This window comes from Mytilus galloprovincialis, chromosome 8, assembly GCF_965363235.1.
Source record: "Mytilus galloprovincialis chromosome 8, xbMytGall1.hap1.1, whole genome shotgun sequence".
NCBI lineage: Eukaryota > Metazoa > Mollusca > Bivalvia > Mytilida > Mytilidae > Mytilus > Mytilus galloprovincialis.
The window spans coordinates 51661137-51733225 of NC_134845.1; the positions used below are offsets into that span (position 1 = coordinate 51661137).

The window sequence follows — 72089 nt, forward strand, 5'->3', positions numbered from 1 at the left end:
GTTTTTGAGTTTTGGGCTTTTTATCTAATACTATATGCCATAGGTCAACTATATTTGGTGTATGGAAATATTTTATGATCTTTATGTCAGTTGTGCAGGTTTTATTTGACCGTGACCTCATTTTCACGGTTCATTGCACAGTGTTAAGTTTTTGTGTTTTGGTCTATTTTTCTTGAACTATAAGTAATGGGTCAACTATATATGTTGTATAGAAGCATTGTTTGCTGTACATGTCTGTCTGGCATGTTTCATCTGACCTTGACCTCATTTTCAAGGTTCATTGGTCTTTGTTCAGTTATCCTGGTTAATGTTAAGTTTATGTGACAGTTGTAATAAAGCTTAGCTTTATACCTAGGACTATCAACATAATAGTAATGATAAGTATAGAAGGCGAGACATTTCAGCGTGTGCACTCTTGTTTACCAGAAGGGTTCAATACCACTAAAGGCAGGTTGGGATTGATTTTGGGGGTTATTTTACTAATACTTTAGGAATTAGGGGGCCCAAAATAAGTATTTTTGTAGTTTTCAAACAATAACTTGTTTTTTAGTTTATGAATCTCTCTGAAATTATACCACAAATTTCCATACCATGAAGGGATGGTTAGTATTGACTTTTGGGTTTTTTTGGTCAAAATGTTTTGGAAGAAAGGGGGAAAAACTATATTTTTCTGGTCAGGGTTTCAGGTTTTGGACTAATTGCAAAAAAAGGGAGTAGGTAGGAGTTTTCAAATTTTTTTCCAAACTCTCAAATTCAAAATTTTTGAAAAGTTTGAAGAAGAAATCTTTTAAAATTGCACAAAATTGGGCAATAGATTTGTAAGATCTTCACATTTGTTTTGTGTCAGAAACTCATATTATGTAAAAAAAATGTGATCACAACCCAAATTCAGAGCTGTATCAAGCTTGAACGTTGTGTCTATACTTGCCACAACTGTTCAGGGTTCGACCTCTGCGGTTGTATTAAACTGCACCCTGCAGAGCACCTGATTAAATTTTTAATTTGAACACTATGTTGTGACTCAACAATGTCAAAAAAGGGAGACTAAGGTGAGCTTTTACAGTAGGTCAATGATATTTGGTACACAGTTGTATTAAACAATTCTTTTCCATTGAGATTATTTAATAGATAACTGTATTGTATTTGAAGCTTTAAGGACGTCCATCAGTAGTTTTACTGTTGCAGATTTAGTTTACCTGGAAACAACAATAAATAAATCAATCATTGTTCATTTCAGACATTTTACAAAGATCATAGTTTCTGTCTTGCCTGCTACAAACGTTGCAGTATGCGATACACATGTATTACTTTCCTGCTGTAAAATATTCCTATACAGCTTTTTATTATACGCCCGTCTTTTAGACGAGACGTATTATGGTATATCGTTGTCCGTCTGTCGTCCACACTAAGGACAATAACTCAAAAACACTTTCACCAATTTCCATGAAACTTAAGTGAATTGTTTATATCTATTGACGTAAGCTCCCTTTCGTTTTTTTTTAATTTCAGATTTTAAGTTTTGGATTTATGGGGCTTTATTCATAAAAAAGGGGGGATTTTCAACACTTCGGACAATAACTCCAAAAGGCTTTCACCGATGTCCATGAAACTTTGGTGAATTGTTTATATCTATTGATGTAAGCTCCCTTTCAATTTTTATAAATTTCAGATTTTAAGTTTTGGATTAATGGGGCTTTATTCATAAAAAAAGGGGGATTTTTAACACTTCGGACAATAACTCAAAAAGGCTTTCACCAATGTCCATGAAACTTTGGTGAATTGTTTATATCTATTGATGTAACAAATAATACTTAATAAAATCTGATGAAAACATAAAATTTGTAAAATCTTTAGTTCAATTTAAAACATTAAATTTCTTGTGAAAAATAGGTTCCATGAATGTCATACGTTTGTACTATTATTGAATGGTTGCAAGGATGAAAGCACATTAGCAGTTCCTGAGATACTAACTGTTCCCTGAGGCATATATCATTTTATGATAACATTTTTACTATCTAAGCTATGGATAAAAATCAAATACTGTTTTTGCATATAGGATGTTTTACTCTTGTTAAAATTGGTTGCAATTGAAATCACAAACGATACCTTAGCATTGCAGCTTTTTTATAGAGTTTGGTTTCGGTGGAAGGGTTGAGCGCAATAAAAAATGTTATAAAACATAACTAGTCTACAATAGCACATAATAAGTGAACAAGTGACAACATGAAAATCCTAACATGTGACTAAATATTCCTTAAATGTTAAAGGGTGTCATTTTATGAAAAAAATAAGGAAATCAAGTCTCCTAAACATTTACCAATATGATCATCTTGTGAATATTCTAAACAATAAAAAGGTAATAATCATTATCCACCATATTAAGCACCATTTACATCTTTGTATAATTTAGTATGGATTCCTTACTGTGTTCAACAGAATCTAACTATGAGCAATATACCCCAAGAAAATTACCTTCTTTCAAACTACTATAAAATTTGGAAATCAGCCATAGAATTACTAAAACCCATATTCATATATCACTTTCCTTATATTGCATTGAAGACTTCTATGTTATATGCCAATGTTAATGATATTTGTTTTTTATGCTAAATATTGAAAAGCTGACTAGGTTTAATCATCAGTGTCTTCTTCACTGTAATCACTGTCCTCATCATTAGAAAAATCCTCATTTTCATTCTCAGAAGAGGCCTCCTCATCATCAATGAAATCTTTATCTTCATCATCAATGAAATCCTTACTTTCATCACCTACTTCCTCATTTAGATCATAACTTTCAGTAGAGTCACTAGTACTATAATTATAATTGTTAATCTCAGACGTTTCATTCGAATGCAGATCTTTCTTTGCTTAAACAGGAATCTATATATTTGAAATTGAATTCGACAATAGGAATTTTCCAGCATCGTATAATGATGAATCCGGATATGACTGTAATATGTGCCACTGGACAAAAATCTTAACTTGTAACATTGTAATATCTAGAAGAATCGATGTACATAAATGCAAAGTTATTTACAACTTTTGTCAACATTATAAGAGAGAAAATTTACAAATTTGAAGACATCAAAGATTTAGAAAAAGCAAAGTAGAAGGGACCTACATTTGAAGGTTGAAGTGTCCATCATACATGTATTCCATATGCGACAACCTTTTGTTAGCTATTTTTATCAATTAAATCATTTTAAAGATAGTGTTATTCCATTATTAACTTACAGTCGACACCTTGTAATGTAGAAATTAGAATATTAATTTTGAACTAGAGGCTCTAAAGAGCCTGTGTCGCTCACCTTGGTCTATGTGCATATTAAACAAAGGACACAAATGGATTCATGACAAAATTGTATTTTGGTGATGGTGATGTGTTTGAAGTTCTTACTTTACTGAACGATTTTGCTTCTTACAATTATATCTATAATGAACTTTGCCCATTAGTAACAGAGAACTATATTTGGTAAAAATTTACATAAATTTACCAAATTAATGAAAATTGTTAAAAATTGACTATAAAGGGCAATAACTCCTTAAGGGGTCAATTGACCATTTAGGTCATGTTGACTTATTTGTAGATCTTACTTTGCTGAACATTATTGCTGTTTACAGTTTATCGCTATCTATAATAGTATTCAAGATAACCAAAAACGGCAAAATTTCTTTAAAAATTACCAATTGGAGGGCAGCAACCCAACAACCAGTTGTCCAATTCATCTGAAAAATTCAGGGCAGATAGATATTGACTTGATTAACAATTTAACTTCTTGTCAGATTTGCTCTAGATGCTTTGGTTTCATAGTTATAAGCCAAAAACTGCATTTTACCCCTATGTTCTATTTTTAGCCGTGGCGGCCATCTTGGTTGAATGGCCAGGTCATCGGACACATTTTTCAAACTAGATACCCCAAAGATGATTGTGGCCTAGTAGTTTCAGTGAAGATTTTGTAAAAGATTACTTAGATTTATGAAAAATGGTTAAAGATTGACTATAAAGGGCAATAACTCCTAAAGGGGTCAACTGACCATTTTGGTCATGTTGACTTATTTGTAGATCTTACTTTGCTGAACATTATTGCTGCTTACAATTTATCTCTATCTATAATAATATTCAAGATAATAACCAAAAACAGCAAAATTTCCTCAAAATTACCAACTCAGGGGCAGCAACCCAACAACCGATTGACCGATTCATCTGAAAATTTCAGGGCAGATAGATCTTGACCTGATAAACATTTTTATCCCATGTCAGATTTCCTCAAAATGCTTTGGTTTTTGAGTTATAAGCCAAAAACTGGATTTTACCCCTATGTTCTATTTTTAGCTGTGGCGGCCATCTTGGTTGGTTGACCAGGTCACGCCACACATTTTTTAAACTAGATACCCCAAAGATGATTGTGGCCAAGTTTGGATTAATTTGGCCCAGTAGTTTCAGAGGAGAAGATTTTTGTAAAAGATTACTTTAATTTACGAAAAATGGTTAAAAATTGACTATAAAGGGCAATAACTCCTAAACGGGTCAACTGACCATTTTGGTCATGTTGACTTATTTGTAGATCTTACTTTGCTGAACATTATTGCTGTTTACAGTTTATCTCTATCTATAATAATATTCAAGATAATAACCAAAAACAGCAAAATTTCCTCAAAATTACCAATTCAGGGGCAGCAACCTAACAACCGATTCATCTGAAAATTTCAGGGCAGATAGATCTTGACCTGATAAACATTTTTATCCCATGTCAGATTTCCTCAAAATGCTTTGGTTTTTGAGTTATAAGCCAAAAACTGCATTTTACCCCTTTGTTCTATTTTTAGCCGTGGCGGCCATCTTGGTTGGTTGACCAGGTCATGCCACACATTTTTTAAACTAGATACCCCAAAGATGATTGTGGCCAAGTTTGGATTAATTTGGCCCAGTAGTTTCAGAGGAGAAGATTTTTGTAAAAGATTACTTTAATTAACGAAAAATGGTTAAAAATTGACTATAAAGGGCAATAACTCCTAAACGGGTCAACTGACCATTTTGGTCATGTTGACTTATTTGTAGATCTTACTTTGCTGAACATTATTGCTGGTTACAGTTTATCTCTATCTATAATAATATTCAAGATAATAACCAAAAACAGCAAAATTTCCTCAAAATTACCAATTCAGGGGCAGCAACCCAACAACCGATTGACCGATTCATCTGAAAATTTCAGGGCAGATAGATCTTGACCTGATAAACATTTTTACCTCTGTCAGATTTGCTCTAAATGCTTTGGTTTTTGAGTTATAAGCCAAAAACTGCATTTTACCCCTATGTTCTATTTTTAGCCGTGGCGGCCATCTTGGTTGGTTGACCGGGTCACGCCACACATTTTTTAAACTAGATACCCCAATGATGATTGTGGCCAAGTTTGGTTTGATTTGGCCCAGTAGTTTCAGAGGAGAAGATTTTTGTAAAAGCTAACGCCGGACGACGGACGACGGACGCCGGACGCAAAGTGATGAGAAAAGCTCACTTGGCCCTTTGGGCCAGGTGAGCTAATAAAAAGCGGTTTTTTTCTATGTTCGACGCCTGCAAAATTTATGAGAATGAATCGCTGTTATCCTATTCGAATGCAGTATTTTTTTTCACTATCTTAGTAGACATGTCTTTGACAAGCAATACTCTGAACAACTGACAGTGTCTGTAATGTGCAAACAAAGAAAAAAAATACGGTAAATGGTATTGTCCCCGCAGCGCTAACCTGAAGTGTGAACGTTTCCGCTAATTTTTTCTCATTCAAAACAATTGAGGTACACGCACAGTCTACAAAATGAAATAAAAGTTGAAAATATGATGCTTGTCTTGACGTATACTAATGCAAAAAATGATTTACTTATTCTGAACTGCTAAGACTTGAAATGGAGTCACAATACACTTGCGAAGAGTCGCTGCTTTAACAGACAGAGATGCCCTTTGTCTCTTTGACAACAAAGTTCCAATGATATAAAGCATGATAAAAAATCTCATAAAGTACCCTACAAAAAAAAACAACATAGTACTCATAAATTTCTTATATGAAAAAAAAAGAACCAAAAAACACAGACGTTATATATATGACAGGAACTATATTTGTAGACATGCAGCCGGTTACGAGCGACCAATCAGGTCATTTTTGAAAATCAGATCATTTCGTTTTTTTTTAAAGTTCTTTGAGTCTCTCCTTTGCTTTTTTCATTTTATTGTGCAAAACACACCTTAACATCTTGTTCTAAAACATACGTGTTTTGAAACATACGTGTTCTAAAACGTACGTGTTCACTATGCTTCAATATGAAAATATGGAGTAAACGTCAATGGGGCAGCAACATAGCAACAAAAATAACCAAAAGACATGTGCTTGGTTTGATGGAAAACTAGATATAAATAGGTTCCACCAACAAGACAGCACCCAAGCGACAAAAGAATATGTTTGAATGAACTATGCACTCGATCCGGGCGCCCAATTAACCTTTCTCCTAAAAAATGCTTTCATCACAAAAAAAAGCTATCAAATAATGATTAATGTGGCGTTAAAAAACAACAATGAATAACATCAATCAGTGTTTATATCTTAGACGTTTCGCACACAGATCATAGTTTTGTTAAAACAAGAATCTATTTATTCGATATTGAATTTGACAATATCAATTTTCCCGCATCATATAATGGTGAATCCGGATAACACTGTAATATGTGCCTCGGACATAGATCATGTAGAAAAGGCTTAAACTTTAATTAACATATTTGAATATCCAGAAGAATAGATGAAATTGAAAGCCGAATGTTTTAAAAGTTTTGTCAGCTTTTTAGGGGAAAACCAACATTAATGAGTAAAACAACAAAAAAAAAAAAAACCCAACGAGACGGAAATTATCAGACCTTGGTGGTCGTTGTAGGGGATCATGAATGTAAGTATCCCAATGACCCAGTATGATCGTACCAGAACTAATCCTCGATAGTTCTTATGTGTAATTATATAATCTGGAGATTTGGATTGATTGTTGGTTGCTTATCGTCCAGTGTCAAATATTTCATGCATGTTCAGAGCGAGGACAAGAGAATTTAAAACCGTATTTGAACAGCTGTAGGAATTTTGACAGGATATATATATATCTGTCGAGAGATCAAATTTAGGCTGTACAGGACACATCTTTTTTCACAGCAACGGTTCCTGGGCTTTACTTTTTACTACGCGAAGCAGTTAAAAAGCTTTCAGAGAATAGTGACCATTTCTTTTTTCTTTTTTTAACTGATGTATATGCAACTGGAGTGCAGCACTTCTAGACGTAAACTGATGTAAATAGCAAAACTTGATGTTAGGCAATTCAAGTTGCCATAATTCACCCGCATCCTCAGACCTAAAAAAAATGAACCAGAACTAATTTTTGTATTTTGTAAAGACCCTGTTCACACTAGCATATTTTTTTATCGATCTAATTGGAATCGATCTAAATAAAACCAGTTAGCGGTCACATTATATTAAATCATAACGATCTCTATCGGTCTAATCTGAACCACTGCGTTCACACTACAATTAAAAACGCAATCGGTCTAACCTTTTTGCCCGTAAAACTGTAAACACTGTAAAAATAGAATTGAATTATCAAATTCATGTGTTGATACACTGAAACCCACACTTGGGAAAAAATGGATAAAGTTATTGTTTCTCTTGAATCACAAGTTAAAATGATACTGGTGTTATTACAGTTTCCTTTTAATTTTGAAAAAAATAACTGTAGCAATGAAGTTACAACACGACGCCGGAAATACTGCGGTTCCCGCAAAGAAAAAAAATCAACATAAGAAAAGAAGACACAGATTTCGCAAATCTATGCTACGGCGAAGACAACATGTTTTCAGTTTGTTTTAAAGGTCTTTTAACAGAGAAATATGGGTTAAACAACGAACCTCTGATATAGTTTTGCCACTATACATGCGCATACGTTATTTTCGATTCAATCGTACTAGTTAAACCGATCAATGCGTTCACATCTAAAGTAAGATCGGTTTACTTTAGATCGATTCAAACTAAACAACCTCTTTTGGTGTTTCAGTTTAGAACGATTGAAGATCGATTCAATGCGTTCACATTAGCCCTTGAACCGATCTAAAGTGAACCGGTCTAGTTTAAATCGATAAAAATGTCATAGTGTGAACGGGGTCTTAGGTTTATTGTGGGCTTTTAAAATAAAAATGTTAAAATATGTATCAATGCTTATTTTTAAATTATAGATCTAGCACAATCCACAAAAGATCAAATTACACAGAAATTTACAACTAAAGGTCACCGTACGGCCTTCAATAATCAATGACATATAACAGATGTTATAGTAGTCTCAGATGCAGTAATCAACTGTAGTAAAATTTTGTACAATTTAAACAAGCACTTTTTGAACATCTTTTTTTGTACACATATATAAGATAATTTGTAGTGAGAAATTGATAACTTGTCAGTACCAGGGACTTTCTATATTATCATAGATAACTAGTATAGTATAGAAAGTCCCTGTCAGTATGTATACACAACTGATATCAGACACCATGGCAATTTTCATATTTTTTATACAGTAAAATACTCGGTAAAATAACTACCATTTGGGAAATTTGAATTAATAAGCTTGGCTTGATAATCAATATGGCAGAATAAATAGTACCGTTTTCCCTAAAGAAGATGTGGTATGAGTGCTAATGAGATAACTCTCCATCCAAATAACAATTTAAAAAAGTAAACCATTATAGGTCAATGTACGGCCTTCAACACGGAGCCTTGGCTCATCTTGATCTTGATCTTGATAGTTTTACGGTGATACATCCAAGGACATTAATACACCGCGCGTGCGTCAAGTAATTTACTTAAGTTGGGCCCCCCTTACAATTTCACTAAAGGTTTTAGCTGGTTCTTCTGCTGTTTGAATTTTGGTGAAGATATCCGGTGGTAGTAGGTTCCAGTCTTTAATGGTATTTGGGATAAAACTGTATTTTAACGTGTCTGTTTTTGTTTGAAGTCGGAGGAAATGTTGACTGTGCATGTTCTTGGTTGTACGGGATGGGTTTTTCAGTTGGTCAGATGGTAGGTTTGCTTGACCATGTATATTCTTGCAGAAAAGAATTAATCTGTTTTGTGTACGACGGTCTTTCAGTGAGGGTAATTGTAGTTGGTCTAAAATCGCTGTCATACTTCCTGTTTCGTAATCAGTGTAGTTTGATGTTATAAACCTAGCCGCTCTTTTCTGTACATTTTCCAGTTGGTCTTGGAGATATAGTTGATGTGGGTCCCAGGCAGTGCTTGCATATTCTAGGACAGGTCGTATCAGTCCTTTATAGGCCTGGAGTTTAACTTCAAGTGGACATGCGGATAGATTTCTTTTTAGTAAACCTAATGTCCTGTAAGATTTATTGCATATCTCCTCTATGTGCTTACCCCAGTGTAGATCATTCGTGATGTTAACTCCTAGATATTTTATTGATGTTAGAAATTGGAGTTCCGTATTTTTCAAGGTGTATTTAAATGATGTTGTTTTCTTCTTGCGACTCAATGTCATCATGTTGCATTTAACTGGTTGAAATCTCATTCCCCAATCTGTCGCCCAGTTACCTAGGGTATCAATATCCTTCTGTAGTTCAGCACAGTCATCTTCAGTATTAATTTCTCTGTAGCATACACAGTCGTCTGCAAACAGCCTAATTTCTGATGTTACGTTATCTGCTATGTCGTTGATATGGACCAGAAATAGGATTGGACCTAGAACCGTTCCTTGAGGAACTCCTGACAGGACTGATGATGTTTCCGATTTAACTCCGTTTACTATCACACACTGAGATCTTGTAGATCTATAGAAAAGCGTCAATCCAATTCAAGATGTTTTTGGGCACGCCATATTTGTGAAGTTTACTTTTTAAGAGCTCGTGCGGTACGGTGTCAAAAGCTTTTTCAAAATCCAAAATAAATATATCTGTTTGTTTCCTTTTATCAATGGCAGTTGCCCAGTCATGTATAACGTTGATAAGTTGGGTTTCACAGCTGTGTCTTCTTCTAAATGCATGTTGTCGGCTATTTAGGATGTTGTGTTTTTCAAAGTGCTGCATTAGGTTTGAGCAAATGATGTGTTCTGGTAATTTACAAGTGATACATGTTAGGGAAACTGGTCTGTAATTGCTTGGGATGGTTCTGTCGTTCTTTTTGAATAGTGGGCATATATTAGCATTTTTCCATTCGTCTGGGATGGTTCCTCTGTTGATGGATTGCTGGAAAAAGTGAGCCATTACCTCTGATATGTTAGGTGCCAGTTCTTTAAGTACTCTTGGATGTATACCATCAGGGCCCATCGCTTTTGATGCATTAATATTTTTTAGTATTTTTTCTACACCCTTTGTTGTTACTATGATGTTTATCATTTTGTCTACAGGAGGAGTTTGGTATGGAACGGATTCATATTTTGTCTCTGTATATACACTTGTAAACTGAGTGTTCAATGCCTCAGCTTTTTGTTGGTCTGTATCGGCGGTCTTATTATCATGAGTCTTAAGTGGTGAACAACAAGCTATAAACCCGGAAATACTAATTAGTTTGATTCAAATTTAAATCCATGCCGCAACTGTCTTGTTAAAAATAATATTTTTTTTTAAAATCCGGAATTAGCCTAACCGATATAGGTTAATATTTTATTGTAGCATCAAAAACTTCCGGAACGATTTTTCACGTTTTGTAAAACGTAAAATCATGTAAATTTAGTAAATATCAACTACCGACAGGGCCAAGACGATGGCATTTTAACATAATTGTACAAAAAAACACATGTGATATATATCTCAATTCCAGTCAGTCACAATGTCAAGTAAATCCAGAAAGGTATTTAATTTTGTCGAATTTCAACCAATGCAACAGTTGAACAGCTAGGGCTTAAACTTAATGTGTTAAACTTAACATATTTCAAAAACATCAACAATCTATCAATTACTTATCTCACTCTGAAATATCACTATTCAATTTCGATAGATATCTACATGTTGTATGACAGCTAGCCGCAGTGTTTTCCCCTGGCCGATATGACGTACCACAGCGCCTTCATAAGATTTTGTAGATCAGCGTCTTGATTGGCCGCTGTCCCTTGATACTTGTCCAGCAGCGTGTTAATTTTCACATTTTCATTATAAATGTTGGTTAAAATTGTCAAGTTACTGATCACGGTTGATGGGTCGGTCAGTGTTACACAATAACAGATTATAAGTTTTACCTGAGTAGAGATGAATATTTATATTTTGACTTCTTTAATTGACTGAATATAAATAACTTTTGTGTTTAAAATCAATTTATTTCATATATAAAATTGAGAATGGAAATGGGGAATGTGCCAAAGAGACACAGGGTTTCCCCTGGGTCAATTATTTTTTTCGCCACCTCTTTCGCCAAAAAAATATATTTTTCGCCACTTTATTATTTTTTTCGCCAAGTAACACAAATATATTTTTCTTTTAAAATTTTCCATCCCCCCTCCAAAACAAGAAGTGGTTTTTACAACAAAACAAAACATTTTACCACTTGAAATTTATCCCTCGTGTAAGATGTAGTCATTACATTGAAGTGTTACTGTCATGCCAACCTAACCTTTTGAATAGATTTCTTCCATAACGACAGTTTTCTTTTCTAGACCATCGTAATGCTTGAAACATTGAAACACGGATGTTACTGAAACGACTTTAAAGTACCCACTCAAATCAATTATCTATATCAAAGTTAAATGATAAAGTTTTAAATCAGAGACCTTCTTGCTTTTGAAGATTTTTCGTCATAACAACAGTTTTCTTTTCTTGACTATCATTAAAAGAAGGATCGAGAGGAAGCGTCAACATTTTGCTTCAACACGTGCGTCGCAAAGTGGCAAAATCCCGTTTGTGACATCTAACGGACGCCATTTAACCATACCATATCAATTTGTTATATAATACAATCAACACCTTTATTAATTAGTCCTTTGATGTCGATAGCTATAAATGCAATCAGCTGATTATTGATTTTCTGTCAAAATCTTAACGAGTTCAAGGTGAATTCCGAGTATTGTCTGATCGGGTGAAGTCCGAGAAACCCGAAAAAAGTAAATAAACAAGATGGCTGAAAATAAATCGTTATATATATTTCTTTCGCCAAATTCTTTCGCCAATGACGAATTTTAATCGCCACAATTATTATTTTTTCGCAAATTGCGAAAATGGCGACCGCCAGCGGAAACCCTGAGACAACAACCCGACCATAGAAAAAAAAAACAGCAGAAGGTCACCAACAGGTCTTCAATGTAGTGAGAAATTCCCGCACCTGGAGGCGTCCCTCAACTGGCCCCTAAACAAATATATACTAGTTCAGTGATAATGAACGCCATACTAATTTCCAAATTGTACACAAGAAACTAAAATTAAAATAATACAAGACTAACAAAGGCCAGAGGCTCCTGACTTGGGACAGGCGCAAAAATGCGGCGGGGTTAAACATGTTTGTGAGATCTCAACCCTCCTCCTATACCCCTAGCCAATGTAGAAAAGTAAACGCATAACAATACGCACATTAAAATTCAGTTCAAGAGAAGTCCGAGTCTGATGTCAGAAGATGTAACCAAAGAAAATAAACAAAATGACAATAATACATAAATAACAACAGACTACTAGCAGTTATTTGACATGCCAGCTCCAGACTTCAATTAAACTGACTGAAAGATTATGATTTCATCATATGAACAGCAGGCACAATCCTTCCCGTTAGGGGTTTATTATCATACCATCATAACATTTAGTAAATGTTTTGACTAGTTTGTCATATATTCTTGTAATTCATTAATACTCTGCATTATTAAACACATAACACAAAGCATTATAATTCATATTGCATGTCATGATTTATGACTTACTGCTTCAGATCACAAATATTCACTCTAAAAAAAGAGTTATGCGCCCTTGAATTTTGCTCCTTAAATTTATAAATCCTCTGGAGAACACTGCTGGAGCCATTTCACCAAAAAATGAGAGAACAAATTATGTCAAATACTTTTTTAAAAGTCTTTAAGTTGAACATTTCAGGCCAAAAAGAAAAAAATATTTGTTTCCCCTCCCACCACCGACCCGGTAGAATCGCTGTGACTTGAAAAATTTTATTGGCCATTTTTGTCCAAATTTTTTTGTTGTTGCTATATTGTTGTTGTTGTTGTGTATCTTTCCTCCATTGTCTGGAGAACTGTAGTCTTGGGTTTGGTTACTCAACACTTCATAGAATAATGGCTATGTTAGTTTTTGGTGATATCTTTCAGATGGTGTAGTAAACGTGCGTTGGTTTTTTGTCATACCTTTCTGATGCTGTAATCAACAAGCGTTTTAAATCAAGGCATTTTTGCATTGAAGGGTCTATATGATTCGGAATCAACTTCAAGGAAAACAAACTGCCTTGCTACACGATTTGTGTTGTGTGCAAGGGTGATACATGTAATTGAAAAAAAATAATCTGAAACATCTTTCAACCCACAGAGTGCACTTTGATTGGCTTTGTCTTTTACCTCTGCTCCTGTTTAAAGGTTAAAATCTTTGAGTAAAAATGGTCTGAATCGTGCTTTGAAATCAATCTACTTGGTCTTCGACTTCGAACCGGTAGGGCACAAGTCAGAAAATGTTGGATATGTAAATTCCCTGATTTAACCTCTCGTGTAACCAAGACCAGTTTAAATGTGTTTTTATTTTTCAGTTTATGGCATGAAGTTTTCAAACGGGCACGTTTTACATTATAACTGCATCAGTTGAATTTGTAAATACTTAAAGTATTCTAGGAACAACAAAACTTATAAGTGAAGCCTTGTTTTTTCTAGAACTTGAAAAAACATACAAATCTTTTGTTTAGGAATTAATTGACCAAGCTGCATGATCCAGGTGCAACTGAACATAACTGAATTATGTTCAATTCTATTGAAACTTTTTATTCATTAAATTCTATTTCATTAACATATCTTTTTGTCATCTCATACATGTCATAATTGATGATCAAGGTATGAATTGGTGAACACAGAAATTGTTTTGTTGTGAGTTATGCATCAAATTAGACTTGAAATAAGCTTGATTTTTAACTAATTAAACACTTGCTTTCATTACACATTGTTATCACATGAAGGATGTGTGCTTTTGTAGACTTCATACCATAAAATGAATAGGAAAAAGGAGGTCCCTGTATATTGTTTTCAACATCAGAAAACTGGGGTGTACACTGAATAGAGGGAATTCCCCACTTTTCTTGGCTTATCTTATTTGTTAAATTTCAATACAGAAAAATTATATCAAGAGATATAATAAAATAATTTGCCTACCTACCTACTCATACCCTGATAACCTCAGTTGGGGAGGGGAAACAAAGATATTTTTAATGTTGGCCTCAGTATAATTTATAATTAACAGTAGATTTTTTTTGCGAAAAATTAGATTAGTCATCTTAAATCATTGAGGTTTAATCACAACTAACTGGATTTGATGAGTTTTTATAAAATACTTTCAAATATATATTATTATAATTTATTATTGCAGAGATCAGGAGAAAAAGATGAGTCATCATCAGATGAAGAATATGTACCTTATATTCCTATCAAACAAAGAAAGAAGATGCAGGTACATAAGTTATGTAAACCTAACAAGGGGGTCTCTGTCTGTATATATATTTATTAACATGTTAAAGGTACGTTTGTATACAAGTCAGGGGTCTTACTCAAATGAGTTATTTTTAAATCATTGATTTAAGGAACATTGTGTCCACAAATGTTTGAAGTTAGAGTTGTCTTTCTTTAATATTCACCTTTTTAAGTATTGTGGATTCATTATTATTCATTGGATACCAATTCTTCATGGATTTCGTTGGTACAGGTGAACCATGAAATTAAAAGTTCAACAAATGACACATTTTCTATAAGTTTTGTATGCAGACTTCAGCAAAGTCACAAAATAAAATATCCTCGAATATGCAAGTTTTCCTTCATCCACGAAAATTGGTAACCACATGCCGGTACAAAAATAACTGAATCCACAGTAGCACAAATTAATCACATGACTAAGATTTAATTTTAAATATACAATACTCATGATCCAGTGACTAATTATGGTACTAATTAATATCATGAAAATTATCAGAACAAACGTCTGTGTTCATAGGATGACCAGGTCATGTCAAGTGATGACCTTGTATTGAATCTGGGATAATGACATGAAAATCACTTGTTTAAGTATCAAAGCTCTATCTGCTTTCAAAAAAACTCTAACTGTATACACAGATGTGCTGCTTGTATGGATAACATTTTTGGAATGTCAAATTAATTGGGTGCAAATTTATGGAGGTATAATTATATCAATGGGTAGAATTTAGAAATGTATATGTCAATAGGTCATGCTTGTTCATCCTTTTATGAAACAGACATATATATTTTTACAGATAATATAGTAATAGATTGATCAACAACATAAGTTTTTCAGGTAAAATTTTTAAATGTAGTTTACAAATATTACAGATTCAGGAGGCTGAGAAAAGACTGGGAAAAGTTAAACCAAAGGAAGAAGAGAAATCAGAAAGTAGTGATGCCCCTGAAGAGGAAGACACAGGACCTAAAGCACATGTCAGCTTACTGGATCAACACAGTGAACTCAAGAAAAAGGCACAAGGTTAGACATTTGTCTCCATTTGATTCTTAGATTCTATTTGTTTCCATAGCCTAGAAAAATGTCCAAAGGGTAAAAAAAAACATATATGTTAAAAGTCCTAACAATCTAAATTCGAAACTTTACCTGCATGGTATTTAGATGGATCTACAAATTTATGAATTTTTAAAGTTATGGCAGATAATCTAAAAGTCTACAAAAATGCCATTATTCATAATTTGACAGAAAACACAAATTAATTTTTAAACCTACAATTTCAAACCTTGCTTGGATCAAAGATTACTGAAATGATTGTGATCCCAATTTGAAATTTAATCAAACGTTCGCTCCCTATTAACTACAAGGAAGATACCAGACTGTACCATACATGTATATGTTTGAAATTTTCATTCAACAGATTTTACAGTGTACCATTTTTTTCTATTTTTTAGTGCTAGAGCTAACTTTAGTTTGCCTCAACCAAATGTTATGAAACTTATACACAATACTTACTACCACAAAACTCAGATCAAGTACAAATATGGGTGATGTCACTTTTACCGTTCTACAGTAGTGTCCCTTTATAACTTTATATGATATGCAAGCGGGGGCATCATCTGTGTCCCATGGACACATTCCCCATTTATTAAATCTTGGTGGTTTATTTAACTGTTTTCACTTACTGATTCTGTTTAAATTACAGTTAGAAAAGAAACAGCTAGAGAAAAGATGCTGAAAGAAGAACAGAAGATTTTAGAAAGTGTTGCAGAGAACAAAGGTGTTTATAATACTTAAATACAAGAGAAAATGTTAACAAATTAAAAGAGAACCTGATTTCTATATAGGATGGGGGGTTTAGCCATGTTTTTTCCATTTATGTTGGTAAACAGTTTTCTTAACTTGAGGAATTTTATTTGGACAAAAGAAGTAGTCTAGACCAAGTAGTTTAATAGAAGAATAACTTACTCAAAATAAAGTACATGTACTTATTTTATAGCATAAACTTTTTATATGTAGTAATGTTATTTTGTTATTTTTTTTTCAAATTGAGGCCCAAAGAATTGTATTACATGCAATGTCCGGCTACAAAGGCTTTGTATGTTGGATTGAAAAACAAAATCTTATTGCCTTAGTATAATCTGGAAAAAACCACATATTTTCTCAAAGTCGGTTCTGGATTTACATTACACAATCAATAACTTTGCATGTGCAACACATGGTGTGCTCTTTCTAGTGTAATGGCAACTTGTTCACTTGATTTTGGTTAAACTTCTCACAAAAAGGATTTGTATTCCATGACAGAAAACACTTATTTCTTAAATATGTTTTGGGGAAAGGCAATAAAATAATTAAGGGTCGTTAATCAAACACATGGGTCAGTTTGGGGCAGGAAACTGACATATATAATGTATTGCCTAACGGTGCTGATATATATCTTATATTTACAAAAATATATGGGTTAAGACAAAACTAACACATTTTTAAAATTAATATCTTACTTAAAATTAATTGTTTGTCTATTTACAGCTTTGATGGGTGTGGCTGAGTTAGCAAAGGGCATTCAGTATGAAGACCCAATAAAGACAGGGTAACTATAAACTTTGATTTTATCATCAAAACACTTTTATCGCACTGCTGGTAAATTATCACGTTGTGATTGTTTTAACGCCGTCACGTGTCGACCCCCTATTAATCCGTGTGGGGTTAGTAAACTTCATAGGGGGTTCATGACGTCACGTCTGCTGTTAATGGGGACTTCATCTATTAATGTTGTTGTGTTTCATTGTTTATATTTCTACAAAACACAGCAGAAAAAGTTCTGCGTGCAATAAATTTGTTATACGGTTCACTACTGACCCCCTACGGACCATAGAGGGTGAATAAAATCCATAGGAGATTCGGCCATCGGCCTCACCCCCTATGGATTTTACTAACCCTCTATGGATCCGTAGGGGGTCAGTAACGAACAATACAACTTACAGTATACTAACCTTAGTTTCCTTGCAACTGGCCATGATTGCAATAATTTAATTATTTTAGGAGAAATTTAAAAATTATTACTCATTGAAATTAGAATAACTCTTTCTCGTGATTTCACCATAGATTAACTATGCTTCTGTTTTTTTCAATTTTGCTCCCAACAACACAAAGTAATTTAAATAGATTTTGACAGAATTTTTTAACTGGCATGGTATTTTGTGTAGATTTTTACAGTATTTTTAGATAAATTCATGTCAAGCTGAGTATATGTCAGAAGTTTGTTTAATATTTTGATGCATTATTGTTACATCTATTAACGTAAACATTGACATATGTGATCTGCCAAGCAGTGAGTCTGGATCACAGCTTACTGTGCTTATTCAAACATAACAGATAGACATTAAAACCAATTTATCAACTCTTGAAAGCACACAATACTATAGTGAATTTTTCAATTGTATACATTGGCATTATCAGAAGTACCATCTAAATACAATTGTAGAACTTTGGTGTTATACTCGAGAATTATAAAAAGCTGTTGAAAGAATAATATAAAGCTCTAGATTGAATTTCTATGTTATTGGGCAAAGAAAAATGAAAAGGAATATTTTGATTAAATATAAAATATTATTAACCAGCCTCTTTACAATGAAAGGGTGTATAACTATATAACTTATCAGGAATATTAGTCACATTCTGGTTCCAATGTCATCTACTTCCTTTTATATATTATCTGCTAACATTCTGTTGCATATGACTATGTTGATATTAGATATCTTTTGTGACTAGTGGACATATACCCCACATCTTCTGTTATTTATATATTATCTGCTGACATTCTGTTACAGATGTCTATGTTGATATTAGATATCTTTTGTGACTAGTGGACATATACCCCACATCTTCTGTTATTTATATATTATCTGCTGACATTCTGTTACAGATGTCTATGTTGATATTAGATATCTTTTATGACTAGTGGACATATACCCCACATCTTCTGTTATTTATATATTATCTGCTGACATTCTGTTGCATATGTCTATGTTGATATTATATATCTTTTGTGACTAGTGGACATATACCCCACATCTTCTGTTATTTATATATTATCTGCTGACATTCTGTTACAGATGTCTATGTTGATATTAGATATCTTTTATGATTAGTGGACATATACCCCACATCTTCTGTTATTTATATATTATCTGCTGACATTCTGTTACAGATGTCTATGTTGATATTAGATATCTTTTGTGACTAGTGGACATATACCCCACATCTTCTGTTATTTATATATTATCTGCTAACATTCTGTTGCATATGACTATGTTGATATTAGATATCTTTTGTGACTAGTGGACATATACCCCACATCTTCTGTTATTTATATATTATCTGCTGACATTCTGTTGCATATGTCTATGTTGATATTAGATATCTTTTGTGACTAGTGGACATATACCCCACATCTTCTGTTATTTATATATTATCTGCTGACATTCTGTTACAGATGTCTATGTTGATATTAGATATCTTTTGTGACTAGTGGACATATACCCCACATCTTCTGTTATTTATATATTATCTGCTAACATTCTGTTACAGATGTCTATGTTGATATTAGATATCTTTTATGACTAGTGGACATATACCCCACATCTTCTGTTATTTATATATTATCTGCTGACATTCTGTTACATATGTCTTTGTTGATATTAGATATCTTTTGTGACTAGTGGACATATACCCCACATCTTCTGTTATTTATATATTATCTGCTAACATTCTGTTGCATATGACTATGTTGATATTAGATATCTTTTGTGACTAGTGGACATATACCCCACATCTTCTGTTATTTATATATTATCTGCTGACATTCTGTTACAGATGTCTATGTTGATATTAGATATCTTTTATGACTAGTGGACATATACCCCACATCTTCTGTTATTTATATATTATCTGCTGACATTCTGTTGCATATGTCTATGTTGATATTAGATATCTTTTGTGACTAGTGGACATATACCCCACATCTTCTGTTATTTATATATTATCTGCTAACATTCTGTTGCATATGACTATGTTGATATCAGATATCTTTTGTGACTAGTGGACATATACCGCACATCTTCTGTTATTTATATATTATCTGCTGACATTCTGTTACAGATGTCTATGTTGATATTAGATATCTTTTATGACTAGTGGACATATACCCCACATCTTCTGTTATTTATATATTATCTGCTGACATTCTGTTGCATATGTCTATGTTGATATTAGATATCTTTTGTGACTAGTGGACATATACCCCACATCTTCTGTTATTTATATATTATCTGCTGACATTCTGTTACAGATGTCTATGTTGATATTAGATATATTTTATGACTAGTGGACATATACCCCACATCTTCTGTTATTTATATAGTATCTGCTAACATTCTGTTGCATATGACTATGTTGATATTAGATATCTTTTGTGACTAGTGGACATATACCCCACATCTTCTGTTATTTACATATTATCTGCTGACATTCTGTTACATATGTCTATGTTGATATTAGATATCTTTTGTGACTAGTGGACATATACCCCAAATCTTCTGTTATTTATATATTATCTGCTAACATTCTGTTACAGATGTCTATGTTGATATTAGATATCTTTTGTGACTAGTGGACATATTCCCCACATCTTCTGTTATTTATATATTATCTGCTGACATTCTGTTACATATGTCTTTGTTGATATTAGATATCTTTTGTGACTAGTGGACATATACCCCACATCTTCTGTTATTTATATATTATCTGCTGACATTCTGTTACATATGTCTTTGTTGATATTAGATATCTTTTATGACTAGTGGACATATACCCCACATCTTCTGTTATTTATATATTATCTGCTGACATTCTGTTACAGATGTCTATGTTGATATTAGATATCTTTTGTGACTAGTGGACATATACCCCACATCTTCTGTTATTTATATAGTATCTGCTGACATTCTGTTGCATATGTCTATGTTGATATTAGATATCTTTTGTGACTAGTGGACATATACCCCACATCTTCTGTTATTTATATATTATCTGCTGACATTCAGTTACAGATGTCTATGTTGATATTAGATATCTTTTGTGACTAGTGGACATATACCCCACATCTTCTGTTATTTATATATTATCTGCTGACATTCTGTTACAGATGTCTATGTTGATATTAGATATCTTTTATGACTAGTGGACATATACCCCACATCTTCTGTTATTTATATATTATCTGCTGACATTCTGTTACAGATGTCTATGTTGATATTAGATATCTTTTGTGACTAGTGGACATATACCCCACATCTTCAGTTATATATTATCTGCTGACATTCTGTTACAGATGTCTATGTTGATATTAGATATCTTTTATGACTAGTGGACATATACCCCACATCTTCTGTTATTTATATATTATCTGCTGACATTCTGTTGCATATGTCTATGTTGATATTAGATATCTTTTATGACTAGTGGACATATACCCCACATCTTCTGTTATTTATATATTATCTGCTGACATTCTGTTACATATGTCTATGTTGATATTAGATATCTTTTATGATTAGTGGACATATACCCCACATCTTCTGTTATATATTATCTGCTGACATTCTGTTACAGATGTCTATGTTGATATTAGATATCTTTTGTGACTAGTGGACATATACCCCACATCTTCTGTTATTTATATATTATCTGCTGACATTCTGTTACAGATGTCTATGTTGATATTAGATATCTATTGTGACTAGTGGACATATACCCCACATCTTCTGTTATTTATATATTATCTGCTGACATTCTGTTACATATGTCTATGTTGATATTAGATATCTTTTATGATTAGTGGACATATACCCCACATCTTCTGTTATATATTATCTGCTGACATTCTGTTACAGATGTCTATGTTGATATTAGATATCTTTTGTGACTAGTGGACATATACCCCACATCTTCTGTTATATATTATCTGCTGACATTCTGTTACAGATGTCTATGTTGATATTAGATATTTTTTGTGACTAGTGGACATATACCCCACATCTTCTGTTATTTATATATTATCTGCTGACATTCTGTTACATATGACTATGTTGATATTAGATATCTTTTGTGACTAGTGGACATATACCCCACATCTTCTGTTATATATTATCTGCTGACATTCTGTTACAGATGTCTATGTTGATATTATATATCTTTTGTGACTAGTGGACATATACCCCACATCTTCTGTTATTTATATATTATCTGCTGACATTCTGTTACATATTTCTATGTTGATATTAGATATCTTTTGTGACTAGTGGACATATACCCCACATCTTCTGTTATTTATACATTATCTGCTGACATTCTGTTACATATGACTATGTTGATATTAGATATCTTTTGTGACTAGTGGACATATACCCCACATCTTCTGTTATTTATATATTATCTGCTGACATTCTGTTACAGATGTCTATGTTGATATTAGATATCTTTTATGATTAGTGGACATATACCCCACATCTTCTGTTATTTATATATTATCTGCTAACATTCTGTTACATATGTCTATGTTGATATTAGATATCTTTTATGATTAGTGGACATATACCCCACATCTTCTGTTATTTATATATTATCTGCTGACATTCTGTTACAGATGTCTATGTTGATATTAGATATCTTTTATGATTAGTGGACATATACCCCACATCTTCTGTTATTTATATATTATCTGCTAACATTCTGTTACATATGTCTATGTTGATATTAGATATCTTTTATGATTAGTGGACATATACCCCACATCTTCTGTTATTTATATATTTTCTGCTGACATTCTGTTGCATATGTCTATGTTGATATTAGATATCTTTTGTGACTAGTGGACATATACCCCACATCTTCTGTTATTTATATATTATCTGCTGACATTCTGTTACAGATGTCTATGTTGATATTAGATATCTTTTATGATTAGTGGACATATACCCCACATTTTCTGTTATTTATATATTATCTGCTGACATTCTGTTACAGATGTCTATGTTGATATTAGATATCTTTTATGATTAGTGGACATATACCCCACATCTTCTGTTATTTTTATATTATCTGCTAACATTCTGTTACATATGTCTATGTTGATATTAGATATCTTTTATGATTAGTGGACATATACCCCACATCTTCTGTTATTTATATAGTATCTGCTGACATTCTGTTACAGATGTCTATGTTGATATTAGATATCTTTTATGACTAGTGGACATATACCCCACATCTTCTGTTATTTATATAGTATCTGCTGACATTCTGTTACAGATGTCTATGTTGATATTAGATATCTTTTATGATTAGTGGACATATACCCCACATCTTCTGTTATTTATATATTATCTGCTAACATTCTGTTACATATGTCTATGTTGATATTAGATATCTTTTATGATTAGTGGACATATACCCCACATCTTCTGTTATTTATATATTATCTGCTGACATTCTGTTGCATATGTCTATGTTGATATTAGATATCTTTTATGATTAGTGGACATATACCCCACATCTTCTGTTATTTATATATTATCTGCTGACATTCTGTTACAGATGTCTATGTTGATATTAGATATCTTTTATGATTAGTGGACATATACCCCACATCTTCTGTTATTTATATATTATCTGCTGACATTCTGTTACATATGTCTATGTTGATATTAGATATCTTTTATGATTAGTGGACATATACCCCACATCTTCTGTTATTTATATATTATCTGCTGACATTCTGTTACAGATGTCTATGTTGATATTAGATATCTTTTATGATTAGTGGACATATACCCCACATCTTCTGTTATTTATATAGTATCTGTTGACATTCTGTTGCATATGCCTATGTTGATATTAGATATCTTTTATGATTAGTGGACATATACCCCACATCTTCTGTTATTTATATATTATCTGCTGACATTCTGCATTCTGTTACAGATGTCTATGTTGATATTAGATATCTTTTGTGACTAGTGGACATATACCCCAAATCTTCTGTTATTTATATATTATCTGCTGACATTCTGTTACATATGTCTATGTTGATATTAGATATCTTTTATGACTAGTGGACATATACCCCACATCTTCTGTTATTTATATAGTATCTGCTGACATTCTGTTGCATATGTCTATGTTGATATTAGATATCTTTTATGATTAGTGGACATATACCCCACATCTTCTTTTATTTATATATTATCTTCTGACATTCTGTTACAGATGTCTATGTTGATATTAGATATCTTTTATGATTAGTGGACATATACCCCACATCTTCTGTTATTTATATATTATCTGCTGACATTCTGTTACAGATGCCTATGTTGATATTAGATATCTTTTATGATTAGTGGACATATACCCCACATCTTCTGTTATTTATATATTATCTGCTGACATTCTGCATTCTGTTACAGATGTCTATGTTGATATTAGATATCTTTTGTGACTAGTGGACATATACCCCACATCTTCTGTTATTTATATATTATCTGCTGACATTCTGTTACAGATGTCTATGTTGATATTAGATATCTTTTATGATTATTGGACATATACCACACATCTTCTGTTATTTATATAGTATCTGCTGACATTCTGTTGCATATGTCTATGTTGATATTAGATATCTTTTGTGACTAGTGGACATATACCCCACATCTTCTGTTATTTATATATTATCTGCTGACATTCTGTTACAGATGTCTATGTTGATATTAGATATCTTTTGTGACTAGTGGACATATACCCCACATCTTCTGTTATTTATATATTATCTGCTGACATTCTGTTACATATGTCTATGTTGATATTAGATATCTTTTATGATTAGTGGACATATACCCCACATCTTCTGTTATTTATATATTATCTGCTGACATTCTGTTACAGATGTCTATGTTGATATTAGATATCTTTTGTGACTAGTGGACATATACCCCACATCTTCTGTTATTTATATATTATCTGCTGACATTCTGTTACAGATGTCTATGTTGATATTAGATATCTTTTGTGACTAGTGGACATATACCCCACATCTTCTGTTATTTATATATTATCTGCTGACATTCTGTTACATATGTCTATGTTGATATTAGATATCTTTTATGATTAGTGGACATATACCCCACATCTTCTGTTATTTATATATTATCTGCTAACATTCTGTTACATATGTCTATGTTGATATTAGATATCTTTTATGATTAGTGGACATATACCCCACATCGTCTGTTATTTATATATTATCTGCTGACATTCTGTTGCATATGTCTATGTTGATATTAGATATCTTTTATGATTAGTGGACATATACCCCACATCTTCTGTTATTTATATATTATCTGCTGACATTCTGTTACAGATGTCTATGTTGATATTAGATATCTTTTATGATTAGTGGACATATACCCCACATCTTCTGTTATTTATATATTATCTGCTGACATTCTGTTACAGATGTCTATGTTGATATTAGATATCTTTTATGATTAGTGGACATATACCCCACATCTTCTGTTATTTATATATTATCTGCTGACATTCTGTTACAGATGTCTATGTTGATATTAGATATCTTTTGTGACTAGTGGACATATACCCCACATCTTCTGTTATTTATATATTATCTGCTGACATTCTATTACAGATGTCTATGTTGATATTAGATATCTTTTGTGACTAGTGGACATATACCCAACATCTTCTGTTATTTATATATTATCTGCTGACATTCTGTTACAGATGTCTATGTTGATATTAGATATCTTTTGTGACTAGTGGACATATACCCCACATCTTCTGTTATTTATATATTATCTGCTGACATTCTGTTACATATGTCTATGTTGATATTAGATATCTTTTATGACTAGTGGACATATACCCCACATCTTCTGTTATTTATATAGTATCTGCTGACATTCTGTTGCATATGCCTATGTTGATATTAGATATCTTTTATGATTAGTGGACATATACCCCACATCTTCTGTTATTTATATATTATCTGCTGACATTCTGCATTCTGTTACAGATGTCTATGTTGATATTAGATATCTTTTGTGACTAGTGGACATATACCCCAAATCTTCTGTTATTTATATATTATCTGCTGACATTCTGTTACATATGTCTATGTTGATATTATATATCTTTTATGACTAGTGGACATATACCCCACATCTTCTGTTATTTATATAGTATCTGCTGACATTCTGTTGCATATGTCTATGTTGATATTAGATATCTTTTATGATTAGTGGACATATACCCAACATCTTCTGTTATTTACCTTCTGTTATTTATATATTATCTGCTGACATTCTGTTACAGATGTCTATGTTGATATTAGATATCTTTTATGATTAGTGGACATATACCCCACATCTTCTGTTATTTATATATTATCTGCTGACATTCTGTTACAGATGCCTATGTTGATATTAGATATCTTTTATGATTAGTGGACATATACCTCACATCTTCTGTTATTTATATATTATCTGCTGACATTCTGCATTCTGTTACAGATGTCTATGTTGATATTAGATATCTTTTGTGACTAGTGGACATATACCCCACATCTTCTGTTATTTATATATTATCTGCTGACATTCTGTTACAGATGTCTATGTTGATATTAGATATCTTTTGTGACTAGTGGACATATACCCCACATCTTCTGTTATTTATATATTATCTGCTGACATTCTGTTACATATGTCTATGTTGATATTAGATATCTTTTGTGACTAGTAGACATATACCCCACATCTTCTGTTATTTATATATTATCTGCTGACATTCTGTTACAGATGTCTATGTTGATATTAGATATCTTTTATGATTAGTGGACATATACCCCACATCTTCTGTTATTTATATAGTATCTGCTGACATTCTGTTGCATATGTCTATGTTGATATTAGATATCTTTTGTGACTAGTGGACATATACCCCACATCTTCTGTTATTTATATATTATCTGCTGACATTCTGTTACAGATGTCTATGTTGATATTAGATATCTTTTATGATTAGTGGACATATACCCCACATCTTCTGTTATTTATATATTATCTGCTGACATTCTGTTGCATATGTCTATGTTGATATTAGATATCTTTTATGACTAGTGGACATATACCCCACATCTTCTGTTATTTATATATTATCTGCTGACATTCTGTTACAGATGTCTATGTTGATATTAGATATCTTTTGTGACTAGTGGACATATACCCCACATCTTCTGTTATTTATATATTATCTGCTGACATTCTGTTACATATGTCTATGTTGATATTAGATATCTTTTGTGACTAGTGGACATATACCCCACATCTTCTGTTATTTATATATTATCTGCTGACATTCTGTTACAGATGTCTATGTTGATATTAGATATCTTTTATGATTAGTGGACATATACCCCACATCTTCTGTTATTTATATAGTATCTGCTGACATTCTGTTGCATATGTCTATGTTGATATTAGATATCTTTTATGATTAGTGGACATATACCCCACATCTTCTGTTATTTATATATTATCTGCTGACATTCTGTTGCATATGTCTATGTTGATATTAGATATCTTTTATGACTAGTGGACATATACCCCACATCTTCTGTTATTTATATATTATCTGCTGACATTCTGTTACAGATGTCTATGTTGATATTAGATATCTTTTGTGACTAGTGGACATATACCCCACATCTTCTGTTATTTATATATTATCTGCTGACATTCTGTTACATATGTCTATGTTGATATTAGATATCTTTTGTGACTAGTGGACATATACCCCAAATCTTCTGTTATTTATATATTATCTGCTAACATTCTGTTACAGATGTCTATGTTGATATTAGATATCTTTTATGACTAGTGGACATATACCCCACATCTTCTGTTATTTATATATTATCTGCTAACATTCTGTTACAGATGTCTATGTTGATATTAGATATCTTTTATGATTAGTGGACATATACCCCACATCTTCTGTTATTTATATATTATCTGCTGACATTCTGTTACAGATGTCTATGTTGATATTAGATATCTTTTATGATTAGTGGACATATACCCCACATCTTCTGTTATTTATATAGTATCTGCTGACATTCTGTTGCATATGTCTATGTTGATATTAGATATCTTTTATGATTAGTGGACATATACCCCACATCTTCTGTTATTTATATATTATCTGCTGACATTCTGTTGCATATGTCTATGTTGATATTAGATATCTTTTATGACTAGTGGACATATACCCCACATCTTCTGTTATTTATATATTATCTGCTGACATTCTGTTACAGATGTCTATGTTGATATTAGATATCTTTTGTGACTAGTGGACATATACCCCACATCTTCTGTTATTTATATATTACCTGCTGACATTCTGTTACATATGTCTATGTTGATATTAGATATCTTTTGTGACTAGTGGACATATACCCCACATCTTCTGTTATTTATATATTATCTGCTGACATTCTGTTACATATGTCTATGTTGATATTAGATATCTTTTATGATTAGTGGACATATACCCCACATCTTCTGTTATTTATATATTATCTGCTGACATTCTGCATTCTGTTACAGATGTCTATGTTGATATTAGATATCTTTTGTGACTAGTGGACATATACCCCAAATCTTCTGTTATTTATATATTATCTGCTGACATTCTGTTACATATGTCTATGTTGATATTATATATCTTTTATGACTAGTGGACATATACCCCACATCTTCTGTTATTTATATAGTATCTGCTGACATTCTGTTGCATATGTCTATGTTGATATTAGATATCTTTTATGATTAGTGGACATATACCCCACATCTTCTGTTATTTATATATTATCTGCTGACATTCTGTTACAGATGCCTATGTTGATATTAGATATCTTTTATGATTAGTGGACATATACCTCACATCTTCTGTTATTTATATATTATCTGCTGACATTCTGCATTCTGTTACAGATGTCTATGTTGATATTAGATATCTTTTGTGACTAGTGGACATATACCCCACATCTTCTGTTATTTATATATTATCTGCTGACATTCTGTTACAGATGTCTATGTTGATATTAGATATCTTTTGTGACTAGTGGACATATACCCCACATCTTCTGTTATTTATATATTATCTGCTGACATTCTGTTACATATGTCTATGTTGATATTAGATATCTTTTGTGACTAGTAGACATATACCCCACATCTTCTGTTATTTATATATTATCTGCTGACATTCTGTTACAGATGTCTATGTTGATATTAGATATCTTTTATGATTAGTGGACATATACCCCACATCTTCTGTTATTTATATAGTATCTGCTGACATTCTGTTGCATATGTCTATGTTGATATTAGATATCTTTTGTGACTAGTGGACATATACCCCACATCTTCTGTTATTTATATATTATCTGCTGACATTCTGTTACAGATGTCTATGTTGATATTAGATATCTTTTATGATTAGTGGACATATACCCCACATCTTCTGTTATTTATATATTATCTGCTGACATTCTGTTGCATATGTCTATGTTGATATGAGATATCTTTTATGACTAGTGGACATATACCCCACATCTTCTGTTATTTATATATTATCTGCTGACATTCTGTTACAGATGTCTATGTTGATATTAGATATCTTTTGTGACTAGTGGACATATACCCCACATCTTCTGTTATTTATATATTATCTGCTGACATTCTGTTACATATGTCTATGTTGATATTAGATATCTTTTATGATTAGTGGACATATACCCCACATCTTCTGTTATTTATATATTATCTGCTGACATTCTGTTACATATGTCTATGTTGATATTAGATATCTTTTGTGACTAGTGGACATATACCCCACATCTTCTGTTATTTATATATTATCTGCTGACATTCTGTTACAGATGTCTATGTTGATATTAGATATCTTTTGTGACTAGTGGACATATACCCCACATCTTCTGTTATTTATATATTATCTGCTGACATTCTGTTACATATGTCTATGTTGATATTAGATATCTTTTGTGACTAGTGGACATATACCCCACATCTTCTGTTATTTATATATTATCTGCTGACATTCTGTTACAGATGTCTATGTTGATATTAGATATTTTTTATGATTAGTGGACATATACCCCACATCTTCTGTTATTTATATAGTATCTGCTGACATTCTGTTGCATATGTCTATGTTGATATTAGATATCTTTTATGACTAGTGGACATATACCCCACATCTTCTGTTATTTATATATTATCTGCTGACATTCTGTTACAGATGTCTATGTTGATATTAGATATCTTTTGTGACTAGTGGACATATACCCCACATCTTCTGTTATTTATATATTATCTGCTGACATTCTGTTACATATGTCTATGTTGATATTAGATATCTTTTGTGACTAGTGGACATATACCCAAATCTTCTGTTATTTATATATTATCTGCTGACATTCTGTTACAGATGTCTATGTTGATATTAGATATCTTTTATGACTAGTGGACATATACCCCACATCTTCTGTTATTTATATATTATCTGCTAACATTCTGTTACAGATGTCTATGTTGATATTAGATATCTTTTATGATTAGTGGACATATACCCCACATCTTCTGTTATTTATATATTATCTGCTGACATTCTGTTACAGATGTCTATGTTGATATTAGATATCTTTTATGATTAGTGGACATATACCCCACATCTTCTGTTATTTATATAGTATCTGCTGACATTCTGTTGCATATGTCTATGTTGATATTAGATATCTTTTATGATTAGTGGACATATACCCCACATCTTCTGTTATTTATATATTATCTGCTGACATTCTGTTGCATATGTCTATGTTGATATTAGATATCTTTTATGACTAGTGGACATATACCCCACATCTTCTGTTATTTATATATTATCTGCTGACATTCTGTTACATATGTCTATGTTGATATTAGATATCTTTTATGACTAGTGGACATATACCCCACATCTTCTGTTATTTATATATTATCTGCTGACATTCTGTTACAGATGTCTATGTTGATATTAGATATCTTTTGTGACTAGTGGACATATACCCCACATCTTCTGTTATTTATATATTACCTGCTGACATTCTGTTACATATGTCTATGTTGATATTAGATATCTTTTGTGACTAGTGGACATATACCCCAAATCTTCTGTTATTTATATATTATCTGCTAACATTCTGTTACAGATGTCTATGTTGATATTAGATATCTTTTATGACTAGTGGACATATACCCCACATCTTCTGTTATTTATATATTATCTGCTAACATTCTGTTACAGATGTCTATGTTGATATTAGATATCTTTTATGATTAGTGGACATATACCCCAAATCTTCTGTTATTTATATATTTTCTGCTGACATTCTGTTACAGATGTCTATGTTGATATTAGATATCTTTTGTGACTAGTGGACATATACCCCACATCTTCTGTTATTTATATATTACCTGCTGACATTCTGTTACATATGTCTATGTTGATATTAGATATCTTTTATGATTAGTGGACATATACCCCAAATCTTCTGTTATTTATATATTATCTGCTAACATTCTGTTACAGATGTCTATGTTGATATTAGATATCTTTTATGACTAGTGGACATATACCCCACATCTTCTGTTATTTATATATTATCTGCTAACATTCTGTTACAGATGTCTATGTTGATATTAGATATCTTTTATGATTAGTGGACATATACCCCAAATCTTCTGTTATTTATATATTTTCTGCTGACATTCTGTTACAGATGTCTATGTTGATATTAGATATCTTTTGTGACTAGTGGACATATACTCCACATCTTCTGTTATTTGTCAGTTTTATTTTGGTTAAATTAAGTAGAGGATTTCCCTTTTTTTTTTAAATTCAAATTTAAATTCTTTAATTAACCTTATCAAACGACTCAAAGACAGACATATAAATCATTTTAAAGATAGACATACAAATAATTACTTTCATCTATTCTTTCACACAACTATCATATTGATTGAACATGATTTATCTGAACACTAACATATACATGATTAAATGTGGAGAAGAGTCAGGTCACATGTCCTATATAAAGAGGGATAACTCTAATATTTCTTTACATTTTACAATGAAAAATATTATTACTTATGATTAATAAAACAATGTATTAAAATCTAATTATAATCTGGAAGGAAGATAAAAAAAATAATAGAAACACACTGTATAATATTATATTTGTATAAATATACTTATTAAAAAGATGTTAGTTTATTTTTTTTGGACTAATAGTTCATTGGTATATTTTTATTTTATTTTTAATTGACAGCTGGACTCCTCCCAAATATATCTTGCACAAATCTGAACATAAACATGAAGAACTAAGGAAGAAACACCACATTCTTGTGGAAGGGGAGGACCTGCCACCTCCAATAAAATCCTTTAAAGAAATGAAATTTCCAAGGGCCATATTAAATGCCATGAAACATAAAGGTATTACCAAGCCTACACCTATACAGATACAAGGCATTCCAGCAGTGTGAGTATTGTCAATAATGTATAGTTACACACAACTAAGCCTACACCTATACAGATACAAGGTGTGAGTATTGTCTATAATCTATAGTTTGTTGTTTTGTTAATGTACAATTTCACATTATTTTCAAACGCATAGATGATAAATGGCTTTATTGCTGTAATAATGGGGAAACGAAAAAAATTCTGGAAATAAAAAAAAAGCGTACAGTAAAAATGTTGATTTTTTAACCCCCCTCCCCCCAAGTGTACGGTTTGTACACTTTGGAAAATGGTTGACAATTATGGATGACCCCTAAGCCTACACTTATACAGATACAAGGTATTCCAGCAGTATGAGTATTGTCAAATCTGTAGTTTCACATATAGTCGAACCATTTCTAGAGTGTAGTTACAGTCCAATATGTAGTGACACATGAAGTCAAAACATATCTAGAATGTACATCATGTACACACAGTTCAATCTGTTGCTTTTCAGCACTTAAAGTAACAGGTATGTTAATGGGCAATCTAATGAATATTTGCAAAATTTTGTAAGCAAAAAGACTTTGATGTCTTTGATGAACTGCATATGAATATTGGAAAAAATATATAAGTAAGTTTTAACTTTAGGAGATAAAGCAAATGGAATATTCTGTAGAAAGAAGTATAAATGTATAGTTGTATGTAAATATTACAAAAATAATATTGTGTAATTTGGTTTATATTACCTTTTTTTTTCAAAAATCTGTCAATCAAATTTTCTGTAAAAAGGATATGTTATTGCCATAACATAATTCATGTATTATTGAAACATCTAAAAATGTCAAATTTAAGATTTCTGTGTTCAATGGAGACGCAACATTCTGTTTATTTTTGCCTTTTCTTTGCATGTTTTCACTAATGCAGAATATAGAACCAAAGATGATTAAATGTAACACCCTGTTACTTTAAGCAATCAATCATGATTTCAGGTTGTTAGGTAGAGATATGATTGGTATGCCTTTACTGGGTCAGGGAAAACTATGGTATTCATCCTGTCTATTATTATGTTTTCAGGTTGTTAGGTAGAGATATGATTGGTATTGCCTTCACTGGGTCAGGGAAAACTATGGTATTCATACTGCCTATTATTATGTTTTCACTGGAACAAGAAAAGAGACTTCCATTTATAGATGGTGAAGGTCCATATGGATTGATTATTTGTCCTTCAGTAAGTACATTCAATTTAAAAACACCACTGAAAATATATTTTTTTGATTAAAGATCTACTGCAATGTATTTTTTCCCAATAGCTTATTTGTGAGGAATTAATAAAAAAAACCAGGTCTAATAAGCCTCACAAATCATTATACCCCTGCTTTAAAAAAGTTGGGGTATACTGTTTTACCTCTGTCCGTCGGTCAGTCTGTCCATCCGTCCCATGAATATTTTTCGTCTCATCTTTCTCAGGATGAAATGGCACAGAAGTGTTGAAAGTGGCTTAAGGGGGTAGACCTTGGTTCAGGGAGATAACTCTTTAGATCAGTTAAGCGTTTGTAAAAGTCCAGTTCATCAATGTATTTTAAGCATTTACCTGAAACAGATTGAAAATAATCTATGTAACCTAGAAGCTTAGAATATATTTTTGAAAATGGTTGACACAAACGTACTGATGATTTAAGAGTTATTTCCCTTAACCTACATGTAGGTCTACCTCCTTATAACATCAATCAACCAATCAAAGATTTTTTGTAAACACCAAATACCATGAACTTTAACTACTGATATGAAATACATTTCAACAGCATTTGCTTTTAATGTGCTTTTCTTTGCTTTGTTTTTATTTTGATTTTATATGAAAATTAAGAATTTATTGTTATGAATAAAAAATAATATCCTAAATAAAACATTATAACCATAATAACATTTTTATTATATAAAAAAAATATATTCTTGATGAGAATGAATACATATTTAGATAAACAATAGTGTGAGCTATCAATTAAAATTGAACTGACAATAAATGGGAAAATATAAACAGCAGCAGTTTTACATTCAATGTCTTAGTAATGACAGTTCGTCTATGGGAAATTAGTAATGACAGTTTGTCTATGGGAAATGGCCAAGACTAAACAAATATGCTGTATTTTGAACACTGTGAAATGACTACCGGTACATTCCAAATGAAGATGTATGACGCAGATCTAATAATTAGATTAAAACAAAATAGACTTATACTTATACAGTTTACCCAGTAATTTGATGATATGTTTTCCATTACAGAGAGAATTAGCCAAGCAGACCAGTGAATTGATCAGTCACTATTGTAAAGCTTTATCAGCTGAGGGATTTCCAGAGTTAAAGTGTGGTTTGTGTATTGGTGGAGTTCCTATAAATGATCAACTCAGTATTATAAAAAGGTGCCATATATTATATATATTGTCTAAGAGTTAAAGTGTGGTTTGTGTATTGGTGGAGTTCCTATAAATGATCAACTCAGTATTATAAAAAGGCGCCATATATTATATATATTGTCTTAGTGATGAAATGTTTTATTGTAAATTTTCTTTCTTTACTTAGGGATTTTAATTTTTGTCAAGTTTTAATGTTGATACCATCCTGTGCTTTGAAAAAAAAGGTACGGCTAGATTTGCATTCAGAATATTCTTGCATATAATATTTATGTTTTTAACCTTCTTGCATTTGAGGAAAAGATAAAGAAACTTCAAACATTTCCTCCTTTTGAAATTTTCCAACCAAAATGAACAAGATATTATGGTGGTAATCCCGGGGAGATTAATGCTAATGGTTGATTTCTTTATTTGTAGAGGAGTCCATATTGTAGTGGCGACCCCTGGTAGATTAATGTTAATGTTAGATAAGAAGATGATGACGTTAGATGTGTGTAGATATTTAGTGATGGATGAAGCTGACAGAATGATTGACTTAGGATTCGAGGAAGATGTTAGAACAATCTTCTCTTATTTTAAGGTTTGAGATTGACATTCCTCTATTTTTTGTCAAGGATAGATAACATTTGTTATTTTAAATTTTTGAATTATTTTTTGTTTTTATAATTTAAGAGGGTGTCCATGGAAAAACCAGGCAGTGGATGGCACATGACATATTTTGTTTTCAAAATTTTTTCATCTATTTCATATCACAAATTCATTCTTTCTTAAAGTTAAATTTTTTTTTATTAACTGCAACAAATAAAGAGAAAAAAAATACATAAAAAGCACTGAAATTCATTGAAAAGGGGAGATAACTCTTCATTTTGAACAATATTTTGTTGCCTTGTTAGTGAACTTTAAAATCATTTTCTGAGCCATCCACTGTTGATTCAAAAATATCTTTGACATATATATCCTTTGTATGATATAAACATTGCATTGGAACCAAAAATTTAGTGGGAACAAAATTACGTTGTGCCACCCTTATCATAGGATTTGCCTGATATTTACTTGGACAGCCTCTTAAATTCTAGGAGTTGTTTGAATAAGATACATGAAAGATTAGAAAAGTTCAGCTTTGTTTCATGTCTCCTTTCCTACCATAACACATTTCATGGACATTGTCATAAGAGAACAGTTTAAATTTAGACATTTTTTTGTTAGATACTTGAGTCTACATTAACTACACACAATTTGTGACAAAAAGTAAAAATAAGACGGAAACTACTTCAGCTGAGACTGGGGACTGTGACAAATTAAAAAGAAGGAATTGACAGATGAATTAAAAAATAATTGATGCAAGCTATACTTTATTGTAGTTTTAACATTGGTAGGCATTATATTCATTATTATTTTTGCCTGAGCGATAGTGAGGGCTAAAATAACACAAATATAATGCATACCCATGTTAAAACTACAATAAAGTATAAAGCTTGCATCATTTATTTCGATTCTGATTAGGACAATTGTGAAAAGCGCTTGTGTAGGCTCATGAACCTCCCTTTTTTGTTTGTAAACAAGTAAACGACTGGCAATGTGATTTTTCAGAGGGAGGAATCTGAACAGCAAGCATGAACGGTTGTCGTATCTAGGTCAAATATGTCAATTTCGAATTGCAACACATGACAGCCATAATAAATGAATAAGTAATAACATGTGCATCATTTAAGAGTTTTGAAGTTTTTTAAGTTAATGAAATATAGTATATGCATGCAAATTTGATAAAATTCATTATTCTGCAGTAATCAATATACGCATGTGCAAACAAATTTTATTGGATTTAGAGCATGGGTTTTTTCACAAAATGAAAGAAGCACGTCATATTAGAATTACTTTCCAAAGTTACCATTGGGATTCCTTATAAGAAAAATGGCAAAAAAAGAGATAAACTTTTCAATCAGCATATATGATGAGGATTAGTTATTTATATCACAAAAAAGTACATTGAAACAGAAATATGAATAGACATCAGTGACACAAATTTTTTTCTTAATCAAGCCACATTAAAAAAAAAATATTTTTTTTACCGGTATATAGAATAACCTAAATAGAAATTTTATGAATCTGAAGTACCATACAATTTTCAATATAGAAAAAGTAGGTATGGCTGTTTCATTAATTTCTATCTACTATTTCCATCTTTAATAAAATGTAACATTATCCTCAACAGGGACAAAGGCAGACCTTGCTGTTCTCAGCTACTATGCCTAAGAAGATCCAGAACTTTGCTAGGAGTGCTCTTGTAAAACCTGTGACAGTTAATGTAGGAAGAGCTGGTGCTGCTAGTCAGAATATCATTCAGGAAGTAGAATATGTCAAACAGGAAGCCAAAATCTGCTATATCCTGGAATGTCTACAGAAAACATCCCCACCTGTGAGTATAAGAAAATTAAAAGATTTGCAAATGAATCATGATTTTACAATATCAGGTTGATTTGATTATCAACTGACAGGAAATTATCATACAATGTATTTATAAATTTATAATTTCTAAAAGTGTTTTGAAATGACTGATAATAGTTTCACTCATTAAGCTGACATATAAAAAAAAAAAGTAAAATCACAAAAATACTGAACTCAGAGGAAAATCAATTCGGAAAGTCCGTAATCACATGGCAAAATCAAATAACAAAACGCATCAAAAACGAATGGACAAGAACTGTCATATTCCTGACTTGGTACAGGCATTTTCAAATGTAGAAAATGGTGGATTGAACCTGGTTTTATAGCTAGCTAAACCTCTCACTTGTATGACAGTCCCATCAAATTACATTATATTGTCACCAATGCGTGAACAAAACAAACAGACACAATAGTTAAAAATGTCAAAAATAGGGTACAGCAGTCAACATTGTGTTATCATCTTAATCACTATAAAAACAACAAATGTAACGAAGTAGCACAAAAAGGAATACATCAAATTAACATCCTCATTTTGATTATATATCATATTTTACCATTAAGCATCTAATGGAGAATGTGTTTTTTTTAAAAAGGGGGAAACTTGGACAAACTTGTAAGTAAAAAAAGCACATGTTTGACTTGTGAAAATTTAATTTTCATTTTGGAATTGTCTTGTTAATAGCCATTGCTGAAAAATAAGTAATTAATAGAGATACTCATCTGAATTGATCAATACATTCACTCACTTTTACGTGAATCATTCTCCTTGGTGTGAACACAGGTAAAAGTAATGAAGATATCATTAGGCAATAGCTCCCTGGGACATTAAAAAAGTAAGTTGGAAGGCACTTTGGATTATCATACAATACAGAGTGGCAGTTTTATTATCTAAAAAGTAATTTAAAGTCTGAATTTCAATGAAATTTAGGTGACCAAATTTTCTTCTGTCATTGATTTTTTTCTCGACCAAAATCTCAAATACCATTTCAGTCTTGTATTTCCTAATCAGTCATGTCTGGCAACATGACTGTTTCTGGACCCTTGATGTAAAGTTCGTGTGATAACCTGTATCAAAACCCTTTACAATCATAAAGACTTTCAACTTAAAATTTAACCATGATCCTTAACCAGGCAAGACATTTTAGGGTGTGCACTATTTTAATTAGAATCAAAGATGAATTCCATGTCTTGTAGGTGTTGGTGTTTGCTGAACGAAAACAAGATGTAGACGCCATTCATGAGTATCTGTTATTGAAAGGAGTAGAAGCTGTAGCTATACATGGTGGAAAAGGTAAAAAAATAAAATTGAGAATGGAAATGGGGAATGTGTCAAAGAGACAACAACCAGACCATAGAAAAAACAGCCCAAGGCCACCAATGTGTCATCAACACAGGGAAAATCCCGCACTGAAGGCTGGCTTCAGAAAAGCATAGAATAAATTTACCTTGTTTATGATGTCTTTCGTAGGATTTCTTTTTAGAAACATGCTTTCTCGTTTGAATTGTTTTACATTGTCTTATCGGGGCCCATTATAGCTGACTATGCGGTATGGGCTTTACTCATTTTTGAAGGCCGTACGGTGACCTATAGTTGTTAATGTCTGTGTCATTTTGGTCTTTTGTGGATAGTTGTCTCATTGGCAATCATACCACATCTTCTTTTTTATATTTATCCATCTGATGATTTAAGCCTTTTTCAACTGATTTTTATAGTTTGTTCTTATGTTGAACTGTTACACCACTGTCCCAGGTTAAGGGGAGGGTTGGGATCCCGCTAACATGTTTAACCCGCCTCATTCTGTATGTATGTGCCTGTCCCAAGTCAGGAGCCTGTAATTCAATGGTTGTTGTTTGTTGATGTGTTACATATTTGTTTTTCGTTCATTTTTTGTACATAAATTAGGCCGTTAGTTTTCTCGTTTGAATTGTTTTACATTTGTCATTTCGGGGCCTTTTATAGCTGACTATGCGGTATGGGCTTTGCTCATTGTTGAAGGCCGTGCGGTGACCTATAGTTGTTAATTTCTGTGTCATTTGGTCTCTTGTGGAGAGTTGTCTCATAGGCAATCATACCACATCTTCCTTTTTATATTTAGGCATTTAATAGTGATATTTAAATGCTGGTGTTTAATTTTGTGTGTACAGTCGTTATAGATTTTCCCTTGATGCTTTGATTTGATATTGTCACTTCTTCTTTCGTAATTCCCTCCTGTTTAGGAGCACTCGGATAAGACCGATTTATGTTAACAGTATCTGTACATTAAAACACACAATAAATCCTCTGTAAAATATGAATGAACAGTATCCTCCACCATAAAAAAAACCAGTTGTGAATTTATATATAAGCATTAATATAGGGACTTTTAAAGTTATGTAATGTTAAAATGGTAAGAGACATAAATAAATTACATGTAAAACTACAAGCTTAAACAACTTTTGTGGATTGATTTATTTTTGTTGGAATCAATTTTTGTGGATTGATAAAAAAGTGTATTTCCTGAAATCTTGATTATGTGGTTAAATTGTGCATTAAAAGCTTTAGGTGATTTGTACATTATTCAACACTTAATTTGTGGTTCTGAACAAAAATTGATACATGTATTCCAAGAAAATATGAATCAACAGTATGTTTTTTTTTTATAATGAAAACACTTAAAAACCAAAATAATAAACAGATTTTCAGTTTTGAGCATGTAGATTTTATGAAATATCCACTGCACATACCAGTTAGATAGATCCTATTTTATGGCAAGCCGTTTTACTATTTATTCCAATTTCAAGATATCTCCTATAATATATAAGATATCTTATATAATATATCAGATATCTTATATAATATATCAGATATCTTATATAATATATAAGATATCTCTTTAATATATAAGATATCTTATATAATTTCATTTTTATAAGATATCTCATATATTATATAAGATATCTTTAATGTTATATGAGATATCTTTAATGTTATATAAGATATCTTTAATGTTAGATAAGATATCTCATAAAGTTTATATGATATCTTATATACTTTATAAGACATCTTCTAAAGTTTATAAGATATCTTATAAAGTATATGAGATATCTCATAAACAATTTTTATATAAGATATCTTATATAGTCCATAAGATATCTTATATAGTTTATAAGATATCTTATATAGTTTATAAGATATCTTATATAGTTTATAAGATATCTCATATATGGTAGTTTATAAGATATCTTATATAGTTTATGAGATATCTTATAAAGACAATTATATAAGATATCTGATAAACTATATAAGATATCTTTTAAACTATATAAGATATCTTATAAACTTTAGGAGATATCTTATAAAATATATGAGATATCTTATGCACTAAATAAGATTTCTCCTATAATATATAAGATATCTCATATCATATATAAGATATCTCATATCATATATAAGATATCTCCTATAATATATAAGATATCTTATATAATTAAATTTTCATGAGATATCTTATATTTTATATAAGATATCTTTAATGTTATATAAGATATCTCCTAAAGTTTATAAGATATCTTCTAAAGTTTATAAGATATCTTATAAAGTATATGAGATATCTTATAAAGTATATGAGATATCTTATAAACAATTTGTATATAAGATATCTTATATAATTTATAAGATATCTTATATAATTTATAAGATATCTTATATAATTTATAAGATATCTTATATAATTTATAAGATATCTCATATAGTTTATAAGATATCTTATAAAGTATATGAGATATCTCATAATTAATTTTGATATAAGATATCTTATATAGTCTATAAGATATCTTATATAGTTTACAAGAGTTTATAAGATATCTCATATAGTTTATAAGATATCTTATATAGTTCATGAGATATCTTATAGAGACAATTATATAAGATATCTGATAAACTATATAAGATATCTTTTAAACTATATAAGATATCTTATAAACTATATAAGATATCTTATAAACTATATAAGATATCTTATAAACTTTAGGAGATATCTTATAAACTTGATGAGATATCTTATGAACTAAATAAGATATCTCCTATAATATATAAGATAATCTCATATCATATATAAGATATCTCATATCATATATAAGATATCTCCTATAATATATAAGATATCTTATATAATTTCATTTTCATGAGATATCTTATATTTTATATAAGATATCTTTAATGTTATATAAGATATCAGTGTTTTCCTTTTTTCACTAAGGTAAGGTGGGTGTTTTAAAAAAATAACTTGCAACCGGGTTTTTTTTTTAAAATGTCCAACCTTTTTTAATTTACTGTGGGTGCACGTGGCGGTCACAGAAATAAAGATTAGTATAATATTCACATTTTATGGAGTTGAACAAACATAAATAAAAGTAGTCATATTAATTGTCAAATATTCTTTGATTTTTTTTTTCAAAAATTTATCTCTTTTATCTCTTCTTTCATTTACAATTTTCGATCCAGGTTTCTGTTCTGTTTCTTGCTTTTGTGCCGTATTTTTGGCACATAGAACAGTAGTATCCTTCCTCTGTGACTATAAGTCATTTGAAGTCTTGCTCATATTTGTCTTCACTTGCGTGTCTTTTCCGTTGTTTGGTTGATTTTTGTTCAATTTCCACAACTTCAACATTACTATCAATTTTCTTTAACTTATTTGGTCTAGTATTTTCTTTATCATCATCGTCATCTTCCTTTCTTTCCCCCGATTGATTAATGAAAACATTGAAATTTGACGATTGGACGCCATCTTTGTCAATGAAAACAAGGCGGGATTAGTATTCAAATTTTAACGGTACAGAACCGAAAAAAAGCCGGATTTTGAAAAAAAAGCCGACCACCTCCTAAAATCGAAAGGTGGTCGGCTTTCAAAAGAAGGTGGTCGGCACACCCGGCTTAAATGCCGAATGGAAAACACTGGATATCTCCTAAAGTTTATAAGATATCTTCTAAAGTTTATAAGATATCTTCTAAAGTTTATAAGATATCTTCTAAAGTTTATAAGATATCTTATAAAGTATATGAGATATCTTATAAACAATTTTATGTAAGATATCTTATATAATTTATAAGATATCTCATGTAACGGCTTGCCATACTATACAAAACCTGTTTGTATTGTGATTATAAGATTTCTCCTATAATATATAAGATATCTCATATCATATATAAGATATCTCCTATAATATATAAGATATCTTATATAATTAAATTTTCATGAGATATCTTATATTTTATATAAGATATCTTTAATGTTATATAAGATATCTCCTAAAGTTTATAAGATATCTTCTAAAGTTTATAAGATATCTTATAAAGTATATGAGATATCTTATAAACAATTTTTATATAAGATATCTTATATAATTTATAAGATATCTTATATAATTTATAAGATATCTCATATAGTTTATAAGATATCTTATAAAGTATATGAGATATCTCATAATTAATTTTGATATAAGATATCTTATATAGTTTATAAGATATCTTATATAGTTTATAAGATATCTTATATAGTTTATAAGATATCTTATATAGTTTATAAGAGTTTATAAGATATCTCATATAGTTTATAAGATATCTTATATAGTTCATGAGATATCTTATAGAGACAATTATATAAGATATCTGATAAACTATATAAGATATCTTTTAAACTATATAAGATATCTTATAAACTATATAAGATATCTTATAAACTTTAGGAGATATCTTATAAACTTGATGAGATATCTTATGAACTAAATAAGATATCTCCTATAATATATAAGATAATCTCATATCATATATAAGATATCTCATATCATATATAAGATATCTCCTATAATATATAAGATATCTTATATAATTTCATTTTCATGAGATATCTTATATTTTATATAAGATATCTTTAATGTTATATAAGATATCAGTGTTTTCCTTTTTTCACTAAGGTAAGGTGGGTGTTTTAAAAAAATAACTTGCAACCGGGTGTTTTTTTTTTAAAATGTCCAACCTTTTTTAATTTACTGTGGGTGCACGTGGCGGTCACAGAAATAAAGATTAGTATAATATTCACATTTTATGGAGTTGAACAAACATAAATAAAAGTAGTCATATTAATTGTCAAATATTCTTTGATTTTTTTTTTCAAAAATTTATCTCTTTTATCTCTTCTTTCATTTACAATTTTCGATCCAGGTTTCTGTTCTGTTTCTTGCTTTTGTGCCGTATTTTTGGCACATAGAACAGTAGTATCCTTCCTCTGTGACTATAAGTCATTTGAAGTCTTGCTCATATTTGTCTTCACTTGCGTGTCTTTTCCGTTGTTTGGTTGATTTTTGTTCAATTTCCACAACTTCAACATTACTATCAATTTTCTTTAACTTATTTGGTCTAGTATTTTCTTTATCATCATCGTCATCTTCCTTTCTTTTCCCCCGATTGATTAATGAAAACATTGAAATTTGACGATTGGACGCCATCTTTGTCAATGAAAACAAGGCGGGATTAGTATTCAAATTTTAACGGTACAGAACCGAAAAAAAGCCGGATTTTGAAAAAAAAGCCGACCACCTCCTAAAATCGAAAGGTGGTCGGCTTTCAAAAGAAGGTGGTCGGCACACCCGGCTTAAATGCCGAATGGAAAACACTGGATATCTCCTAAAGTTTATAAGATATCTTCTAAAGTTTATAAGATATCTTCTAAAGTTTATAAGATATCTTATAAAGTATATGAGATATCTTATAAACAATTTTATGTAAGATATCTTATATAATTTATAAGATATCTCATGTAACGGCTTGCCATACTATACAAAAACTGTTTGTATTGTGATTTAAGGTAGATGTTTTACAATAACTTAATTATAAAACTTGATTATCTATATTTATTAATTAATAGAAAAACAAAGGATATGTGGTGTCCATCCATGACAGAGAATCAGTACATGCACAGCGAAAATATAAAAAGACAAAGTACAGTGACTAATGTTTTGTATTTGAAAAATCTCAGATTTATTTTTATACTTATCATGTGACTTATCATGTGATGTATATTGATGATTAGCAAAGTGTGGACATTTTTCATGTGCAGTAGATAAATGGTCATTGAGTTATATTTTTTGGAGGCAGACCTTTCTGTAATATATCATTTCCTCAATGTCAAAGGTTCTTTACTTTCTTAGTTAATCGTAGGAATTTTATTTCTATATAGATCCATATATGCGCCTGTCTGGTCAGTATCTGCTTTAAAATCAGATAATTAACTAAAATAATCTTCTTTTCAGACCAAGAAGAAAGATCAAGATCTGTAGAACAGTTTAAGAAGTTTGAGAAGGATGTACTTGTAGCCACAGATGTAGCTTCTAAAGGATTGGATTTCCCAGAGATTCAACATGTTATTAATTATGATATGCCAGAGGATATAGAAAATTATGGTAATTTATTAAAGTGTTTTTCTTTATTTTTAGAAATCCAATTTTTAATTGTGTTTTTTTAACGTCTGTTATTTCTGTTTTTAAAGGCATTTTAGTTCTCTCTTAATGTTTACATTGAAAAGAGAGTAAATACTTCTTCTTTTCAATGTCATTGATTATTACAGTAAAACCTGATTAAACCGAACCCTGTACAAACCGGAAACCTGTCTTATCCTAACTTGTTCTGAAGACCAATCATATCACATTTTATGCATTGTGAACCTGATGAAACCGAATACCTGCCAAAACCGAACAAAATCTCAAGTCCCGAAAGGGTTTGGTTTAGTCAGGTTTTACTGTATTTTCAAATTTGTATTTGGATGACATAAAGAACTAATATTGATTTTTTGATTTATAGTTCACAGAATAGGAAGAACGGGAAGATGTGGTAATACAGGAATAGCAACGACATTTATTAATAAAGCTGTTGGTAAGTTATTGTACCACTACCACCTTCCTCCCTACAAGGGTCACCCACAAGGTTGTAGAAACTTAGAGATGTTGTCATAACTTTTATAGATTTCAACAAGCCTGTACTGAGGGTCTAGATGATGGTGTTTAGAGAATAGAACATGATGGGGGAAAAGTGCAGAATATAGATCAGAAAAGTCAAGAATAGAAAAAAATAAGCAAAAAAAAATGAAAAATGAAGACTAGAAAATAATGGGGGGGGCAAGGAATAGAGAATAATGGACAAAAAAATAGGTAATGAATTGGTAAAAATATTCTAAAATTTAAATAAAACAAAGAACCCCCCTCAAGTAAGGATTCTTATTTGTTAAAAAATTTCCCTCTTTACAGCTAGGTAAGCGCAAATGATTATTACACATACTGTTCAGAATAAACACAATTTTTCAACTTTTGTTAATGTAAAAATAAGAAATAAAAGAAAAACAAAAATAATATACAGCAACACCATGACACCACTGTATTACAGGCTCCTGACTTTGGACAGGCATATATACATGTATATGTCTTGTACGATTTTTAATTTTAGTTCATTGATATGTTTCTGAGTTTAGTATGACATCTATTATCATGGAACTAGTACACATTTTTGTTAGGGGCCAACCAAAGCACCCCTCCGGGTGCGGGATTTTCTCGCATTGTTGATGACCCATTAGTGGCTGTTTTCTGCTCTTTGGTCGGATTGTTGTCTCTTTGACACATTCCCCATTTCATTCTCAATTTAATGATTTAATGTGTATGAACATGATTGTGGCATGCCAACCCTCCCCTAATCTGAGACAGTGAAGCACAACAAAAAAATGAACTATAAAAGTCAGTTGAAAAAGGTTTTTGTCAGTTTTCTATACATATATTATTTAACCATGTCAAGTTGATGGCATTGTAGTATCTTCATAACTACCTATTTTTAGCTCAAAGGGGGAGGGGGTTAAATTGTTAATCAGATCAAGATCTATCTACCCTGAAATTTTCAGACGAATCGGACAACCTGTTGTTGGGTTGCTGCCCCTGAATTGGTAATTTTAAGGAAATTTTGCAGTTTTCGGTTATTATCTTGAATACTATTATAGATAGAGATTATCTGTGAACAGCAATAATGTTCAGCAAAATAAGACCTACAAATAATTCCACATGACCAAAATTGTCAGAGAACCCCTTAAGGAGTTATTGCCCTTTATAGTCAATTTTAACAACTTTTTCGTCATTTTTTGTAACTTGTACAAAAATCTTCTTCTCTGAAACTACTGGGCCAAATTTAAACTAACTTGGCCACAATCATAATTTTGGTATATAGTTTAAAAATGTGTCCGATGACCCCACCTACCAAACAAAATGGCCGACATGGCTAAAATTAGAACATAGTGGTAAAATGCAGTTTTTGCTTTATATCTTTGAAACTAAGACATTTAGGGCAAATCTTTCAAGATTTAAATGTGCATCATAATAAGATCTATCCCCTCACAAATTTTCAGATTAATCCTACAACCCGTTGTTGGGTTACTACCCTAAAATTGGTAATTTTAAGAAAATTTTGCAGTTTTTGGTTATTATCTTGAATACTATTATAGATAGAGATAAACTGTAAACAGCATTAATGTTCAGCAAAGTAAGGTCTACAAATAAGTCAACATGACCAAAATTGTCAGAGAACCCCTTAAGGAGTTATTGTCCTTTATATTCAATATTGAACAACTTTTTAGTCATTTTATTAATTTGTACAAAATCTTCTTTTCTAAAAGTATGGGCCAAATTTAACCAAACTTGGCCACAATCATTAGTATGGTATTTATTTTTAAAAAGTGGACGAAAAAAATGGCTACCGATAGTGGTGGAGGTGTAATTTCTCAGAGAGACAAAAATGGTGATTTGTGTGATTTAAACATGGATCCAGCTCCTGTGCTTCAGCAAGATCAATGTATTATTGGTAATGGTTCCCTAAATGAGACATTTGGAGAGTATTCGCCCCAAAACTCAGACTTTGTTCGTGTTTTTACCGAAGTCGGTACCCCAAGTCAACAAAAGATAAACAATGTCACAAACAATGGCCACGAAGACGACGAGTTCTCATGTACCCAACCCTCGCAAGAGTCCGCCTATGTTCCCCAACAAGAATTTATTGCAAAACTAGACTACGATCTTGCTGATCTACCAAAAGAAACATACATATCAAAACTTATTGAAAAGACAAATAACTCTGACGATTGCCTAACATGGTACCGAAGTACTCTAGCAGGTAGAGCAAAATCTATACAGGGGTGTCCCACAGGGAAACTTTTCAACAGAAAATCTACAACGAAAAGTACTTCTACGTCTAAATATGCTAGAGATTGCTATATCATACATATGTTCCTACAAGGTGATAAAACACAAATCGATGAAGTCTTTAGAAAAGATGAAAATAAATTAAGTGTGGTTGACCATACCACCGATGTAGTATCTAATGAAATTATCGAGATGCGTGCAAATATTCATATTTTATTAGAAAGAGTGTCCGACCTTGAAAAATCAGACCAGAAAAATGAAAAAGTTATTAAAATCTTACAAACTGAAAACAGCAAACTTCGTACGCAATATTTAGATTTAAATGAACAACTCGTTAGTCATCTAAGAGACTACGAAAGAAAATCAACACAAAACGATGCCAAGTTTAAAGTGCTGTCCCAGTCGACAAAAACATTAGATGATTTTGACCTGAATAACTTTCAGCAAGATATAAAGACCATGCATATTGAACTAGAAAGACATAACAAATTACAATCGGTTATGCAGAAGTCATTAAATGAACTTAAATTAATTGTTAAACCGTCTTATGCATCAATAACTTCTCCCGTAAGAACCTCTGGTGAGTTAAATGTCAGCAAGCCGTTACACTCTGCGGACACGAAAAAGTCTCAGATCAATGAACATTTAAATGTACAGACCACCCCAGGAAAAAATAACGGTAAAGAAGTAACCTTAAAAGAAAGTGAACATTTATCATCGCCAGTTAACCATTCGGAACATTTTGTGTCGAATCCCGAACTAGACCATGCAACGGAAACATCGAATGTTTCAAACAAGGATCATTTAAACTTTAAAATTCCGGTACGTGTACAAGGTAATACCGAAGAAATAAAACCTTCAAATGAGAATTTTTTCGTTGGTGTAACACCAAGGAAACGATCCGCAAGATACTATTTATCTGGAATAGATAACAGATCAACACGATCTGGAATTTTACAGTTTCTTGAAGTGAAAGGTGTCAATACTACGTTCATACAACTATTTCACGGCAAATACAATTATTCACGTATATCAGCTAAATTAAACGTAACAGAGGAATCCGCTAGTATTATCGAGACCGATGAATTCTGGCCTGCCGGTGTACGCTGTAGGAGGTGGCTGAACAATCACGACTGGCAAAACAGGTGTAATGAACACGCATAAAAAGATACAAGCCTAACAGAACAAGACTATATAACACTTAAAATGTTGTACATGTATATGATGTTAATATTTAACTTATGTTTTTTCATTAATGCTTTGATGAGTCTTAATATTTTAGCATGGAATGTCAGAGGGATAATGTCCTCTACCTTATGTCTTGCAGAATTGCTAGAATCTAAAAACTGTGATATTGCTATAATAAGTGAACATAAGCTGAAACCAAATTTATTGTCATATATGAATAGTATAGATATGAGATACAAGAGTATTTCAAAAACTGACAAGTTAAATGATTTATATAATTGCACTCATGGTAAAGGTGGTATTTCTATTTTATACAAAGCATCTTTACAATTTTCAGTAGAAGAAATATTAGAAACTAATTCAGATAGAATTGTTGGTATTGAGCTAAAAAACAAAAGTTTTGGGTCAATTTTTATTTTTGGGGTATACTTACCTGCTGATGGTTCGATCGATAATTATAGACAAGAGTTAAACGCCCTTGATGATTTATACACATATTACATTAACTACGGCAAAGTAGTTATTGCAGGTGATTTCAATGCTAGTTGTATAAACAAAAACATACAGTTTACAAACACGGTAAAATCAAAAGAACTGCAAAATTTTGTACAAAGACACTATATTTTTCATCCATTTACCGATTCATGCAAAACACCAATAAAAGGTCCAGATTTCACATTTACATTAAAAAATACAATGTTAGATTATGTATTGATAGACGAGACGTTAGTCAGACAATTACGACGGTATGAAATCCTAGAAGAAGGAACGTTTAGTTCGACGTCTGATCACCTACCAATTATCGCCTGTGTGGAACTAGACGAAAATCCGCATATTGACTTAAACAATTTTACAAAACTTCCAGCTTGGCACAAGATCACAGAACAGAATATTAGAGACTACCAAGATAAATTGTGTGCTCCTTTAGATAAACTAATACGGAAGGCACAGAATGATAACATTGACATTAATATGTTTTATCATAACCTTGTGAATACGCTAATAAATACTGCAAAAGAGACAATTCCGTGTAATACGTATAATCCGTACACAAAACCATACTGGAATGCAGACGTAAAAAAAGCACATACTAAAGAACGAAATATGCGTAGGGTATGGATGCAAGATGGAAGACCCCGAGGTATGCAACACGAGTCGTATTTTAATTACAAACGAGCCAAACGAGATTTTAGAAACATCCAGAAACTTGAAAATGAACGATACATCGAAGAAACGTATGATGACATTAATAACGCTGCCGAATGTGATATAAGACTATTTTGGAAACTAATTAAGCGCCAAAAACCAAAACATTCAAAAGTTTGTCAGCAAATAAAACATAATAACATTGTTCATACATCCCCGGAGTCAATCTGTAATGCATTTGCGAATTATTTCGAAGATCTCTATACACCAGCTGATACGTCAACGTTCGATGACCCGACTCTAAATGAAATTAATAAAGCTTACCGTGAAATCAAACGTGTATGCAAAACTGATGAAGACCTATACTTACCTGGTGGAATAATTTCTTGTGATGATATAAGCTCTGCTATTAAACAGCTAAAGCGCAGAAAAGCGTGTGGCAATGACATGATACAAAACGAACACTTGATATATGGTGGACCAAAAGTTGCGGAATGTCTTTCCTTTTTTCTTAATATCGTTATAGAAAAACAGCAAGTTCCTAATGACTGGCAGAAAGGATTGGTTGTTCCCTTGTTTAAAGGAGGGGATAAACCAAAAATGAGCCCGGACAGCTATCGACCCGTATGCTTATTATCGTGTGTATTGAAGCTTTTTGAAAAGATAGTACTTATCCGTCTACAAACATTTGTCGTATTACCAGGGGCGTTTCCGAATCCTCTTCAACATGGATTTCAAAAAGGTCTTGGTTGTCTGACTGCGTCGTTTTGTCTCCTTGAAACAATTTACCATAATATAGAACTAAATAGCAAAGTATTTGTAGCGTTTCTAGACAGTAGAAAGGCTTTTGATACAGTATGGCGTAAAGCACTTATGTATAAATTATTCAAATTGGGTGTCAAAGGGAAAACATGGTCCCTAATTAATGATATGTATAGTAAAACACAAGGTTCAGTTATTGTTAATCAATGTAAATCAAATAGCTTTGTAGTCAAAGAAGGTGTTAGACAAGGAGGGGTATTGTCTGGTTTTTTATACTTAGTGTTTATTGATGAATTAATTAATGAATTAGAAAGATGTAATAGAGTCACTGGTGTCAATAGTATAAAATGTTGCGCACCCTCACTTGCTGACGATATTACATGTATTGCTACAACACCGAAGCGTCTACAACACATGCTTGATATATGTACAAGATATTCAAATAAATGGCGGTTTCAGTTCAACGGAAAGAAATCATGTGTTATTCAATTTTCAAAATCTTCAATAAAAACAGACTATGACTGGAAACTAAACCAAGAATCTGTACCTGTTGTAGACAACCATATTCATCTTGGCATTGAACTAAACGGAAAATTGAATACGCTTGCACGAACGACAAAAGCTTGTAGGAAGGGTAGAAACACTTTTTTTGCTATTTCAAACTTTAGAAGCGACAATACAAATCCATTAGTTCTAGTGAAACTGTACAAGTCAGTCGTAATTCCTACTTTTTTGTATGGTTGTGAAGTTTGGTGTGATCTGAAAAAGCAAGATGTCACATTACTGAATAGACTTCAGCATTTTGTTGTAAAGCACGTACAAAAGTTTAAGACGTCAACAAGATCCGATATGTGTGAAAGTATGGTTGGGCTACGTAATATAACCTGTGATATCGAAAAACGTAAATTGTATTTCTTTGGAAAACTTTGTAAAACAAAAAACTCTTGTCTTGCAAAACAAATTTTTCTACAAAGACTTTTTTCGTGCCTGTTAGACGGACGAAATCATATTGGATTCATTCCAGACATATTGGACATTTTAAGTAAATACAATCTGTATGAATTTCTTATTACCTACATTAGTGATGGCAACTTTCCCGAAAAACTACAATGGAAACGTATTGTTGTAAATGCAGTTGAAACTAAACATGATAATGACTGGTTAATTCGCATTAATTCGGACAATGACTTCAAGAGATTCAAATATATACATAAATCAATATCTGTGGCTCATGTATGGAAATTCCCGACGAACAGCTTCGAAATGCGCACTGCACTGTTTATCGGAAAACTTGTATCTACCGCTCCAAACCACGATTCCAAATCCTGTGAAATATGCGACCGTCTATTCACTGACGTGTTTGTACATGCATGCTTTGTCTGTACGTGCACATCAAATATGTACAGTACTTGGCTAGACGTAATAATAGAAAACTTTTCTCTTGATCTCTATGTTGAACTCAGTGAATGTAGTGATGAATCGCTATTTATAATTTGTCTAGGAAAAGACCCTTCAACTGCGCTCAGTGACTCCGACTTGGATTCATTTAAGCGACTTTGCTACGTCCATGTAATAAAATCTGCATCCGAATACAATCGCCAATTGAACTATATAGTATAGTGTTAGCACATGTAATATCGACAGCTCGCAACATAAACTCATTTACAGCTTGCAATATATATTAACATTTTCATTTATATGTAAATATTACGCATTGTTCATAACTTTACTATTTTATTTTCTATTATTAATGTATTAATTTATTGTTCATGATACTATGATTCATGTAATCTCTATAAAGAGGAAATAAAGATATGAATGAATGAATGGACACAGGCTCTTCAGAGCCTCTAGTTGTGATCTTAGTATTGTATTGTGTTCTTAGATTTGTCATAGTCTGTACTGTAATCTCTATCATCTCATTTACCATGTGATAATGTTTAGCAATTATGTATGAATTTTAACAGAGTATTTAATGGTTTAAACTTACTTTTTTTTCCAGAGGAGTCAGTTCTGTTAGACTTGAAACATTTATTAATTGAAGCAAAACAAAAAGTCCCACCATTCTTAGCAAATATGGAGTCTGAAAATGAGAAATTTCTGGATATTGGAGGTAAAGTATTAAATTGTGAATTTATATTTTAGGAGCAAATTCTATGTTGTATAACAGGCATATATGAAAAGAAATGTTTAAAATGATTTATACAGCAAAATTGAATTCAGTGACCCTTATAATGTATATATCAATAAAACACAAAAATATATTGGAAATGAAGTCATCTTTTTTTAAGAGAATTTTGCTAAACAAATTTTTTGAGAAAAAGCAAATTATAGTCAAAATATTCCAAATTAATTGCGATATTTATGTGCATCATATGTATTTGCTCTTCTTTTTTTTTACAGAATATTCAATTTGCAATATTTCCATTTTTAATGTTACTAATATTTTTTTCCAGTATTAGTATGCAGCTCCATATGCTCTAGTTGCATGCAAAATTTTATTAAAATCAGTTAGATGACCCATTTACGTACCTGTTACCTTAAATAGATATAAAAAAATGTGGCATAAGTGCCAATGAGACAACTCTCCATCCAAGTCACAATTTGTAAAAGTAAACCATTATAGGTCAAAGTCGGAGCTTTGGCTCACACTGAACAGTAAATGTCATATCTCTTATTATCAATTAAGATAAATTCAAATTCAAATTCAAATATATTTTATTGCTAATCAAAGCGCCCACAAGGAGCAGAACAATCAACATTAATTACATACAAATGATTACAAGTGATTCAATATGATTAAGACACAATGTTATAAAAAAAAAAATAATAATATTTATTAAGACAAGTAGAAGAATACAACAAGCACAGCGTTTAATAATATAACTAGGTTAAAAAAAAGGGGGGTCACTGGGCATTACTATATCTATATATCATTTAAGGAAACTTTCCTATATGAGGATAAATTTTCCAATAATTCTCAGAGTTTCTGGAGTATGAAAATATCTTCAGAGGACATTAGCCAAATAAATTGTGATTTAATATCTAAACCACTAAAATTTTTAAACAGTTGTTTTATTTCATTTCAAAATTTGAAACGAATTATCTTTGATATTCTATTTTATTTGAAACAAAGAAAACATTTGATATACACGGAAGACAAATTGCCTTGATCTATGGTTGTCTTAAAATTCATAGGAACATTTACTAACTAAGATGTCTGCAAAAAATTAACATGATTTGTCTCCCCTTATTTGTTTGTTATTTCACATGTACTCTTTTTACTTTTTCTATATGAGACACTTTGAATGTTTGTTCTGATGCAAAATATTAATTTGTGTGGTAAAGAATGCTTGAACTGACGGGAGAATGAGTTTTCATAGGACATTTAGGCTTTGAAAAATTTCCCTCAATAGAAACTTTTTATACCTCGCTTTAAAAAAAATCTGTCAGTCAGTCCGTCAGTCCCATGAATAGTTTTGTTGCCTCTTTCTCAGGAACTATGTTTCAAGGATTTCTAAAATTTGGTTTCAGGGATTATATAAGTCATTTATACCGTGTGATGTGTTTTCAGATTCATCACTTAACAACATCCAGGTTGAAAATTTTCATCCCATTTTTCTCATGAACTACATTACAAGCATTTCTTAAATTTGGTTTCAGGGTTTATTTAAGTCATTGTAAGTCAGCTATACTGTGTAATGCATTTTCAGATTCATCACTCAACAACTTCCTGTTTACCGAACACTTACATAATTTTACGCATGACATCCAAGTTAAAAATTTTCATCACATTTTTCTCAGGAACTACATTACAAGAATTTCTGAAATTTGGTTGCAGGGTTTATATAAGTCAGCTATACAGTGTGATATATTTTCAGATTCATCACTCAACAACTTCCTGTTTACCGTCAAGTATTTTGGAAGGGGTATCATCAGTGAGCAGTAGCTTGGAATTTCACCATTTTATTTTTTTTACATTTTTGACATTTATATATATATATATATTACTGTATTTCAGGTGAAGTTGGTTGTTCATACTGTGGAGGTCTTGGTCATCGTATTACAGACTGTCCTAAACTGGAGGCCTTACAGACCAAGCAGGCACAGGGTATTGGTCGTCGTGACTACCTCGCAACAGGAAGTGCTGATTACTGAGCAAGAACTTTGGAAGAAACATCAAAATGGAGATTTGTACTCATACAGATATTTTGAAACTTTTTTTGTCATTCAGCATTTGTTGAAATACTTATTACATTGATATAAAACAGGGATGTAAAGTTCAAAGTTTAAAAAGGATTCATTCAGTATATCTATTGTACAATGGCTTGGAGTAGAGAATTACAATAAGTTATTTGCAAACAAATTAATATTGAAACAACAAGATACAAATTGCATGATCAGTTTGTAAATATGGAAATCTGATTAAAGATGAGTTAAAGCAAGCAACTCTAAATTAAAAAATCTTATAAGTTAATAATACTTGTACACTTAAAGTTCAGTAAAACTTACAATACATTTTAATTATATGACAATTAATTTTTTGGAAAATAGCAACAGGGTTGGAATTTATATAATTGCCTAAGGTTGGAACCATTTTGATATACCTTGATGGTCTTTAAAAAGGACCAGATACTTGAATTTTGTATTCTGTTACTTTAAGCTTGTAATTTATAAAATGACCTACAAATATAGGTTGGATTTAATTTAAATACATTTTTTTAAAATCAAATTTAAAAAAAATATATAATTTGCAACAACTCCAATCTTGTTGTGGTGTTTGCAGATAAAGCTTTAATGGTACAGGGTTTCATTTAATGTCATTGCAATGCCAAATTATCAGTATAAAAAATTGTCAATGATAAACTGGGTTCTCAATAAAATTATCTTTAAAAACTGTTTTTATAATATTCTGTTGGTAGATATACCAAGATTTTGTATGAATGCCAATGAGACAACTCTCCATCCAAGTTAAAATTTGTAAAAGAAACTTACCATTATAGGTCAAAGTATATATGGCACTCTTTTTTTTATTTGAAAAAACATATATAGTAAAAAAACAATTTTACTGTACCACTTATAACATTTGCTAACAAAAGAAAATCAGTAAGTTTTGAAAGAGCATTGTGTTGCCAAAATCATGTCACCATATTTCCATACTTTTTGGGTAATGAATGCATTAAATTCTATTAAAACTTTATGGTGCTGACTTGATACTACCCGGTATATCATAAAAGGTTTATCTCTACCTGTGATAATTCAAACAAAATAATGTAGTGAAATGATTATTATTTAGATCCTAAACAGTCAATGACCTGCATTTTATTGATGATTTGATATACTAAGAAATTTATGTTACAATATGATGTGGATTTGTATTACCATACTTGTAAAGAATATATTTTTTTTTATTAAAAATTGTAGAAGTAATGCATGGTGTATGAATCTGTTTGTGGTAATTGAATAAAAAGCATCAAACCAACTTAACAATTAAAAAAATCTTTTAAAAATATAAGAATTCAAAATTGAAAATGGAAATGGGGAATGTGTCAAAGAGACAACAACCCGACCAAATAAAAAACAACAGCAGAGGGTCACCAACAGGTCTTCAATGTAGCGAGAAATTCCCGCACCCGGAGGCGTCCTTCAGCTGGCCCCTAAACAAATATATAATAGTCCAGTGATAATGAACGCCATACTAATTTCCAAATTGTACACAAGAAACTAAAATTAAAATAAAACAAGACTAACAAAGGCCAGAGGCTCCTGACTTGGGACAGGCGCACAAATGCGGCAGGGTTAAACATGTTTGTGAGATCTCAACCCTCTCCCTATATATATACCAATGTAGAAAAGTAAACGCATAACAATACTCACATTAAAATTCAGTTTAAGAGAAGTCCGAGTCTGATGTCAGAAGATGTAACCAAAGAAAATAAACAAAATGACAATAATACATAAATAACAACAGACTACTAGCAGTTAACTGACATGCCAGCTCCAGACTTCAATTAAACTGACTGAAAGATTATGATTTCATCATGTGAACATCAGGCACAATCCTTCCCGTTAGGGGTTTAGTATCATACCATCATAACATATATGAGAAGAACATAACCCGTGTCATGCCAACAACTGTTTTTAGAATAAATGTGTTTAGTTCCGATGCAAAGACCTTATCAGTGACTCAATATTAACGCCAAAATATGCAATCTTTAATGACTTGACAACAGTATCGTAATTATATCCCTTCTTAATAAGTCTATTCAAAGGTTTTGTAAGTTTCTGAGGTGAATACTGACATCTTTGTGCTTTATAAAGAATATTTCCATAAAAAATTGGATGTGAAATACCTGAACGTATTAGAAGTCTGCATGTTGAGCTATATTTACGAATGATGTCTTTATACCGATGATAAAATTTAGTAAATGTTTTGACTAGTTTGTGATATCGAAAACCCTGGTGTAGTAATTTTTCAGTAATACATAAATTTCTCTCGTTAAAATCTAAAACATTGTTACATACACGAGCGAATCGTACAAGTTGAGATATATAAACACCGTAAGATGGTGACAAGGGAACGTCACCATCTAAAAACGGATAATTAACGATAGGAAATGAAAAATCATCCCTTTTATCATAAATTTTAGTATTCAGCTTTCCATTAGTGATATAGATGTCAAGATCGAGAAAAGGGCAGTGGTTATTGTTAGTATTAGCTTTATTTAAAGTAAGTTCAACAGGAAAAATTTCATTAATATACATACTGAAGTCGTCATTATTGAGAGCCAAAATATCATCCAAATATCTAAAAGTATTATTAAATTTGTTTATCAGAGGTTGTTTCGATGGGTCTTTGCTTATTTTTGTCATAAATTGTAACTCATAACAATACAAAGACAGGTCCGCAATAAGTGGTGCACAGTTAGTCCCCATTGGAATTCTGATAATCTGACGATATACGGAATCCCCAAAGCGAACAAAAATGTTATCTAGTAAAAATTCAAGGGCATATATAGTATCAAAGCATGTCCAATTAACATAGTTTTTTTGTTTATTGCTACTAAAAAATGACCTAAAAGAGTTTGAACATATATATTCACATTCTGAATTTTTGAATGCCCATTTAATTAGGTGTGTGAATTTTATTAACATTGATACAAACTTTCACAAGAGATCAGCTAAAGGTTGAGATTTAGAAACCAGTAAAGTTCTCAGAATGGCCTTCATCACAGAGCAATTTCCACATGTACATAAACATAATAAAAATCTGATTGCTATAAAATTCTTCTCCCCTAGATTGACTGTGTAATAGAAATATAGTCGCCATACATGTAGGTCTTCCTTTGACTGGAGGTAAAACCCTTGCTAGAGTGGGGAATTTGTATTGCTTTGTGGGATGTATAAATGCACAGCAAGGTTGGGTAAGAATTAGAACGTTTGATTAAAATTGAGAATTGAAATGGGGAATGTGCCAAAGAGACAACAACCCGACCATAGAAAAAAACAACAGCAGAAGGTCACCAACAGGTCTTCAATGTAGCGAGAAATTCCCGCACCCGGAGGCGTCCTTCAGCTGGCCCCTAAACAAATATATACTAGTTCAGTGATAATGAACGCCATACTAATTTCCAAATTGTACACAAGAAACTAAAATTAAAATAATACAAGACTAACAAAGTCCAGAGGCTCCTGACTTGGGACAGGCTCAAAAATGTGGCGGGGTTAAACATGTTTGTGAGATCTCAACCCTCCCCCTATACCTCTAGCCAATGTAGAAAAGTAAACGCATAACAATACGCACATTAAAATTCAGTCCAAGAGAAGTCCAAGTCTGATGTCAGAAGATGTAACCAAAGAAAATAAACAAAATAACAATAATTATACATAAATAACAACAGACTACTAGCAGTTAACTGACATGCCAGCTCCAGACTTCAATTAAACTGACTGAAAGATTATGATTTCATCATATGAACATCAGGCACAATCCTTCCCGCTAGGGGTTTAGTAGTAGATGCTTCTTGTAATCGTTCTAAGTGATTCCTTAATTGTGGGCATTAAAAACCGTTTCAACAGGTCTTTTAGGGGTCAGTAGGTGGTCTGTTGCAAGGCTGATTTTCTATTCCTGTTCAATGTACATTTTATCCTCATTTTTCCACGACAGTCCAAATTTCACCGACCCATTGTCCTGGGCTGCTTTTATGGCAGGCCCTACGCATTGTGTTTATTGTTTATTTCGTGCATGAAATATTTATAAATGGATGCATGTTTAACGTCATGGTACCCAAATTGCACTGAACAAGAATTCCTAGAGACTTAACAATTTGTATTTAATGATTTGATACTATGCACGTCTTTTAACATAGGTAAAATTATTTACTATACACAAAACGTTCACAGTATTTATCAGCAGATGAAGTGTTTAGTGAAAAAGCAAAATGTACGGAATTGTCAACAATTAATTGTTCATATTAATTTCTTCTGTACCATTCTAGCAGGTAGCTGTGTTTTGTACCAGTCTAGCTGGTTGATGTGTCCTGGAACAAGTCTAGCTGGTTGCTGTGTCCTGTACCAGTCTAGCATGTTGCTGTTTCCTATACCAGTTTAGCTGGTTGCTGTGTCCTGTACCATAATAGCTGGTTGTTATGTCCTGTACCAGTCAAGCTTGTTGCTATGTCCTGTACCACTCAAGCTGGTTGCTGTGTCCTGTCGAGTCTAGCTGGTTGCCGTGTCCTGTACCAGTCTAGCTGGTTGCCGTGTCCTGTACCATTCTAGCTGGTTGCCGTGTCCTGTGCCATTCTAGCTGGTTGTTGTCACCTGTACCATTCTAGCATGTTGCTGTGTCATGTACCATTCTAACTGGTTGCTTTGTCCTTTACCATTCTAGCATGTTGCTGTGTCATGTACCATTCTTGCTGGTTGCTTTGTCCTGTACCAGTCTAGCTGGTTGCTGTGTCATGTACCATTCTTGCTGGTTGCTTTGTCCTGTACCAGATTAGCTGATTGCTTTGTCCTGTACCAGTCTAGCTGGTTGCTGCTGATTGCTTTGTCCTATACCACTTTTCCTGAATTTCCTAATTGATCTAGAAATTTTGCTTTTAATTCCGACCATCGTTTTTATTTTTATGATTATCTCTTCGTGGTCCACGAATTGCTGATCATCACAACACATTTTTTTAGATAAGCGTAAATCGTTTAGTCTGTTTCTTCTAGCCATCAAATGTAATCCGGTCTTTCTTTTGGTATGACGTTAATAAATCTCATGTCACACTGAAGTACAACCACTGATATTAGACTATGGCAGTTTGTAAAATGTAAAAATATCGATAGACTTCAGTTGACTCAGCTGGCTTGCAGGTACTGCTACCAAGTGCAACTTGTCTCATGAGAAAATTCACGTGTTCTGTTATCTAGATAACTTTAAGTTGACTATAGATTAGAACAAGTATCGGTTTTATTTCATACACAACTTTCTATAGACTCGAGGCAGTTTGAATATATGACTATTTGTGAAGGACATAATTATATCTAGACCCTGCCTCGGTTATAACAGAGAATATGCTACGATACTGGTAACCGATATATGTGAGGGTCTGTATAATTTAAAAATGACTTAATGAAAGACAAAATTTCTTTTCCTATCCAACACACCCTCATTTTAAAGTACCATTCCAAATTACTCGTGTGATACTGGACCTTCTATGACGCCGAAGCCTACAGGACCTACAGGGTCTATCATGATCATTTATAACTTATAAGTAATTAGGTATTTTCCTGAATATACCTGGGTGGCTTGGTTATTATAACTTCATATGCCTGGAGGTTAACAATCAGCGGATTTTTATAGATGATCAGCAATTACTATTCAATTTAATAAAAAAATAGTGCGATTTGGCTTCTCGCGTATTAGTCGAGTAAGAAAATTCAGCAAATCGCTTCTAACACTAAATCAATAAATCGCTTCTAACAACTAATCAATAAAGTGCTATTTCCAGTCTCATGTATACATGTAACACTCCAATACTGATTATGAAGATAAAAAAAACCAAATCACTTCTAGACTAACATTGTATGTTAACCAACATTTATTGGCGTAAAAGAAAGATAACTCTATTCTTTATTTGAAAGCTATTTGTAATTTCATAAACAAACAGATGAATCTAGATAATTGACAGTGGCGGATCCAGAACTTTTTTTTATAAAAAAAAGGGGGTCATTAACTGACATAATGGGGAGCCAGCTCCAGCCACACTTCAGTGATTCCCTATATTATGAACCAAATTTTCCCCACAAACGTGGTCCAGGCACACTCACCCCCTGTATCCGCCTATGATTGATATACTAGTTAATTAATTTTTCATTATCTTTATTAGCGTAAATTTTTATTATAAAAGTCATGTTTGTCTTCATTGCACATACGTGATTTATTAATTCAAATGAATTAATTGCAATTGTAAACGAGTTACATCCCTTTGTTTTGATTGTTTTCTGACATTTTTAATTTTTAACATCGTAGAACCTGCCTGTTTTGATTAATGTATCATGTTTCAATATATTTGAATGATATAAAAAAAAAACCACTGAGACTTATTGCATACCTTAAGAATAAATCTCGATGTATTTAAATATTAAAACTGTTTATGCAGATATACTATAAACGGGTAATATTCCTACGAAAAAGTCATGACTACTATAAATAAACCTCAATACCCTAAAATAATAGTTACGGTACTGTACAAACATGGAAACTGGCTCCAATAATATAAGTGTCACTGATATGATTATCAATGATACATGTGCTATATGTCTATTTCCACGATCCAAGACTTTGGGCCAATAAATGACATACACATCGTCACTACAAAATATATCCTGCAATCACGCACTTCATACCGCATGTCTTACAAAAAGACTTAAATTCGGCTATTGGTAGTTTACGGAACGGAACGGAACGGAACGGAACGGAACGGAACGGAAAAGAATTTCATTTAAGGTATCCAAAGGGGGCATTTATCAAAATTTCGAAAAATCTTTAAAACAAAACAAACTTTAAAATTTCTGTGATTTACGGTTTTCCATATACAAATAACACAAATGTATACTTAATCTCATCTTCACAAGTGAAATGTGTAATAATGTATAACATCGGGAAATATTCTGTAGATGAATATGTCGGATTGTCCTGATAAATTATCATGAAATTAACGCATTTGCAAGTCATGCATTATGATATCTAGACTGACCTCACGTCGTCCTTGATTAGAGACAGTGATCAAAATGAATCTGATTTAAACTTTTTAATTTATTTTTCCGTTCCGTTCCGTTCCGCAAAGTACCAATTGCTCTGAGGAATTGGTATTTAACGGAAAAAACGGAAACAGACATCTTTAATGTAATTAAAGCAGTATGATAAAAAAAAATTGTCTGACACCTCTTTTTGCACGAGTGGTATGTGTTTTAGATAGCATTTTCGACTTGATCAATAATAAAAAATTTAACACAAAGGCAGGTTACACAAAAAGTCTTTCTCCTTCAATCGGTAATTATATTTTAAAAAAGAGGCCTTCAACAGCCCGTTCCGACGATGATTAGAGACAGTGATCAAGTTGAATCTGATGTAAACTTTTTAATTTATTTTTCCGTTCCGTTCCGTTCCGCAAAGTACCAATTGCTCTGAGGAATTGGTATTTAACGGAAAAAACGGAAACAGACATCTTTAATGTAATTAAAGCAGTATGATAAAAAAAATTGTCTGACACCTCTTTTTGCATGAGTGGTATGTGTTTTAGATAGCATTTTCGACTTGATCAATAATAAAAAATTTAAGGCAGGTTACACAAAAAGTCTTTCTCCTTCCATCGGTAATTATATTTTAAAAAAGGGGCCTTCAACAGCCCGTTCCGACGATGATTAGAGACAGTGATCAAGTTGAATCTGATGTAAACTTTTTAATTTATTTTTCCGTTCCGTTCCGTTCCGCAAAGTACCAATTGCTCTGAGGAATTGGTATTTAACGGAAAAAACGGAAACAGACATCTTTAATGTAATTAAAGCAGTATGATAAAAAAAAAATTGTCTGACACCTCTTTTTGCACGAGTGGTATGTGTTTTAGATAGCATTTTCGACTTGATCAATAATAAAAAAATTAACACAAAGGCAGGTTACACAAAAAGTCTTTCTCCTTCCATCGGTAATTATATTTTAAAAAAGAGGCCTTCAACAGCCCGTTCCGACGATGATTAGAGACAGTGATCAAGTTGAATCTGATGTAAACTTTTTAATTTATTTTTCCGTTCCGTTCCGTTCCGCAAAGTACCAATTGCTCTGAGGAATTGGTATTTAACGGAAAAAACGGAAACAGACATCTTTAATGTAATTAAAGCAGTATGATAAAAAAAATTGTCTGACACCTCTTTTTGCATGAGTGGTATGTGTTTTAGATAGCATTTTCGACTTGATCAATAATAAAAAATTTAACACAAAGGCAGGTTACACAAAAAGTCTTTCTCCTTCCATCGGTAATTATATTTTAAAAAAGAGGCCTTCAACAGCCCGTTCCGACGATGATTAGAGACAGTGATCAAGTTGAATCTGATTTAAACTTTTTAATTTATTTTTCCGTTCCGTTCCGTTCCGCAAAGTACCAATTGCTCTGAGGAATTGGTATTTAACGGAAAAAACGGAAACAGACATCTTTAATGTAATTAAAGCAGTATGATAAAAAAAAATTGTCTGACACCTCTTTTTGCATGAGTGGTATGTGTTTTAGATAGCATTTTCGACTTGATCAATAATAAAAAATTTAACACAAAGGCAGGTTACACAAAAAGTCTTTCTCCTTCCATCGGTAATTATATTTTAAAAAAGAGGCCTTCAACAGCCCGTTCCGACGATGATTAGAGACAGTGATCAAGTTGAATCTGATGTAAACTTTTTAATTTATTTTTCCGTTCCGTTCCGTTCCGCAAAGTACCAATTGCTCTGAGGAATTGGTATTTAACGGAAAAAACGGAAACAGACATCTTTAATGTAATTAAAGCAGTATGATAAAAAAAATTGTCTGACACCTCTTTTTGCATGAGTGGTATGTGTTTTAGATAGCATTTTCGACTTGATCAATAATAAAAAATTTAAGGCAGGTTACACAAAAAGTCTTTCTCCTTCCATCGGTAATTATATTTTAAAAAAGGGGCCTTCAACAGCCCGTTCCGACGATGATTAGAGACAGTGATCCAGTTGAATCTGATGTAAACTTTTTAATTTATTTTTCCGTTCCGTTCCGTTCCGCAAAGTACTAATTGCTCTGAGGAATTGGTATTTAACGGAAAAAACGGAAACAGACATCTTTAATGTAATTAAAGCAGTATGGTGCTAAAATATAGAGCTGGAATATTCATTTTCATATTTGCCTAAGCTAGCACATTTTTAATTAGCCATTGTTGTTCTCTTACATCACTACCCTCTAACAGTGCACACACATTTTGATTTTTTATTGTACTGAATCTGGTATTTCTGTCACTTTTGACTGAAGTTTAACCATTCCTTTTGAGAAAAAATAAGAAATAACAGATAGGGGTTAACACTGTCAAATGCCATTTCACTGATTATTCTAAATTATACTATCCATACAGATCTGTGTCCACACTTGCAACAATGACAATAAATTCTTTTCATATTGAGTCTTGTATATATCTATAATACTAAAATTACGAGGTCCAATTTGTCAGCCGTCATCACGTAAAAACGACGAATCACAGAATTCAACTTTATATATAACTAATATAGTACAAAGGTGTAGATTAAAAATTACACCACTCCAGGCCCTTTTGTTTTCCACGTAATTAATATTGCCAATAATTAAGAAGTTCCGGGTAGAGTCCGCTACCGATACCAATAGTATAGTTACCTGTTACCTATTACCTTATCTGTACGTTCCGCATCTGACAGGCGCACCACCAAACGTTGTATTCAGGATTACTATGCTATATACACGGGTCATAACCACAGGGTTGACACTACTAAATTGTCAAATTGTTACCTATTGTAGTATTTTAATCAGTAACACTTTCTAAGATAACAATACGAATACTAAAAATCTGGACTAAAAATAAGGCGTATAGGTACAGTTTTCAATTTGTTAGTGGGCATGACGTAAAACAGCGAAGCAAAGAATTCAACTTTATTTATAACTTATATAGGACAATGCTGTTGATTAAAAAATATTCCATTCCAGGACCTTTTGTTTTCCAAATAATTAATATTATTGTTTCAGTTCGACGGGTTCAAACAGAAAGACTTGAAAGCAGAGAAAAACTGTGTATCTTATAATCGGCATGACTTTATCAGATGACAATACTAATACTAAAATAAGGCTTGCGCATAGTTATATACTTTAATTCAGTCACGGACCCGTGATATCACGGGTGTGTTCTAGTATATATATATATATATATATATGTTACTCTCTCAAACGTGTCCATCCCCCCAAACGTGTCCGATTCGCCAAAACGTGTCCATTTCGCCGTATCGTGTCCAATGTTGTCCTTCGCACGAAAGTGTCCAATTTTTATCTCGCCGACACGTGTCCGATGAAGAACGTCCGCCGAAACGTGTCCATTTTATAACGCCAAAACGTTCCAAAACTTTTAGTGCTAAAACATCCCCATGGACGCCAACAAGACAACAATCCATCGAAACCCAAATATTGTACACACAATACACTATATAAGGACACCTCATCAAAAATATACAGTTTTCTTTGCAAGACATTTTGTTAATTTCTTAGGCAGCAACCATTTGATTTTCGGGGGGGGGGGGGGGGGGCTATGGTTTTTTTTCTGTGCAAACTTTTTTTTCGCCTTCGGCGAAGAACAATCTATTTTTTTAGCGACAAACCGAAAACAATTTTTCTCTAATTTTTTTGCTATTTTTACATTTCCTGACCGTTGTGAAAAATCTGTTCTCGGCAAATGATTAGTCGAAATTTGATTATGACGTCAAAATGTTTTGTTCTCTTCTCAATTTTCCTATTGTGACGTCATGAAAAAAGGCGACCTTGCCTGATGACGTCGCATATAAAGAGCACAATTTTCTGAAAATCTTTGAAAAAGAACGATAAAAAGCAGATTCCGACACTATAACTCGCGCTTTAAATAATAAAATTTAACTGTCTCGAGTGGAGAAATATCGTAATACACTTGTTGCAGTGTAAGAATCTATATTTTTCTTTCAATTTTAGCATTACATATAGTGGCAGCTGAGGGTGAAACAAACAATTTTTTTTTCTCAGGGAAATATTAGCCCCCCCCCCCCCCAGAAAATCAAATGGTTGCTGCCTTATCTTCCAGTGGCAAATATCTTGTGCATATTGTAAACTAATATAGTTTTTAGAAATATAAAAATGTGGTTGATTAGGAATAATATTAATTTTATAATAGTAGAAATGAAAACCACACCATGCAGATACAAGTATGACAAAAATACTAGTCATAGCACATATTAAGGGATAACTTTTTAAATATCATTCGTATCTGGTTGTAAATTCGAATAGGTAAAAGTGTTATCAAATATAGCGTATAACGACTTACTTTGAATCAGGAAAAATATATTTTTCACAGTATTTACTTACTTTTTTAGCAATTGAAACTACAAAATGTACTACTATGGTTGACAATTTAAAAGGAAGAAAAATAGCATTATACCCGAACCCTAACACTGTCCCTAACTCTTCAAATCACCCTAACTCTTAACCTTACCCATACCCTTACCATACGGCACACGAAGTCACTCATTGACTCGGCCTACAGTGCTAGATCAATCTTTGACACAGCCTACGGCGCTAGATGGCACGTTGGCGCAGACTTCGACACTAGATGGCAACTGTTTAAACAGTTTTTGTATATCATAATGTTGAATTGTTCATATGGCGACTTTTGGAGGTGAAATTAACGTCAACTTAATATCAATCAACTGGCAGTTGGGAAAAAAAACATTCTGTAAAATTAAACCAATGGAGCTTTCAAATTGTCGACCTGTCAACCTGTAATCCTTTCGACTTGTCAATCTGTCAAATTTGCAATCTGTCGACCTGTCAACATAACCGACTTATGTACACATTAACTGATTTACTACTCTATTCTTCCAATTGAACTACAATCCATATATTCTACTTGACCCAACATGTGTGCTAGATGGCACATTGACACAGCCTACGGCTCTAAATGGCACATTGACACAGCCTATCTTGTAATTGATATTAGGCAGGCGTTACCTGATGAGCTCCCGGATTTTTTTAAGAAATCTTCCATTCAACAATTATCAATATTGTTAACAAAGGTTGCGAACAAATCCAGGGACGAAACTATGTATCTTGGGACGATTGAACCCTTTTGTCATAGCGCGAATATGAGTGAGTACATCCGGAAATTGAAAACGTGTAAGTGGACCATTTTACAGAAAATGATAGCAATTGGTATTTTGCGGAACGGAACGGAAATCAGATTCAACTTGATCACTGTTTCTAATCATCTTCGGAAGGCCCCTTTTTTTAATTTATAATTACCAATGGAAGTAGAAAGACCTTTTGTCTAACCTGTCTTTGTGTTATTTTTTATACGTCCGTCAATTTTGACGGGACGTATTATGGTATACAAATGTCCAGTGTCCGTCCGTCCGTCCGTCCGTCTGTCCGTCTGTCCGGTGTAAACATGTCGCACCGTAACTTGAGAACGACTTATCCAAATTTCATGAAACTTAACATAGTTGTTTCTTATGATGGTAAAATGATCTGTATACTTTTTTGTGAAAATAAGACTACAACTTTTTGAGTTACGGCACTTTGTAACTAAAACAGGGGTGTGTTTTTTTCACATGTCGCACCGTATCTCAAAAACGATTCTTGATTATGGCTTAAAACTTTAAATACTTCTTAGTTATATTAATCTTAATATCTGTATACTTTTTGGTGATGATTCAAAATTATATTTTTGAGTTATTGAGTATTTTGTAAAAAAAAAGGGGGGGGTTACATGTCGCACCATATCTCAAAAACGATTTATGATTATTGCTTAAAACTTTACACACTTCTTTGTTATATTAATCTAAAGATCTGTATACTTTTTGGTGATGATTCATTTTTATATTTTCGAGTTATTGAGTTTATTGTAAAAAAAAGAGGTTTTTTTTCACATGTTGCGCTGTATCTCTGTTGCTTAAAACTTAACAGGCTAATGTTGCGTCGGGTTTCCAAATACATCTTGTACAATCTTCCTATTGAGCGGGAATAAGGAATGATTCAGGATATACTAAGCATGACATCCTGTACAACCCTGTGTTATTCAAAAAAGATTTATGTTTTTTCACAAGACGACGGGCGTATCATGCGCTCATGGCGCAGCTGTTTATTTAAATATTGATCAAGTCGAAATGCTATCTAAAACACTTACCACTCATTCAAAAAAGAAGGGTCTGACTTGTTTTTATCATACTGCTTTAATTACATTAAAGATGTCTGTTTCCGTTTTTTCCGTTAAATACCAATTCCTCAGAGCAATTGGTACTTTGCGGAACGGAACGGAACGGAAAAATAAATTAAAAAGTTTAAATCAGATTCAACTTGATCACTGTCTCTAATCATCGTCGGAACGGGCTGTTGAAGGCCTCTTTTTTAAAATATAATTACCGATGGAAGGAGAAAGACTTTTTGTGTAACCTGCCTTTGTGTTAAATTTTTTTTTATTGATCAAGTCGAAAATGCTATCTAAAACACATACCACTCATGCAAAAAGAGGTGTCAGACAATTTTTTTTTAACATACTGCTTTAATTACATTAAAGATGTCTGTTTCCGTTTTTTCCGTTAAATACCAATTCCTCAGAGCAATTGGTACTTTGCGGAACGGAACGGAAAAATAAATTAAAAAGTTTTTAACAGATTCAACTTGATCACTGTCTCTAATCATCGTCGGAACGGGCTGTTGAAGGCCCTGTTTTTAAAATATAATTACCCATGGAAGGAGAAAGACTTTTTGTGTAACCTGCCTTTGTGTTAAATTTTTTATTATTGATCAAGTCGAAAATGCTATCTAAAACACATACCACTCATGCAAAAAGAGGTGTCAGACAATTTTTTTTATCATACTGCTTTAATTACATTAAAGATGTCTGTTTCCGTTTTTTCCGTTAAATACCAATTCCTCAGAGCAATTGGTACTTTGCGGAACGGAACGGAACGGAAAAATAAATTAAAAAGTTTACATCAGATTCAACTTGATCACTGTCTCTAATCATCGTCGGAACGGGCTGTTGAAGGCCTCTTTTTTAAAATATAATTACCGATGGAAGGAGAAAGACTTTTTGTGTAACCTGCCTTTGTGTTAAATTTTTTATTATTGATCAAGTCGAAAATGCTATCTAAAACACATACCACTCATGCAAAAAGAGGTGTCAGACAATTTTTTTTTATCATACTGCTTTAATTACATTAAAGATGTCTGTTTCCGTTTTTTTCCGTTAAATACCAATTCCTCAGAGCAATTGGTACTTTGCGGAACGGAACGGAACGGAAAAATAAATTAAAAAGTTTACATCAGATTCAACTTGATCACTGTCTCTAATCATCGTCGGAACGGGCTGTTGAAGGCCCCTTTTTTAAAATATAATTACCGATGGAAGGAGAAAGACTTTTTGTGTAACCTGCCTTTGTGTTAAATTTTTTATTATTGATCAAGTCGAAAATGCTATCTAAAACACATACCACTCATGCAAAAAGAGGTGTCAGACAATTTTTTTTTATCATACTGCTTTAATTACATTAAAGATGTCTGTTTCCGTTTTTTCCGTTAAATACCAATTCCTCAGAGCAATTGGTACTTTGCGGAACGGAACGGAACGGAAAAATAAATTAAAAAGTTTACATTAGATTCAACTTGATCACTGTCTCTAATCATCGTCGGAACGGGCTGTTGAAGGCCTCTTTTTTGAAATATAATTACCGATGGAAGGAGAAAGACTTTTTGTGTAACCTGCCTTTGTGTTAAATTTTTTATTATTGATCAAGTCGAAAATGCTATCTAAAACACATACCATTCATTCAAAAAGAGGTGTCAGACAATTTTTTTTTATCATACTGCTTTAATTACATTAAAGATGTCTGTTTCCGTTTTTTCCGTTAAATACCAATTCCTCAGAGCAATTGGTACTTTGCGGAACGGAACGGAACGGAAAAATAAATTAAAAAGTTTACATCGGATTCAACTTGATCACTGTCTCTAATCATCGTCGGAACGGGCTGTTGAAGGCCTCTTTTTTAAAATATAATTACCGATGGAAGGAGAAAGACTTTTTGTGTAACCTGCCTTAAATTTTTTATTATTGATCAAGTCGAAAATGCTATCTTAAACACATACCACTCATGCAAAAAGAGGTGTCAGACAATTTTTTTTATCATACTGCTTTAATTACATTAAAGATGTCTGTTTCCGTTTTTTCCGTTAAATACCAATTCCTCAGAGCAATTGGTACTTTGCGGAACGGAACGGAACGGAAAAATAAATTAAAAAGTTTACATCAGATTCAACTTGATCACTGTCTCTAATCATCGTCGGAACGGGCTGTTGAAGGCCTCTTTTTTAAAATATAATTACCGATGGAAGGAGAAAGACTTTTTGTGTAACCTGCCTTTGTGTTAAATTTTTTATTATTGATCAAGTCGAAAATGCTATCTAAAACACATACCACTCATGCAAAAAGAGGTGTCAGACAATTTTTTTTTATCATACTGCTTTAATTACATTAAAGATGTCTGTTTCCGTTTTTTCCGTTAAATACCAATTCCTCAGAGCAATTGGTACTTTGCGGAACGGAACGGAACGGAAAAATAAATTAAAAAGTTTACATCAGATTCAACTTGATCACTGTCTCTAATCATCGTCGGAACGGGCTGTTGAAGGCCTCTTTTTTAAAATATAATTACCGATGGAAGGAGAAAGACTTTTTGTGTAACCTGCCTTTGTGTTAATTTTTTTATTATTGATCAAGTCGAAAATGCTATCTAAAACACATACCACTCGTGCAAAAAGAGGTGTTAGACAATTTTTTTTTATCATACTGCTTTAATTACATTAAAGATGTCTGTTTCCGTTTTTTCCGTTAAATACCAATTCCTCAGAGCAATTAGTACTTTGCGGAACGGAACGGAAAAATAAATTAAAAAGTTTACATCAGATTCAACTTGATCACTGTCTCTAATCATCGTCGGAACGGGCTGTTGAAGGCCCCTTTTTTAAAATATAATTACCGATGGAAGGAGAAAGACTTTTTGTGTAACCTGCCTTAAATTTTTTATTATTGATCAAGTCGAAAATGCTATCTAAAACACATACCACTCATGCAAAAAGAGGTGTCAGACAATTTTTTTTATCATACTGCTTTAATTACATTAAAGATGTCTGTTTCCGTTTTTTCCGTTAAATACCAATTCCTCAGAGCAATTGGTACTTTGCGGATCGGAACGGAACGGAAAAATAAATTAAAAAGTTTACATCAGATTCAACTTGATCACTGTCTCTAATCATCGTCGGAACGGGCTGTTGAAGGCCTCTTTTTTAAAATATAATTACCGATTGAAGGAGAAAGACTTTTTGTGTAACCTGCCTTTGTGTTAAATTTTTTATTATTGATCAAGTCGAAAATGCTATCTAAAACACATACCACTCGTGCAAAAAGAGGTGTCAGACAATTTTTTTTTATCATACTGCTTTAATTACATTAAAGATGTCTGTTTCCGTTTTTTCCGTTAAATACCAATTCCTCAGAGCAATTGGTACTTTGCGGAACGGAACGGAACGGAAAAATAAATTAAAAAGTTTAAATCAGATTCATTTTGATCACTGTCTCTAATCAAGGACGACGTGAGGTCAGTCTAGATATCATAATGCATGACTTGCAAATGCGTTAATTTCATGATAATTTATCAGGACAATCCGACATATTCATCTACAGAATATTTCCCGATGTTATACATTATTACACATTTCACTTGTGAAGATGAGATTAAGTATACATTTGTGTTATTTGTATATGGAAAACCGTAAAACACAGAAATTTTAAAGTTTGTTTTGTTTTAAAGATTTTTCGAAATTTTGATAAATGCCCCCTTTGGATACCTTAAATGAAATTCTTTTCCGTTCCGTTCCGTTCCGTTCCGTTCCGTAAAGTACCAATAGCCCTTAAATTATGTCCATATTGCAGGGCAACCTGGGTGAGTGTTGATGATATATTATTAGATCCTGCAGCATCGTAGATTAATATATAATAATCTCTGGGGACTTATTATCTCTGGAGAGTGAAGTATACTTGTAAAAGCACACAAAACATCTGTAGTTTATAATTTGTACAGTTGCGTATTTTTTAATTTTTTTTTTCTTGGGGGGGGGGGGGGGGGGTCTGTTTGATAGTATAACTGGTGCATAAACAAAATATTTTAAGAGATGGGTATGACGAAATTTATGATTGTCGATGGGATATTAATTTATAGTTTGCTACGATCAGGCGGTGGCACCATTTGTGTCTTT

At 32.1% G+C, this 72089-nt stretch overlaps 1 protein-coding gene across 1 annotated transcript; it reads left to right on the forward strand.

Moving 5' to 3' along the window:
• The first annotated feature begins 10684 nt into the window (after window positions 1–10684).
• On the forward strand, window positions 10685–55996 carry LOC143042169 (putative ATP-dependent RNA helicase DDX41). The gene is made up of 15 exons (XM_076214439.1): window positions 10685–10871; window positions 14570–14650; window positions 15541–15691; window positions 16371–16445; window positions 17195–17255; window positions 32190–32399; window positions 33434–33587; window positions 34640–34776; window positions 35185–35347; window positions 36980–37183; window positions 38407–38503; window positions 44500–44649; window positions 45047–45118; window positions 52517–52627; window positions 54536–55996. Exons 1-15 carry the CDS (start codon window positions 10851–10853, stop codon window positions 54670–54672), a joined length of 1824 nt encoding a protein of 607 aa, XP_076070554.1. The 5' UTR covers window positions 10685–10850; the 3' UTR covers window positions 54673–55996.
• The last annotated feature ends 16093 nt before the right edge of the window (window positions 55997–72089 follow it).

Bases quoted from the DNA above. Each gene is read 5' to 3' on its own strand.
- LOC143042169 (XM_076214439.1), top strand. From the start codon at position 10,851: ATGTCAAGTAAATCCAGAAAG. The intron at 16,446-17,194 runs GTGTTTATAATA...GTCTATTTACAG, and splicing joins AAGTGTTGCAGAGAACAAAG to CTTTGATGGGTGTGGCTGAG. The intron at 33,588-34,639 runs GTAAGTACATTC...TTTCCATTACAG, and splicing joins GATTGATTATTTGTCCTTCA to AGAGAATTAGCCAAGCAGAC.